This window comes from Manihot esculenta, chromosome 17, assembly GCF_001659605.2.
Source record: "Manihot esculenta cultivar AM560-2 chromosome 17, M.esculenta_v8, whole genome shotgun sequence".
Lineage (NCBI taxonomy): Eukaryota > Viridiplantae > Streptophyta > Magnoliopsida > Malpighiales > Euphorbiaceae > Manihot > Manihot esculenta.
Window position 1 is genome coordinate 35,041,797 of NC_035177.2, and position 72,089 is coordinate 35,113,885.

Here is a 72,089-nt window from a genome sequence, read left to right on the forward strand (position 1 = left end):
GCTGGACCTACTTGACATCGCCCTAGGCAATGCAGGAGGACGGGCGCTCGTGCCCTCATCCTCAGGTGGTACTCCAGTCAATCGTGCAGATCGACGAGTTCCTCTCATCCTGTTTCTGAAAAACAGTACACATTGCACAAACATTAGCATCATATGGTTCATGTGGGAACACATGAACCCGCATCACATACATCACATACAAAACATATCATTAATGCACATGCACATTATCATGGCATTTCACATCATCATACAAGACATGACTCCACATCCTATCCTAGTGGACATGACCTTTCCTATTGTGCTTGACCTTCTATGACATCTATAAGCCCAACACACTATAGGTCCGACCATATGAACCTAGGGCTCTGATACCATTCTGTAACGACCCGAAAATCGGACCGCTACCGGCGCTAGGATCCAGATCGGCTTAAGGCCGCCGGGACCCATAGCAAGCCTGACATACAACCTGTAAACCTGTTTAATCCCATACATGATCAACAACATACATAAAAATTTGAACTTTTCTTTACATTCATTCATTCTTTCATTCATTCACCAAACTCAACCTGTGCATGCACTATACATAACATGGTCATAAACATTAACTCCTCTTTGGAGTCCCAACAGTGCCCCAATGGGGTGACATCACATATATTGAGTTTGGTTACATAAGCATCATAAAACATAGATCATGTTTACAAAAGGGATTACTATACAAACTCGGTCAAACACAGTTTCTAAACCTCAATCTCAAAATCAACATATACATGACATAACTATTCATAACTTTTACATCATTATACAATTTATCATGTCCATATTGTAACTATTACATACACATGACTTCATTCATCTTGACTTCTCTGTCTAGCCCATACCTGCAACCCTAGGGGATTAGGGAAAGGGGTGAGCTACTAGAGCCCAGTGAGCAGAATACTAAAACATTTAAAATACATGCTATCATGGAATGCATCACATCACAGGTAAATCACATCAAGGATGGTGTTGTCACCTATAGTCCTCTACATTCCAAAGTGTCGGGACGTAGAATGGGTCAACCGGTCTTTCTTTTACATAGTGCCGGGACGTAGAATGGGTCAACCGCACTTCCATACCATACCATATCATATCACATCGCATCATATCGAGGACTAAGGATCATCCAACATCCATCCACATCCATCATAGAATTATGCAATGCAGCATATTCGTGAATTCTAATGCAAACAGCCTAGGATATCACATGGCATTCATGATGCATGAACATGCTCAAACTTATAATTTATTTGCTTTAAAACATAAAGGTTTATTCTACTCACCTCAGCTAGCTCTGACAATGACTGAAGCAGCTGACTCACTGCTGGGGTCCTCGGTTCCTCGGGTCCGAACCTACACAGGTGGACTCAAATGAGGGACCAACATACTAGAACATGACTCTAAAAACTTCCCCCAAAAACCCCCTAAAACACCTCAAAACAAACATGCAAAACATGCAAAGGAAGGCTGAACAGGGCACTTTCGGCGGCAGGTTCGGCGGCTGAAAGTCCCTCCAGAGCCGAAAGTCAGGCAGGTTCGACGGCACCTTCGGCGGCCGAAACTCCCAGACAGAGACGAAACTCATGCATATTCGGCGGCACTTTCGGCGGCCGAAACTGCCCTCCAGAGACGAAAGTCCTCTTTCGGGGGCAGGCTTCGGCAACCGAAAGGCTGGCCTCCCAGGTAGGTTCGGCGGCCGAAAGTCCTTCGGCTGCCGAACCTGGTTTCTACCAAAAGGGCAGAAACTCGGCTCCTCATGCACATTTGCCTCCCAAAACCTTCAATCAAGCATACAACTCATCCAAAACATGCATAGATACATACATCAGCTCCTAGGGGCTTCAAACTATCCTAAACCCCATCTACAACACATCAAACATGCAAAACCAACATACATTGTCCATAAAACACATAAAAACTAACAATGCTCAACTAACATAAACATACATTTCTACCCCATGAATCAACTTAAAACTTGTTTAAAACATATAGTGAGCTCAAGATCGGCCCTTACCTCTTGAAGATCGAGAGGAGAACGACCCTAGCTCGGAGATGGGAGAGATTGAGTTTCTTGAACCTCAAAGCTCTAAAACTTGCTTTATACTCGAAAATCTTCAAAACAAAGTGAAAACTTGTGAAAATCGTGAAAGATTTGAAGGAAGGAACTCAAAATCGGCGAGGGATGGCGGAGAGCTCACCTTGGCCGACAATGGGGAGAAAAGCTCGCCCATTTCGGCTAAGGGACCCCTTTATAGGTGGCTGGCCAGGCCACATTCAGGAGCCGAACGTGCCTCCGCATGCATGCCATGTTCGGCGGCCGAACCTGGACTTCCCTCACTTATGCTTTCGGGGGCCTAAAGCCTAGGGGTGAGCAGTATTCTGTTCAAACCGAAAAAACCGACCGAACCGAACCGATTTGAAAATTTGGTTCGGTTTTTTATATATTTCGATTCGGTTCGATTTTGATTAGAAAAAACCGAAAAAACCGAACCGAACCGAACCGATTAGTGATAATAATATATTTTTTCAATAATATAGAGAAATTAAATCATATTAAAATTAAAATATTTTAATTAAATTTTAAAATATTAAAAATAAAGTGTAAAAAATAAAAAAATTATTAAAAATCGAAACCGATCAAACCGAACCGAATCGAACTGAATCAAATCGGTTCGGTTCGATTCGGTTTTTGACCAAAATCGGTTCGGTTTTTATAAATACTAAAATTTCAGTTTTTGATTTATTCGGTTCGGTTCGGTTTTGAACCGAACCGACCGAATGCTCACCCCTACTAAAGCCCTCCCGAAGCGCATGCATGTTCGGCGGCCAAACTTGAGGTTCGGCGGCCGAACCTGGGTCTTCCTCCAAGATTATTTTCATGCAAAAAAACTCATTTTCTTTCTTGATTAAAAACATAAAACTCATTAAAACATTTTATGAAAACATGGTTTTACCCTTCTAGAGGTCTCAACCACCCGAGATTCCACCGGACGGTAGGAATTTCGATACCGGAGTCTAGCCGGGTATTACAACGGGTCCCGGCGGCCTTAAGCCGATCTGGATCCTAGCGCCGGTAGCGGTCCGATTTTCGGGTCGTTACAAGGGCCATGACTTCAGTCTTTTATTCTTCAGTGAGGCCGGCATTGAGACTGAAGACCTTATCTATGTTTGCTTCTGATAAAGGAAAAGTCTCCAGCTCTCCGACCGGCTCGGTTCTGGCTTCTTTCTTCTCATCCTTGACCTCTAGCACCTCTGAGTCGAGCTTCTCTCCTGCCGAGCTTGGCTCTGATACTGTGGCTAGATACACCGCTCTCGCCTCTTCTTAGCTTCCTCGGACTACTCCCACTCCTGCCTCTGTTGGGAACTTCATCGCCAAATATCTGATACTGGTGACGGCCTCGCAGTCAAACAGCGTAGGTCTCCCCAGGATCGCGTTGTAGCTCAATGGGAGTTTGACCACCAGGAACACCGCATAATGAGTACGAGTCCTTGGTGCCTCTCCTAAAGTGAGAGCCAGCTTCACCTTACCCTCCACGGGTACTGGGACTCCTCCAATTCCCTTGACCGGTGCCTGGTCCCGGACTAACTGCTCTTCAGGGATTCTCATCTGCTGGAAGACCTTGTACGGCAGCAAGTTCACCTTACTCCCATCATCCACCAAGATCTTCTTAACCCGGTAGTTATGGATGACAGCTTCAATGACTAAGGCATCGTCATGGGGCATTTGAACACCCTGAGCATCCTTCGAAGAGAAAGTGATGGCCATTGAAGAGTGCTCGACGACCTGCATGACCTCGGCACTACTGCTTTCTCCCTCTCGACTCCTCTTCTTCCCCCTTCGGCTCATCCGACCTCCTGTGCCTCCAACGATCATGTTGATGGTCCCACTGGACCCATCATTCATTGGCCCTGCTCCCGTTCTCCTTAGTGCTGGGACCGCCGGGTTAGGCTGAGGCCTCTGTCCCTCCTGTTTCTTTACGAAGTTCTTGAGGTGTCCCTTTTTTATCAGCCTCTCGATTTCAGTAATTAACTGGAAGCAGTTATTGGTGTCGTAGCCGTGTGTGCGATGATACTGACAGTATTTATCAGGATTTCATTGGTCTGCTTCAGTTCTCAGGGGTCTGGGCCATTGTAGGAATTCCTTGTCTTGGACGGCCATGAGCACTTCGGCTCGAGAGGCATTGAGTGGGGTCGACTTCTCTGGAACCCATGGGGGAAGTGTCTTCTGTTCTGAGGCCCGAGGAAGGAGGGGTCTTTGGTCCCTTCGCTCCTAGGGTTGTCTGTAAGGCTCAGGTTTCCTGCCGTGCTTCTTCTCGCGTCTCTCCGGCCTCCTTTCCTCTGGGGCTTTCCCCTTATCTGCCACTCCTTTAGCAAACCTACTTGTTACCAAGGCATCATCCTGCCTTCTATACTTTTCAGCCCTCTTCATCAGCTCCGCCAGTGAGGTGGGAGGCTTCCTACTCAGCGAGCCAAATAACTCAGGTAAGGTCGTTCCCTTCTGCATGGCCTCCACCGCTCTACCCTCATCTAACTCGGGGATCTGTAGGGCCTCCATATTGAAACGGGCGACGAATTCCCTGAGCGATTCATCCCTTCTCTGCCTGACTGTCTCCAGATAACTCGTCTTTCTTTCTGCAGGCACCCCGACAATGAACCGGCTGATGAAGCGAGTGGCCAGATCTCCAAAGCTTCTGATACTTCCGGTCTCAAGGTTGTTAAACCACGCCTGTGCTAGCCCCGAGAGCGTCGTGGGGAATACCTTGCACATCAAGGCATCTGACAAAGTCTGCAGCTCCATGAAAGTCTTGTAGTTCAAGACGTGCTCTCTCGGGTTGCCAGTCCCGTCATATGCTGCCATAGGAGGCATCATGAACTTCTTGGAGATGGTCTCCTGCTGCACCCACTTCGAGAAGGGTGAAGAGGTGGGCAGGAGAGCCTGGTTCTGGTCCTTCATCCCCAACTCGGCCAGGAGCTGATCCCTCAGCTTCTACAGCTTTTGATCTACACTCTCCTCTTCTTGTCTGGGCCTTTTCTCCAGGCGACACTCCTCCTCCCATGCTTCACTCTCTGTTCTTGTAATACCCGGCTAGAGTCCGGCATCGAAATTCCTACCGTCCGGTGGAATCTCGGATGTCGGGACCCTCTAGAAGGGTAATAGATATGTTTTCTAAAGTATTTTAACTTGTTTTAATGTTTTAAGTATAAAGGGAAATGAGTTTTTGAAAGAAAAGAACCAAGGGAGAAAAGCCAGGTTCGGCCGCCGAAGGTGAAGTTCGGCCGCAGAACATTGCATGGGTTCGGGATCACGTTTGGCCGCCGAAGGTGGTCTGGCCAGCCACCTATAAAAGGCCATAGGTCGGTGGATAGATAAGATTTTCTTTTCATTCCCACTCACAGAGGTGAGACCATGATCTTCCTTCGGTAATCTTTATGTTTTCTCCAAATCTTTCATGGTTTTGAGAAGTTTTCATGTTGTTTTGAAGGTTTTGAGCTAAAGACCAAAGTTTTGAAGCTTGGAGACTTTGAGAGAGAGTTTCTCCATATCTCCACGTTAGGATCGTTTATCCTCTCGTTTTCAAGAGGTAAGTGAAGATCCTTAACTTCTTTTCATGTTTTATGAAGGTTTTATGGAGTTTTATGGGTAGAGATGCTTGTTTAGGTTAAGTAGGTTTTATGAGGGTTTTTGGTGATAACATGCTTAAGTGATGTGTTTGTTGATGTTGTTGGGGTTTTAAGTTAGTTTTGGACCCCTTTGTGCATGTACTTGTGTATATGCTTGTTGTTGTGTTGTTGGTTGCATGTTTGAGTGAAGTTTGGAGGAGTTGTGCATGAGTTGGAGTAGGGTTCTGCCTTGCTGGGGAACCCAGTTTCGGCCGCCGAAGGAAGGTTCGGTCGCCGAACATGCTAAGGAGGTGGTTTCGGCTGCCTAAGCTCGCCCTCGAAAGTTTAGACTTTCGGCTCTGGGGTGGAGTTTCAACCGCCGAATGTGCCGCCGAAGGTTGAGACTTTCGTCTCTGGAAAGGACTTTCGGCAGCCGAAGGTGCCGCCGAAAGTGCCTGAGTTTCGGCTCTGGAGGGACTTTCGGCCGCCGAACCTGCCGCTGAAAGTGCCCTGTCCAGCCTTCTTTTGCATGCTTTATGTGATTGTTTTAGAATGTTTAGGGGGGCTTTTGGGGTGTTTTATAGAGTTGTTTTTGAGCTAGTTTGGTCTCTCATTTGAGTCCACCTGTGTAGGAACGGACCAGAGGAACCGAAGAGATCAGTAGTGAGCACTATTTCAGAGTCTTCAGAGTTGGTTCAGAGTCAGTCAGAGGTGAGTAGAACTAAACCAAATCTTTTATTTTAAGAAATCAAATGCCTAAAGCATGCTCATGCATCATGATTATATGTACTAGGTTGATTGCACTAGTTTCACGAATATGACGCATTGCATCATGTACTGTTGGTGTGGATGGACCAAGGCGACCCCAATAGCCCTGATATGATACGATATGTACTGAAAGTCCTGTGTGAGTCCTTTGAGAGCCGGGCACCTGATGGATAAGTCCTGTGTGAGCCCTCTTAGGGTCGGGCACCATACTATGTGTTGAAAGTCCTGTGGGAGCTCTCTGTGGACCGGGCACTATGTTATGTATGAAAGACTTGTGTGAGCTCCTTCGGGGGCCGGGCACTATGCAGAGGGAGTTTTGGTGGTCATGTCCATCCGTTATGTGAAATGTTTGTGCTGTGACGCATTTCATGAAAGCATGTAATTAATGAACTTTTTTCATTGTTTCTACTCACTGGGCTTTTTAGCTTATCCCTCTCCCCTAACCCCAGTCTTGCAGGTTTAGAGTACAGGGGGAGTCCAGCAGGGTACAGAAAGAGTAAAAAGTTTTATAATAGCATAGTGTGGACATGTATTTTTTGTAAAGAGTTGGTTATGTAACAGTTGTACAGAGTTTTTATAGTATTGTGCTTGATCCAGATGTGTTGTTAATCCCTTTTATATACATGGTCGGTTTATGTATATGTTTTGATGAGTATGAGAACCAGGCTTTGCAGATACTGTGTGGACCCAACTAGAGCATATGATGAGGGCTCTGGTTAGGGGTCTGTGCATAGAGTATAGAGTTAGTGCATGCACAGGCTGAGCCTTGGTACAGTTTTTACAGAGTATGTATGATTATGTATGGGATTTTATAGGTACACAGAGAGTATAGCAAGCTTGCTACGGGTCCCGGCGACTTTAAGTCGATCTGGATCCTAGCGCCGGTAGCGGTCCGATTTTCGGGTCATTACAGTTCTCCTGGCCGTTCCGACAGAGTAACTGTCGGCCTTGTCATTCTCAATCAGCTCCCTCACTCTCCTTCCATGAACTTTGGCTTCTGGCTCTACTTCTACACCAGCTCTCCCTCATCTTTCTCCTGTTTCTCGGCTGGTTGTTTGAGGAGGATTGAGGGTAGATTGGCAAGGTTCGTTAGTTCTGGGTTCTTTTACCACCGGCACCACATTCACCGGGGTGTTGAGGCCCCTTTGCTGCATCATCTGCCCCAACCAGTGGGCGATGTTTTGTAACTGAAGGGCGATGGTTTGGAGGTCCTAGTTGGACAAGGCAGCGGCGGATACATTCCCTGCCAGACTTGGCGAGGGGTTGAAAGGGATGGGTGGTTGATTGTTTGGAGTTATAGGACTGGAAAAAGAGAACTGCTGCCCCTCTTGGGCAGAGCTCAGGTCATTGGGAGTGTTAAGATTGCTGTTTTCATTGTGGTTAGCCATTGTGGATCTCAGTGGGTATTGTAAGAATGAAACTCCGGTGATGAAAATATCTCCTTCGTTTTTCTACAGACGGCGCCAATTGATGATCTGAGATCCAGAAAAATAGAGTTTTACAGGGGTTCTGTAATCTTGGAGAAAAACTTAGCTCTAGAGTGGGGATGTTTCCCCTTTTATCTGTTTCCTTTGTCTGCTAGTGACGTATAACAGACTATCTACCATTGGACCACCTGTCCCTGCCATGTTGATATGAACGTACGAGAAAATCAGATCCCTACCCCATGCGTAACGGCCTCTGATTCTCCCTGAATGCGCATGCGGATGGGCCCACCGGACAGATGGGTTGGTTTCCTTCCTGGTTCCGGGCTGGGCCGGAAGATAAGATAAAGGCTGAGCCCAGAGAGGACCTATCTGTTGAACCGAAAGAGCTGGGCCGGCCTGATGGAGGAAACTAGCTGAAGACCGGTCCTAAAGCTGAGTGGACTGGACCTGGCTCATGCGGGAGGCTTACAGGCCTCCAAATAATGGGTTGATACCGTGGACCTGGACCCAGACCGGGGTGGAGAAATCCAGCGGTCATCACATATTTTTCTCTAATTATTTATTCACATTTTTCGCTTCTCTAATCACCTGTTTACTTTATCTCTCTTCCTTCTTTTTCATAATTTTTATTTTTTATCTTTTTTTAGTTTTCTCTTTTTTCTTTCTTTTTCATTATTTTCTATCATTTTATATCATTTCCTTTTCTTTTATTTTCACTTTCTATGTATTTTTAATAAATATTAAATAAAAATTAAAAATTTAATAACAATAATAATATCTTTAATTCTTATTAAATTAGTAAAAAATTATTTAAACTCCCAATAAATTTATTAACCTAAACCTTAAATCCTAAATCCTAAATTCTAAACCCTAAATCGATCTATTAATAATTTATTAACAAATTTCTACTTTATTTAAAATCTGTCAGTATTAATAATAAAAACTCTTTAATAAATTTATTAATATTACTAACAGATTTGAAAATTTTTAATAAAAATTTATCAGCAAACTTTTTAATAATGGATTATAATTCATTAGTAATCCGTTTATCAATGGATTTATATTGATTGTCGAGGTAAAAAATCATTACTAATTCATAAAATTTTTATAATATTTAAAAAAATAAAAAAATAAAATTACTATTTTAAATTTATATTTTAATCAATTTTAGTTGAATAAATGAAAATTTTAAAATTGTTACGAGTATAATATTATCCATATTAATGAATTAGCTAATTTTTTTTCATTTAATTTATTTACTAAAAGGTATAGATAATATATTTTATCAGAATATATAAAAAAACTAAAAAAATTTCTCTAATATTTATTTAATTTTAATTAAACTTATTTATTTTTTAAAAATTAAACTTATTTTTAAATATAATTTTTAATAAAAAATAAATTTTATAAAAAGTAAACATAAACCTCCCACGTCCATCAGAAGTGCGGAGTTAAAATAGAATAACCTAACTCGTATCGGATCAATTCCGAACTGGAATACTAGGAAAAGACAAAGAAAGGAGAGGAAGAATAGAATTTGAACTTCACCTATTCTATTTCGCCCATTACTTGTCACCTGCGTTGAAAGCACAGACCACGGAAAGGAATACAAAAACCCAATACATGCTGATATAGGTTATAGTGAAGCATTCTCCTTTAGTTAAACCACCGAAGCTTTCTTCAGCAACCATCTCCAGTATTCTTCACAGCGAGGTGCCCTGTCACTCCACTTGTCATATCTTTCCTAACCGGACCTGACTCACCCAAAGTACGCCGCAGAACCTCCTCTCCGCCTCTTGCAACACGTCGGACCACCAGGGGAATCTCAGTGACACCGTTGACCATTTCAGAGCTGCTATGGAGCCAATCGATTCAACAAGCGAGGGATTCATAGTCAAGGCTCCCATTCTTGACTCGAAGACACAAAATCACACCTGCTCCTCACCTAAGATTTGCATTGGTTGCAACCTCCACCCCTGTTCCAGATTTTTCACAGGGTATAGGTATAAATTTTGGTTTATTGGGGTTTGATGATGAAATTTCTAGTCCTCTAAATTGTTTAGATGTATATAATCTTGCATTAGGTACTTCCATTGATTGATTCAGTTGAGATGCTTCTGTTTGGAGTGTTCAAACTTCCCTCTCCCTCTCTCTCTCTTTTCCTGATCATCCCCCAGAACTTAGCAAAAAAGAGCTCTTTTCCTTCCTTTTTATTTATTTATTTATTTCAATAAAAAAAAATAAAACAACTGGTCAAGATCTGTCCGTCTCCATATATCAAACCTACTTCTCCTTTCTCCACCGTCTCTCTCTTCTCCCACCCAACGCTCTCCGCTTACCCACCCCCATCTTTTAGGGTTCATTCTCCAAAGCCACAAAGAAAAAAAAAAAACTGAACCCAAACCATAACCAAAACCGGAGCCGAGTATTTCAAGGCTTTGGATTTTTTTTTTGCAGTATTGAATTGTTTTTGGTTTGGATTTGGATTTTAGATCGAGATGAGTTCCCGTTCGGATTTGGTCAGCTTCGTTGAGTCGTTGCTCGGAGTCTCGCTCGGTGGTTCTGTGTCTCCGTGCTACTATTGTGAAGGACGAGGAGGATGAGGCTGAGGCTCTTGCCGGTAAAACTAAGGCTATCTTTTATGGGACTCAGACTGGATCCGCTGAGGATTTGCTAAGGTATGATCAGTTTTTGTTAATATGACAATGATTCTGTTTCCTATAGTATTTGAAAATCCAGCCCTGGATTGTCTCTCCACCTCAGTTTTCCTTTGCATCACTAACCAATTAGAAAAAGGAAAAAATCTAAAAAAAAAGAAAAGAAAATAAAAAGGCTGCATTTTGAACAAAACAGTTACTGTTCTTTTTCAGGCTTCATATTTCGAAGTCCAAACTATCGCATCCTCCTTCCCCTTAAGATCTCGTGTGCAGAAATGGAGAATGTCATGGAAAGGACAAAACGTGAAGCAGAGAACTCGAAAAAGTTTGCCATACAGGTAGCTTAATGGCTGCTTTATTGTCTAATGACTGTTTGCTTTTGATTTAGATGTGTAGAATATTTTTTTTCCCTTTTCTTTTTGAATGGTTATTTTTAAGTTTAGGAATTTTATCTGATCACGAGTGTGCTGTGTTGTGATATCGCAAGTATATGGGTCACACTGATTAATTAAGTAGTGTATCGACCCACGGAAAATAAGATTTAACTGACAATTGAAAGTAATTAAACTAAGCAAAGGTCAATTAATTAGAAATTAACTAAAATAAGTAATTAATTAAGATTAAAAATCAAATATGAAAAGGCGAGATTTGAGATTCACACTCTAATTAATCTGAATTTTCTGAAATAAAACAGGGTTGAATTTCTTCTAAATGAAAGAATGCCTACATATCGTTAGAATTGAAGTGGACTTAGACATCAAAACATTATCTCATTCAATGATAGTTTCTTTAAATTTTCTTTGAGTTGATTAGAGGCTGGTTAAACAACTATTATAAACTTATAAGCTTCTTGAGCTACTAGGAGTTGTCATTTCTAATTTGTTGGTGTTTGATCCGTAGCATTTGTTGTTTTTGAAAATTTGCTGGTGTTTGATTTGTAATATTTGAACAACTAATTGGGAGTTACCTCAGGTGGTTTTGTTGGTAAGGAATGTTGGAAATCAATTGTTTTATTTTTTGAAATTCATTATTTCAAGCATCCCCATATTTAACCCAGGCTTTTCTTAATTTCCAAGTCCTCAGTGCTATGTTAGCGAACCTAAGGAATCCAATTCCAATATATTGGAGTGTTCAAACTTCTAATGTAACCTTCAGTACAGCTACTAACTGAACAACAATGATTATTTTAAATTGCTATTTGAGTTGGGTAACACTTTTGGAGTAGGTAAAGGTTAGATATGGTTAACTGGGCAAACAATATAGATACACACATATACATTTGGGCATAAATGGATTTTGCTTTGATATCACTATTGACTTTAATAGATCGCATGCATCAAGTGGTCCTCAAGCTTTTATAGTATTGAAGTTATTGATTTTCATGCTTAGCTGTGACTTGAATTCCATTCCTACATAACGAATGATGTCACTTTTATTGCATGCTTATGGATTATATATATATATATATATATATATATATATACTTCTATACTTGTTGAGACCTGAGATGGTTTTTAGGATTATCACTTTTATTTATTTCCTCCATGTTTGAGTAGGTTAATTTTGTCTTAACCCATCTCAAGTTATTTCTTTGAGACAATTGTCTAGGTCTTAGGGCCATATTGTAAATATATGAAGGGAAAATTACTTTTTAGTCCCTGAGGTATAGCGTAATTAATGGATTTATCGCTCTATTTTTAGAACCCAACACTTTCGTCCCTGAAGTTTAATTTTGTCAAAATTAGAGATCTCTCCATCAAAAATGCCATTAGTGACAGAAAAAATGACCAAACTACCTTTTCTAGAACCCAACACTTTAGTCCCTAAAATTTAATTCTTATAAATTTATAGATCCTTCTCTCAAAGAATTGAAGGAAAAAAATATGTTTTTATCCCTAAGATATTACATAATTAATAGATTTGTCCATCTATTTTTCGATTTCAACACATTAGTCCCTGAAGTTTAATTTCGTCAAAATTCTAGAAAAAAAATCTCAAACTAAATCTTCATGAACAAATAAAAATTTTAATAAATTTAAGATTCAAATTCAGAAAAAATAATGAAAATCAAAATATATAAAATTTAAATTATTAAAAATAAAAAGTTAAAACTCAATAGAAATTATTTTTGTGATGCCGTTCGCTGTCGATCACTACTTGCTATTTAAAAAACCTTTTCTAGAACCCAACACTTTAGTCCCTGAAATTTAATTCCTATAAATTTATAGATACTTCTCTCAAAGAATTGAAGGAAAAAAAATATGTTTTTGTCTCTAAGATATTACATAATTAATAGATTTGTCCATCTATTTTTTGATTTCAACACATTAGTCCCTGAAGTTTAATTTTGTCAAAATTCTAGAAAAAAAATCTCAAACTAAATCTTCATGAACAAATAAAAATTTTAATAAATTTAAGATTCAAATTCAGAAAAAATAATAAAAATCAAAATATATAAAATTTAAATTATTAAAAATAAAAAGTTAAAACTCAATAGAAATTATTTTTGTGATGCCGTTCGCTGTCGATCACTACTTGCTATTTAAAAAATTCATTAAAATATTTCTGACATTTTAAAAAATCTATTAGTTTTTCCATTAATTCAGGAAACAAGCTTTTTTAACACATCATTAGAATCCCATTATTCTAATTTGCTCCGGCACCACTGATTTCTTTGCTTTTCAATGTCTCTGGCCAAATTCTAAAGGACCCATAGGAATCAAATAGAATGTAAATTTCAGATTCACCTGAACCTACTGTTCATAAAAATTCAAAAGGACCCATAGGAATAATTTCCAAAATCATGAAAAGGAGATTGTTTTCTGTCAGAACAATATGTTCTCATATCAGCATCACCAAATAGTTCTCAATACTTCCGTTACTATTCACATTTTGTGGCTCAATCCAATATTTTATAATGGCACCTTGGAATTTCCTCTCCTTTTTTTTTACCTTAAATCCCCTAATTATAAACATTATAATATTCAAAATTGTAAAAATAATATCATTTTTAGTATAATTGTATCGGTTGTATACATAACTTCAGATTCCATTTGTACAATTAGCTCACATTGAAGTAGCAGAGGAAATAGTCACAACATCATTGGCAGTAATATAATTTTCAAATAATAATATTAACAATTTAATATTTATAATTAAATATTATTAACAATTTCTTTAAAGAGTTCTCGTTGTATGATGAAGTTTCAGAGTTGAATATCAAGCTGCTTCAACTGGGGGAGCTATATTCAACAATCCCAATCAGTAAAAATTGCGAATCAAGGGCCTAATAATATAAACCTTTAACTCTCTCATATATCTATTAGTTGTTATATTCAAAAATCTGCTTTTGGGCCTTCCTCATTCCTGAATTTATTTCTAAAATAAACCTTTAAATTCTTTGGACATGAGCTTGAAGAACTTCTGCTATTAGTGGATATTGCCCAAACTCATCTCTTGAACGTTTGTCATATCCTTTTATTATTGGTGATTTAACTTTCTTTTTTGGCAATTGAAATTGATTCTGCTTCCTTCTTTTGTCTTGGCTGAGAAGCCGGATATGGAACGGATTTATTGTTGTATAACAAATGCACTTACCATCTACTCCACTTTTCTCCGAATCAACGTCCCCATTATTCACCTAAAATCAGAAACTTAGTTGAATAATACTGTTTATAATGCGAATCCCTATCTATTTCTCTATGAAAAACTTCATCAATTAAATCACTTTAATCATAGTTTTCAAAATTCATCAATTTAAGATGTCTTACAAGAAATTTTGTTAAATTCTAAGCAACAACAAAGTTAAGGGCTATTCTCTGGTGAAGTTTAGTGCAAAACTTAAGCACCGAGATTAGACACTTCACTTCAAGCAAGACTGCTGAAGAAAATTATCTCTCTTAAAACAATCCATTTTACTTTAAGCTAATCAGTCATACCTTCTTTTTTTTTTTTAATAAAAAAAAAGGAAAAAATCACCACGCTGGGTAGGACTGAAATGTAGCAAAGGACTTACCAGTTAAGGAAGTGCAGTGAACATTTGGGCCACGTCATGCTTTTCTTGTCCTTCCACAATATCAACAAAGGACGTGAAATTATCACTTTTAGTTTCAAGAGATAATTTGTCGAGAATTCTTTCACCGTAGGCATGAATATCAAATGGAGGACGTGCATCCTATCAGAGATAAAATTTTCCTTCAATTTAAAGGAGTAAAAGGTTATGCAACTTAAAAGGCGCAGAAGAAAACAAAATGTATAGCTGTAATTGATCAAAATTAAAGTCTAGATTTAAGTGAGGTAACCTAAAAGCTCTAATTATCTGTACTTCCAAGTTGTACTCAATTTTCTGATTCCATGATGAAACTCGAGTAGCCAATTCAGTTTGTTTCTCAGCTTCAGCCATGTGAGTAAGACAACGTCCTACGTAATAAAACTATCGGTGAGCTTCCGCACACTCTCATAATAACCAAGCAAAATAAAATCAGTGTGAATAGACATTGTGAAGTTAATTGAAGTGTTAGATTAGATTGCATTTGAGATTTTTTTTAATTATTATTAAAAGTATTAGAATATATCTAGATCCCAGTAAAATAACAAACAAATTTATGCTTACTAGGTTAAAAGCGTCAAAGATCTTCTAGGCTTGCTTGGGAACTCTGCTCTTCATGTCCAAAAGCTTCATTGGCATCAAATTGAGTAGATCTATCATCAAATTGTTGAAGATCAATTAATAAGCAACCTTAGGTATTCTTATTATATTATTAGATGTAAACTTTAAGAAAGACACAAACTTACAAACCTTTTCATGTTGAGGTAAATCTTCGTCCGTATACGTACTTTCTGGCATCTCATCATCAGGCTGCTCAAAGTTTGGGATTCCATCATCATCGTGTCCGATATCTTCATTTGCATTCTTAGCATTAGCAAAAGTTACATTAGAGTTGTTACCTTCATCACCAAGGGATTTTCTTAGCTATAATAGTAATATAAGTTATTATGCAACAATCATAAAACAAACTTCAGGTTCAGGTAAACACAATCTTGAAGAAATCAATATTTTTTCATATAAAGGAGTTTGAGAGCCGTGTTTTCCATATTTCTATGAACTCAAGACTGATAGTACCTTGTATCCTTGTAAGGGAAACAGAGTAGTAGACCTCTAACTACTCAGTTTCCCGTTGCAAGGATGCATGGTACTATCAGTCTCGATCTCATAGAAATATGGAAAGCACGGCATAAATGATCTGAAAGCAACTCAGTCTCCTTTATATGAAAAGGTACTGATTTTTTCAAGATTGTGTTTACTTGAACCTGAAGTTTGTTTTGTGATTGTTGCATGATGCCTGATGTTACTATTGCAGCTAAGGAAATCCCTTAATGATGGAGGTAATAGCTTTAATGTGACTTTTGGTAATGCTGAGAATGCAGTTAAGGTATTGGACACAATGGTGGAATTCCAGACTTTGAGCAGCGCTTGATGATGAGAAGCCAGAAAGTACGTATACGGACGGAGATTTACCTCAACATGAAAAGTTTGGTAGGTTTGTGTCTTTCTTAAAGTTTACATTTGATAATATAATAGGAATACCTGAGGTTGCTTATTGATTGATCTTTGCAGTTTGATGATAGCTCTACTCAATTTGATGCCAATGAAGCTTTTGGACATGAAGAGCCGAGTTCCCAAGCAAACCTAGAAGATCTTTGTTGCTTTCACCTAGTAAGCATAAATTTGTTTATTATTTTGCTAGGGTCTAGATATATTCCAATACTTCTAATAATAATAATAAAAAAAATCTTAAATGCAATAGAATTTAACACTTCAATTAACTTCACAATATCCATTCATACTGATTTTATTTTGCTTGGTTATTAGGGGAGTGTGCGGAAGCTCATCGATAGTTTTATGACATAGGACGGTTACCTTGCTCACATAGCTGAAACTGAGAAACAGACTGAATTGGTTACTTGAGTTTCATCATGAAAACATAAAATTGAGCACGACTTGGCAGAATAGGTAATTAGAGGTTTTGGTTCCTTCACTTAAATCTAGACTTTAATTTTGATCAATTACAGCTATTTATTTTGTTTTCTTCTGCGCCTTTTTAAGTTGCACAACTTTTTACTCCTTTAGATTGAAAGGAAATTGTCTCTGACGGGATGCACGCCCTCCATTTGATATTCATGCCTGTGAAAAATTCTTGACAAATTATCTCTTGAAGCTAACAATGATAATCTCACGTCCTTTATTGATATTGTGGAAGGACAAGAAAAGCATGATGTGGCCCGAATGTTCTCTACACTTCTTCTTCGGCTGGTAAGTGTTTTGCTACATTTCAGTTCTGCCTACCGTGGTGGTTTTTTTCTTTTTTTTGTTAAACAAAGTGTGGTTGGTTAGCTTAAAGTAAAATTGGTTATTTTAAGAGAGACAAATTTAACAAAATTTCTTGTAAGATGTCTTAAATTTTCCTATTATAATATGAAATTTGAGAACTATGATTAAAGTAATTTAATTGATGAAGTTTTTCGTAGAAAATATATAGGGATTTGTATTATAAACAATATTATTCAACTAAGTTTCTGATTTTAGGTGAATAATGAGGACGTTGATTTATAGAAAAAGTGAAGTAGGTGGTAAGTCTATTTGTTACTCAACAGTGAATCCGTTCCATATTTTGGTTTCTCGGCCATTATAAAGAAGGAAGCAAAATCAATTTCAATTGCCAAAAAAGAGAGTTAAATCACTAATAATAAAAGTCCAAGAGATGAGTTTGGGTGACTAACATCCATTGATAGCAAAAGTCCTTCAAGCTCTGGTTTAAAGAATTTAAATGTTTATTTTAGGAAGAAATTCAGGAACGAGGAAGGCCCAAAAGCGGATTCTTGATTATGACAGCTGGTATATATCTGAGAGAGTTAAATGTTTATGTTACTAGACCCTTGATTAGCAATTTTTACTGATTGGAATTGTTGAATATAGCTCTTCTAGTTGAAGCAGCTTGATATTCAACTATGAAATTTCATCATTCGACGAGAACTTTTTAAAGAAATTGTTAATATTATTTAATTATGATTAAATTGATAATATTATTATTTAATTATTTGGAGATTATATTACTGCCAATGATGTTGTGGCTGTTTCCACTACTACTTCAATTTGTGCTAATTGTTTAAATAGAATCTGATTGATATCGGCCAGTGAATAGGGGATACTACGATTATAAGTGTAATAGGGATCTGCTGGATTGTATTATCTAATGTTAACCTCCCATGGAGTCTCACCTTTAGTTGTAGTTGAAAGGGCGAGTCTTGACGAAAATTTTAGACCTACGGTGTCCATATCTTTTTTTCCGCCCGTGTGACCGAATATGATCTGATTGTACCCTTATCTTGTGGCCCTGTTTTCGTGTGTTAGTTTATGGCCTACTTTAGATGATTGTTGTGCCATATCGTCAAGCGGTGATATATGAAACAATGCAGTATTTATCACTGTTGTTTGCCTTTGCAACTTGCTGCCTGTATTAGCCACCTGAAAGGGAGGAACAAAACCTCTTCAGTCAAGGGAATCAAATTTATGGCATCCATTTGATGTTAGAAGCATCACTCTTTGCAATCTCCAATTGAGTAAAAGGGTGATATCCGATGCAGTGCATGAGATTTGATGAATAATTATTTCCTTTGAATGGCTACAACTATAAATCCTCCCAATGTTTGAGGGTCACATGAGATAGTAGAGATTTTTTTATAGATGAAGTAGCCATTTTACTTGCGATTTCTCATTGACAAAAGATTTATTGAAGAAAACCTCTGAGGAACATATTAACTAATAAAGGACTAAACTGCTAAACAATGGCTCTTTCACGACTTCTATAATTTTTTGCAGAAAGATGTAATTTTTCTATTGTCCATTGCTGAGGTCAATTTAGCTATTTATGTACAATAGATGCTTCAACAGAAAAGTTTGAGGGCTTGAATTTAGCAAGTGGAAGGCCGTGACTTGTATATTGTTCTCTGATTTTACTATTTACTTGTCTCCGGTTTTCAAATCAAGCACCTGGTATTTTAACTGTAAGATTGGTTTGGCAGGAAGGAGTGCCACTGCATGCTCTTTCTTACTCCAGAAAATGATTTTGCTGGCAAGGATCAGGTGATTTGAAATCTCTTGTTTTTTCCCCCTAACTGTAATGTTTGTATTATCAAATTTAAATAATTACATCATGCATACATTGGGCTGTTACTGTATTGTCTGAAATTCAATTGGATCATACCAAATCTCGACTATGTATGCTGGAACTTGTGAAATTAGGTTACTTTGGTTATGCATTTGTCGGGGTTGGCCAAAAAAAAAAAAAAAAAGCTCAGAATTGACGAATGCTAAGTGAATGTGCACTTCTACAACAGACTTCTTACATGTACACTAAGAATAACAACAACAATAATGACAATTTTGACTGACAAGCAGTGAGTGTCTACATTTTTTTTTATCCTAGTTCTTGCAGCGCCTTTCCATTGTATTTTTTAAGTATGTTAATTTATAATTAATGTTTTCCAGTAATGCAAATGTGGTTGTTCATGTTCTGTGCAGAAAATCTCCCTGGAAGAAATCAGGGAAACAACAGCAAATATGTGATGTCCAGTGTACTGCGTTGTATTGTATTCATTTCTTTGATGCGCTATCACCTTGTATTTGGCCAAAAAAATACCACACGTGTGGGTGTATATTATATGCTACATGCTGTATGCTAATCACAAAACAAATCTAATTTCTCTATGACACTTGCACAGCATTCTTTTTCTTTTTCTTATTATTTTTTTTTAATCCCATTGCTTTATTTTGGGTACAATCAGTCTTACTCTGCTTCCACGCTCGGGCTATATATGTTGAAGGTACCAAAGAACTGGTGGAAAATGTGGATCCGAGTTCTTCCTCGTCTATTCAAGCAAAGTTGAATTGATGTTACTATAACTCTCTCATTTTCAAATTTTTACAATTGTATTTTGTTTTTTTTTTTTTTTTATTTAACAATTAAACTCCATATTTTTTTACAATCCATTAAATGATTAACTAAACAGCCATATAGGATGATACTCAAATTGACAATGCTAGAGCCTGCAATCCCACATGTAAGTTAAACTTTAAAATAGTTATCAACTGCTCACTGTTATTTTTATTTTTAAATGGAAAATAGAAATTAAAGAGTTGAATCGATCTCTAATATTTATTTAAATGCATTTATTATCAAATTAAAACTGTAAATGCAACTGCATACTGTTATTCTATATTATGTTTTTTTACTAACATATTGTAGAAGATATAGATTTTAATAAATTTATATGTCATTTTATATAATTAATTTTTTAATTATTTAACAGAAAGACTGACGTTGAACTGGTATTAAAATTTAGAAAGGAAGGATGAGTTGTTTAGTGATTGCCTCCAAATGCAAATGATAATAGTACTGTATTTGTGATGTGGTGCAACATTTAAATGGATTCAACATCAAGCAGCCTGCTAGGCGATCAACACTAACTTAAAATCTAATGAAAAAATTAACTTCATATATATAAAAACTATATATATATATTATTTTTATTTAAGAAAAAGAAAAGATCAGGAAAATAAAAAGGCTGCATTCGTTGAATTTATGGAAGATTCGGAATCGAATTTTTTGAGGTTAAAAAGGAGTTTAATTAGAAAAACATTTATGATTTTTTTATTAATTTGACAGTAACATAATTCATTTATTTTATATTTACTACCTACAAAACTATTAGAGAAAAATAAAATATAATAAATAAATGGTCAAAAAATTATAAATTTTACTAATTTTAATAATTATATCTAATCTTTTTATTATTGATAAGTATATTTCAAACTGTGGTCATTAAATTAGTTGTACTCCACGGTTACCAATGGCCGTTACTCACTTATTAACAGTTGGGTATAACATTTTCTTCTCAAATTAGAATTTTATAGTATTTGAATGAAATTTAGAAATTCATTTTTTATTTTTTTTTCTTTTAAAAATATATCTGTATATATTATTTTAATCTTAATTTGCTACCATTTCAATAAAAAATAAAATGTTATTTTTTTATTCATATAATATTTTTTAATTTTTAATTGAAAAATAATTTTATAATTTATATATTGATAACCGCTGGATTTCTTAACTCCGGACCAGGGCCTCGACTATAGCCAAAAGCCCATCAAGCAGAGGCCCACACACGCGAGACAAGCCTGACCCGTATGCCTTCAAAGGCCGGGCTCACCCATCTCCTCCATTCAGGCCGGCCCGACCCGCGCCAAGCAAGCCCTCTCCTCTTGGGCTCAGCATCTGGCCCGACTCTCAGCCCAGCCCAGTGTCCAGACCCAACTCAGACAGCCTGGCAGATCCGCACGGATGTACGCATGGAGAGAATCAGAGGCCGTTACGCATGGAGCAGGCGGCTGATACCCTCGTACACCCAAATCTGCATGCCAGAGCCGCGTGTCCCAATCACGGAGAGGCCTTTACACTTCACCATGAGCAAAGCAAAAAGGATAAAAGGGGAGCACCCTCCCCAGACAAACTAAGTTTTTGAGGGAAGTCTAAGAAAGCTGTATTAACCATCATTCTGTAATACAAAACCCTTGTAAAACCCTACTCTATTGGATCTCAGATTATCAATTGGCGCCGTCTGTGGGAAACGAAGGAGATCTTTTCATCACCGGAGTTTCCACTTTCAAAACCCACTGAGATCCACGATGGCAAACCACCAAGAAAGTAACCTTAACATTCCAAATGACCTGAGCTCTGCCCAAGAAGGGCAGCAGTTTTCTTTTTCTAGCCCCACAGCGATGAATAACCAAACACTTGTTCCCCCTAATCCACCACCAAGCTTGGCAGGGAATGCTCCCACTATGACCCTGTCCAACCAGGACATTCAAACCATGGCTCTCCAGTTACAAACCACTGCTCACTGGTTGGGGCAGATAATGCAACAGAGGAGTCTTAGCACCCCAGTGAATGCACTCCCAGTAGTAGAGGAACCCAGAACCAATGAGCCCCGACCCACCTCTGACCACCTCCGAACAAACAGCCATGATGCCGGAGAAGGAGAAGAACCACAGGCCCGAATCCATGCGAGGAGGGCGAAAGAAATGATAGAAAATGAGGAGGCAGATAACTATGCCGCTGAAACAACCCTGGAGACGGGAACGGAAGTGGAAGAGGAAGAGGAAGGTAGCTCGGGAGACGAGAAGATGAACCAAAAATTGCAAAAGTTGAAAGAACAGCTCTTAGCCGAGCTAGGTAAGAAGGATCAAAGCCTAACTTCCTTGCCTACTTCTTCTCCTTTCTCGAAGGTGGTACAGCAAGAGACTGTCCCCAAGAAATTCATGATGCCGTCAATGGCTGCCTATGACGGAGCTGGCAACCCGAGGGAGCATGTCATGAACTATAAAACGTTCATGGAGTTGCAAACTCTATCGGATGCATTGATGTGTAAGGTATTCCCAACAACGCTTTCGGGACCAGCACGAGCATGGTTCAATAGTCTGGAGGCCGGAAGCATCAAAAGCTTCGGAGATCTAGCCACTCGTTTCATCAGCCGGTTCATAGCCGGGGTGCCAGCAGATAGAAAGACGAGTTATCTAGAAACAGTGAGGTAGAAGGCAGGAGAATCGCTTAGAGAATACGTTGCTCGTTTTAACACGGAGGCCCTGCAGATTCCCGAGCTAGACGAAGGAAGGGCAGTGGAGGCTATGCAGAAGGGAACAACCTCTGCCGAGTTTTTCGGCTCTTTGAGCAGGAAACCTCCGACCTCACTGGCCGAGTTAATGAAGAGAGCGGAGAAATACATAAGGCAGGATGATGCCTTAGTGACAAGCAGATTTGCCAAAGGGATGGCAACAAAAGAAAAAGCCCCGGAGGAGAAAAGGCCGGAGAGACATGAGAGGAAGCATGGGAAGAGGCCTGAGCCGTATAAGCAGGCCTGGGAGAGAAGGGAACAAAGGCCTCCTCCCCCTCCACGAGCGCTTGAACCAAGAACGCTTCCTCCGTGGGTTCCTGAAAAGCCAACTCCCCTTAACGCCTCCAGAGCCGAAGTGCTCATGGCAGTTCAAGATAAGGATTTTCTCCAGTGGCCAAGACCCCTGAGGTCGGAGGCAGACCAAAGAAACCCTGACAAGTACTGTCAGTATCACCGGACGCACGGTCATGATACGAATAATTGTTTCCAGCTGATTACGGAGATTGAAAGGTTAATAAAGAGGGGGCATCTCAAAAATTTCGTTAAGAAACCGGAGGGGCAGAGACCTCAGCCCGGACCGGCAACCCAGATGCCGAGGAAAACAGGAGCCGGGCCAGTGAACGATGGATCCAGCGGGACCATTAATATGATTGTTGGAGGAACAGGAGGACGGATGAGCCGTCGAGGAAAGAAGAGAAATCGAGAAGGGGAAATCAGCCAGGGTGAAGTCATGCAGATCATGGAGCATTCTCCTATGACCATTACTTTCTCTCCGGAAGATGCACAAGGCATTCAGATGCCTCACGATGACGCACTAGTCATTGAGGCTGTCATCAATAATTTCCGAGTAAAGAAGGTCCTGATAGATGACGGGAGTAAGGTTAACCTACTGCCGTACCGGGTTTTCCAGCAGATGGGAATTCCGGAGGAACAGCTAGTTCGAGACCAGTCACCTATCAAAGGAATCGGGGGTGCGCCGGTGTTCGTTGAGGGAAAGGTGAAACTGGCTGTCACCTTGGGAGAGGCGCCAAGAGCTCGCACTCATCACGAGGTATTTGTGGTAGCCAAACTCCCATTGTGCTACAACGTGATTCTGGGAAGGCCGGCGTTGTTCGATTTCGAGGCTGTCACTAGCATCCGATATCTGGCACTCAAATTCCCAACAGAAGGAGGAGTGGGAGTAGTTAGGGGCTGTCAAGAAGAAGCAAGGGCTGTATACCTGGCTACAGTGGCAGAGCCGAGCTCAATTGGAGAAGCACTTGACTCGGAAGTTCTGGAGGTCAGGGATGAGACCAAGGAGGCCCGGACAGAGCCAGTTGGAGAACTGGAGACTTTCTCCCTGTCAGAAGTAGAAGCAAGCAAAGTTTTCAGCCTCAATGCCAACCTCACCCAAGAACTGAAAGATGAAGTAATGGTTTTAATCCGGAGTCACGCGCCGACCTTCGCATGGAAGCCCTCTGATATGCCGGGAATTGATCCCAAGGTAATGACGCACCGGCTGAATGTCCTCCCTGAAGCTAAACCGGTGAAGCAAAGGAAGAGAGTAGTGGGAAGAGAAAAACAACAGGCCACCCGGGAGGAAGTGCAGAAGCTAGAGGAGGCAGGTTTTGTTAGGGAAGTAATGTACCCGCAGTGGTTAGCAAATCCTGTGTTAGTCAAAAAAGCTAATGGCAAATACAGGATGTGTATAGATTTTACCGACCTAAACAAGGCCTGCCCTAAAGACTGTTATCCCCTCCCCGATATTAATAAAATGGTCGACTCAACGGCCGGTTTTGATTACATGTCTTCTTTGGATGCTATGTCCGGTTATCATCAAATCCCGATGGAAAGCTCGGATGAGGAAAAAACCTCATTTATAACCGAAGATGGGACTTACTGCTACAGAGCTATGCCCTTCGGGTTGAGAAACGCCGGGGCAACTTATCAAAGATTGATGAATAAGATCTTTAAAAACCAGATTGGCAGAAACGTGGAGGTGTATGTGGATGACATGGTGGTCAAGAGTTCAACTTTCCAGCAACACGTTGCCGATTTAAGGGAGGTATTTGGGGTGCTGGATCAATATAGAATGAAGTTGAATCCAGCAAAATGTGCCTTTTTTATCAGGGGAGGGAAGTTCCTGGGGTATATGGTGAGCGGAAAAGGGATCGAGCCTAATCCGGAGAAGGTGGAAGCTATACTAAGTATGCCGGATCCGACCTGTGTAAGGGATGTACAAAGATTAACCGGGAGAGTAGTGGCGCTCAACCGATTCATGTCGAGGTCGGCAGAGAAATGTTTGCCATTCTTCAAGAAATTAAGAAAGATGCCAAACTTTGAATGGACAGAAGACTGCCAAAAAGCCTTTGCAGAGTTGAAGAAATATCTTAGCTCGCCCCACGTGCTCAGTAGCCCCTTAAAAGGAGAAGAACTCCTGATATACCTGGCAGCCTCAGAACAGGCCGTCAGCGCGGTTTTAGTAAGGGTGGAAGAAGGGGAGCAGAAACCTGTTTTCTATGTTAGCAAGGTGCTCAGAGATGCTGAGGTCAGATACTCGAATATCGAAAAGATAGCCTACGCCCTGTTGTTAGCGGTCAGGAAATTCAAAGTTTACCTGGAAGGTCATCAAGGAGTTGTAATGACGGATCAACCCTTAAAGAAGATACTACACAGACCGGAAACTTCAGGACGGATGTTGGCATGGTCCGTGGAAATCAGCCCTTATTGTCTGGAGTATCGACCTCGGACAGCGATAAAATCTCAAGCACTGGCTGACTTTATAGCGGAGTGTACATTCAACAAGGAGAAAGGAGAATCAGCCTCAAGCATGTCGAAAAAAGGGGGAGAGAGAGAGCCTTCTCAAGAATTCAGCTGGAAGTTGTATGTTGATGGAGCATCAGGCGCTGAGGGCAGCGGTGCTGGAATAATGCTTAAGGGGCCGGAGGGCTTTAAAGTGTGTTATGCCTTGCGGCTAGAATTCAAAACTTCTAATAACGTGGCCGAATATGAAGCCCTGGTGAATGGGATGTTGGTAGCTTCGGAAATAGGGGTAACCGACCTCGAAGTAAATAGTGATTCACAGCTGGTAATCAATCAAGTGATGGGAGTGTATCAGGCCAGAGACCCCATCATGCAAAGCTACCTTGATAAGGTAAAAACTTTAGAAGCCGAGTTCACAAGTCGAGGAATCAACATCAGGTTTCAAAGAATACCTCGAGAAGAAAACGAGGAGGCAGACCTGCTGAGTCGGTTGTCTAAAGAGGAGCTAGAGCAGCTCCCCGATGAAGTGTACATACAGCATGTCCATACCCCTGCATTTGAAAAGACAAACACGGTACTGCAGGTGGAACAGAGCTCAAACTGGATGACCCCGTATCTAAAGTACCTGGAGAAGGGCGAGCTCCCCGAGGATAAAGACGAAGCCAGAAAGATAGCTGCTCGAGCGGCCAACTACCAAGTAATAAGGGGAACCTTGTATAGAAAAGGAAAGTCCAGCCCATGGCTCCGATGTGTGAGTCCGGAAGAAGCCACAAAGGTAATGGAAGAGATTCATAGAGGTCTATGCGGAGCCCACGAGGGAGCAGGGACGTTAGCCAGCAAAATATTCAGACAGGGATATTATTGGCCCACGGTCAAAAAAGAAGCAGAAGAGTTTGTTCGGAGATGTGACGTATGTCAAAGATTCGCTAATGCCATCAGGACCCCTGCCACTCCTCAGGCAAGCATATCCAGTCCGTGGCCTTTCTCACAATGGGGAATCGATATCCTGGGACCCTTCCCCAAGACTACGGGGCAAAGAAAATTTGTAGTGGTGGCCGTGGAATACTTCTCTAAATGGCCAGAGGCAGAAGCTATAGCCACCATCTCAGCTCGTAAAATGATAGATTTCGTATGGGGGCATATCGTTTGTAGATTTGGCATACCCAGAGTGCTTATCTCAGACAATGGTAGACAATTTGACTGCAACACTTTCAAAGCCTTCACGACGAACATGGGAATATGGCATAAGTTTTCCTCCGTAGCTCATCCCCAGACCAATGGTCAAACAGAAGTTACCAACAGAGCTATTCTCCAAGGGTTGAAGAAGCGGTTAGATGGTGCAAAGGAGAATTGGGCAGAAGAACTCAATAGCATCCTATGGGCACTCCGGACCACTCCCAGAGCGCCCACAAAGGAAACTCCATTTGCACTTGCTTATGGCACAGAGGCCGTAGTCCCAGTCGAGTTGCGGATTCCCACTCATCGAGTCCAATTCGTTAGTGAGGACACTAATGGGGACAAATTGAGAAGCAACCTGGATGCTCTGGAAGAAGTGAGGGAAGAAGCTCAAATCCGAACTGCTGCCTATCAACAACGAGCAGCGAGGTATTATAATCAAAAGGTCAGAGAAAGAAGCTTGAAGGTAGGCGACCTGACCTTAAGAAACCTAGAAGCTACAGGGAAAAGAGCAGCTGCAGGAAAATTAGCGCCAACCTGGGAGGGACCTTTCAGAGTGACGAAAGTGGTCAAGCCAGGAGTATACCGAATAGAAGATACGCAAGGAAATCCTGAACCCCACGCTTGGAACATCCAGCATCTAAAAAGGTACTTCCCTTGAAATATTTGTAAGAAAAGCATTGTATTTCGATAAAAATGAGCAAAATTGTTTATACAATGTGATTATCTTTATGAATAATATTTTCCCACAAAAAGACCGGGATCCCCAAGATCTCCCGGGTAACCAAACAAGACCGGGATCCCCAAGATCTCCCGGGTAACCAAACAAGACCGGGATCCCCAAGATCTCCCGGGTAACCAAACAAGACCGGGATCCCCAAGATCTCCCGGGTAACCAAACAAGACCGGGATCCCCAAGATCTCCCGGGTAACCAAACAAGACCGGGATCCCCAAGATCTCCCGGATAAAATAAAAAAGACCGGGATCCCCAAGATCTCCCGGGTAACCAAACAAGACCGGGATCCCCAAGATCTCCCGGGTAACCAAACAAGACCGGGATCCCCAAGATCTCCCGGGTAACCAAACAAGACCGGGATCCCCAAGATCTCCCGGGTAACCAAACAAGACCGGGATCCCCAAGATCTCCCGGATAAAATAAAAAAGACCAGGATCCTCAGGATCACCCCGGAGCAAAAAACAAACAGGATCTCGTAAGATCTCCTGAAAATAATGGTCGGTGAAGGATTTAAGAGCCTCCCGAAAAATGAAAATTTCCCCTATCATACGCAGGGACAAATTCGTAAAAAGCGGGTTCCGACCTGAAAAAGCTCGGGGCATAATATTGTCGACCTCGCAGAAGATACGGTTCCGACCTCACAAAAAAGGAGAACCCTAAAAAAAAAAAAAAAAAAAAAAAAAAAAATATATATATATATATATATATATATATATATATATATATATATATATATCAAGAAACAAATTAGGTTCCGACCTCGAGGAAAAGCTCGGGGCACCCCAGCCAGTAAACATGTTCCGACCTCATAAAGAGGCAGAGGGTACGACGGCTAAAGAGTGCCGAACCCAAAATGCATACTAACGATTAAAAATTTAGCCAAGATAAAAGGCCGGGCTCCCAGCTCGGATAAACATATATCCTCAAAAACCCAAAGGCATGAAGGCCAAGGAAAAAACCAAAATTCTCTAGAAACTTAACCGTCTAAGGCATAAATAAAGAAGAAGAAGGCTACATCCGAAGCCCAAGTCAGTTTACCAAAGTACGAGATTTGATCACACTATTAGCTAAAAGCTAAAGGTCAATACAGCACTTATAAGAATACATTACAAGGCATATGAAAAACCAGGACAGTTCAAAAAATTGATATTTTATTAAATCATTACAATTCACCTCTCAGGCAAAGTAGGAGGATAGATAGTCCTTAAAGGACTTACATCAGTTAAAACTCCCTCGCCCACACTATCCCTATTTGCAGTAACATCTGCAGGAAGCTCAGTATCCCTTGGATCAGAGCTCTCAACATCAGCAGCAGGAGCAATTTCCGACCCAAGGTTGGGGTTCTCCTCCTCAGCAACAGGGTCGTCATCCTTCGACCCAAGGACTTCCACGTCCTCTTCTTCCAGCTCGGCGTCATCCGAGGAAGACACAGTTGACCGGCCACCAACACGGCAATCTCCCCGGGGCATAGGTAAATCATCCTCTCCATACATTACTGGCTCGCCATCTGAATCTACTTCACGCTTGCGAAGCTCTGACAACGGGGTATCAGGAGCCCACCTAGCTTCTCTTAAACCACGATTATAGCCGGTTGAGTAAAAACGAAGGGCTTCATTAACAATAGCCCTCTTCATTTCACCAGAAGCTAAATATTTACCAAGATGCGCTTCACAGGCCTCAGCTACAAACTCCTTAAACTCAGAAGAGTCCTTGTAGTCCTGAACAGCCGACTCACCGGCCTGAACGATTTTCTCCTTCAGCTCGTCAGACTCCTGATACTCCGCTATGCATTGCTCGCGTACCAGCTGAGCTTTACATTCCAACGCCCTGACTTCCTGGTTAAGTTGATCATGACGAAGTTTGAATTCTTCAGCCAAAGAAGTCAGATCTCTGATACGGTCAGAACTTGCACTCAACTCCTGCTCGAGGACCTGCACCCGAGCTAGGGCCGCCTCTTTCTGAGTTCTCTCCTCCTTCATATGAGCTTGAAGTCCATCAAAATCTGCCTTTAAGGCATCATACTGGCGCTGGACCTCCGCTTTTTGGCCCAAAGCCTCATTCCTCTCTTGAAGAGCATTCGCCATAGAGGATAGTTGCTCCGAAACTCCCTTGCAGCGAGCCTCCAAGGCCGTTGCCCTCTCATCAGACTCTTGGAGAACTTTGCGAGTCCGAGACAGCTCATCTTCTAAAGACGAGGTGTGCTTCGCTGTCTCAGCTGTTTCCTCCTCAGCCCTTTTAAGGGCCTCCAATGCAGAGTTCAATTCCGCCTGGAGGGTCTGGATTTGTTCTCGAGCAGCAGCCAGATTCCCCCTCGCATCATTAGTTGCAGATATATTCTCCTCTCTACGCGCTTCCTCAATCCGGCGGTCTACAGACTCCCGGAAGGAATGATCACGGATATCCACCTCCGTGACAAGACCCGTCACCTGGCACAGGAGAACAACAGTCAAGAAAACAAAACAGAACAAACTGAAAAGACAGGGAAAAATGACTTACCATCAGTAGCATCTCCCTGATTGTGTTCCCGAGCTCTTCACGAGAACGAGATCGGAAAGATACCTGTTCCTCAGTAGAACTGGCTAAGAGACCAGTCAGGGCAAGAAGACGGGGATCAGAAGCTTGTGTAACCCCGCCGAACATCTGCATTCTGAGCAGGTCAGCAACAGCACTGGCTGGAGACTCAGAGGTAATGTCCGACGCTTTCAAAGCGTTGCCAGAGGAAGGTAACGGAAGCTCGGCAGCAGCACTTTTTCCTTTCCCAATGGGAGGAAGAGCCATGGAAGACCCTGTAGTAGCCCTGGATTTCTTCCTAGCTGGAGATGGGACAGACGTTCTCGGAGGAGCTGGGCGCTTGTCCCCGGTCTTTGCTGGAACGACCCCAGAACCCTCAGGTTCAGTCCTCACAGGGGCAGGGGCATCTTGGGTGAGATCCTCTGGAGTTCGGTCCTCAATAAGGACGATCTCCAGTCCTGTCCCGGAATCCTCCTTGTCTTTACCCCCAGATACCTTCTCAGGAGAGTGGGCAGTACCCCGCTCCACCTGCTCAACAACAGAAGTCTGCTCCGTGATAACCAAGGAAGCCTCTATCACGGCCTCTGAGGAGGCTGGAGCAGACCTAGACCCTTCGGCAGACTCCAAAGGCGAGCTCGGTCCGCCACGGCCAGATGGCCTGGATGACTTGGAGCTGCGAGAGCTCGGCTTTGCAACTTGAGAGGGAACTTTGGCTGGAGATCGGCTAACCTTCTTGGAGGAAGTAGCTTGAACCACTTCCGCAGCAGCTTCAGATACTGAACGACCAGCTGAAAAGGCGTCGACGATTGCATGAATATTGTCCCGAGATAGGACAAAGTTCTTGAGAAACTTGACCTCGTCCATTTTTACTTCCGAAGCTGCGAAAATGCGAAATCATGAAAGTTAGCATACATCCTGATATTACAAGCAAAGGAGAAACCAAATAACTGGGCAGAGTGCTATACCCATGGACCGGACGTCCCTACGATTAGACACGTACAAACACTTCTCGACGTCATACTTCCGATCAACGGAAGTCAGCCGGAGCAACCCTACTTGCTCAATAATACTCAACTCGGGTAGGTCGTTGCAACCCGGATAGATCTCTCCCCACCTTAAATCTACCTCCCACTCTCGGCCGGAACCTGATTTCAGCTCGGCCACAAGGAAATTCTCTACCCATCCCTTTATAGAATCCTTGTAGCCAGTGAGGAGAGACAGCCCCCTACGGGGGGAAAAGTAATAGAAGTTTTGAGCCGCCTTTACCAGGCGGAAAAAGGTAACAAACAGACAGGCCGTGGGTGCAAAACCCCACCCCAGGCAGATAGACTCGAAACAAGACATGAACAAAATGGAATTTGGGGATAACATTCGAGGAGTTACCATGAAGTAATCAAAAACCTCAATAAAGAAAGGAGTAAAAGGAAGTGGTAAACCAAAATCTCTCTGCTTCAAGAAAAACACTATACTACGATACTCTTGAGGATCCACCAAACCCGGAGGAGGAGGATAAGGAAGGACTATCCTCTCATTTGGGAGAGGTGCCCGAATCAGATACAGCGGAGTATCCAAAAGCCTCCGAGAAATGTATTTAGTTATGTTAGCAGGGGTAATGTGGGACTCAATGTTAACAACATCAGGGAGTTCTGAAATCGCCATAGAAGAACAAGGAAGCGTACCTGAGAATGAAATAAGGTAAAAACGCAGAAGGAATGGCAGGAAGACAGAAAGCAGAAAGGAGTTGTTTTCCTCAAAAGGCAGAAGGAATTCGAAATGACAGCCAAATAATGAAACAGCACTTTAATCTGTACAGTTTTGTCTTGGAGCGGCGCGATCATTAATTACCCTCGAAGTTTACCCTCCCGACGGTTGGCTAACCGGTGGGAAGGTAAAGGGGGCAAAAAGAGGGGCAAAAGGATGACCGCTGGGCTTCTCTGCACACAACAGGGGCCAAGTCCATCATAATGGCCCAGGGTTCAAGGGCCCACGCGCCGCATAAGAAGCCCAACTCGTCAGTCAAAGTAACTTAGCCCACAAAGATTTACCTCTTTATCAATAAAGGGGATAAAGGGGCAAGTTGTGAAGAGACTCAACAGTACGAGCGAACAGGAGCACAGTCCAGGTCAGACTTGCTTATTATTTAGAAAATTATAAGTTCTGACGCGATTGTTATTAAAATAAATACTGAGAGACCGGGGCGCTGAGGACACCTCGGAGTCATACAGAGCTAAAGGCTCAGAGTTCAACTTAAAAGCAGAACTCACAGCTCGGTATTCTAGCTCGGGAGAAGAAAATCGAAAGCAGAAGCTCACGACTAAGTATTTTGGCTCGGAAAAATAAGGCTCGCAGATCGGTCAGTCCAGTTCGGAAAGCGTAACTTGAGACCTCGATCAACCAAAGAAGCACAAAGCTCAAGATAAGTCCGAGCTCGTAGGTCGGATAGTACAGCTCAGTGGAGTTAACTGACCTCCCAGTCAGTTGAGTAAGTCTTAAAGCCGAGCTCATAGGCCGGATAATACAGCTCGGAAGAAGCTAACCGACCTCCCAGTTAGTTATATCTTAAGATCGAGCTCGTAGGTCGGACAGCATATCTCGGGGGAGCAAGCCGACCTCCCAATGAGTTGGGTCAGTCCGGAACTCGGTTTGTCGACTAAAAGCGGAAGTTCCCGAGTATTATTATTTTAGTTCGGAAGAAACAAAGTTCAGCTAGTTAGAACTACAAAGAAGACAATACAAGTACTTCATCCATAACAAAGAAAGAAACAAGCTCAAGTATGAACGAAAAATAGGAATTTCATTAAAAGAAAAGTACATTACAGAATGGAAGACTATCCTTTAAGGATTTACATATCCGAACCTACATTACAGAATGGAAGACTATTCTTAATGGATTTACATATCCGGGTACTTCGTCGACTACATCCGACCTCAGTATTCAAGCCTTCGGTCCGGAGGATACTCCAGCTCGATATGTGAGTTCGGCAGAAAGGCCAAGATCTGTCTCGCCGCTGTAAGGAAGCTCCTGACGTTGATTCAGAGAAAGCGTTTCCCCCATAGGTCGGCATTCGGTTACCCAAATGCGATGCAGGAGGTGCGGTGGACCTTGGTTCCGCATAATATTGATACTTCACACCAAGGCCACGCAGGATACAGGTATTGAACAACATTCACTGTTCCATCATAGATAGACATTCTGAAGGGCAATGGAACAAGTGAATGTTGCAAACCTACACCCGAATGTGAGGCTCGATACAACCATGCACATTCAGGGAAATCAGCGAAATATTCTGAAGAGCAATGGAACAAGTTAGAACCCTCAGCATCTTGAAACGTATATGGAGCCAGCACCTCTCAGGAGCCCGAATAACACGCAAAGGAGGAGGCCGGCCAGACGACCTGGGTGAAACCGTTTCAGCAACTTGCCGAACAGCCTCACCCAGCGACTGTCCTAGCAGCAGAACCTCCAAAGCCTCGTTCAGACCCCCTGAAGGTAACCTTAAATCTTTAAAATTTTTGAACTGACCCATTTTTATCTCAGGCACTGCAAAAAGTTCAAAAACAGATACGAGTCAGAACAAATCCTTATCAGAGAAAAACAAAATAACACAAAAACTCAGGATTACCTCCGGCCACTTAAAGAAGGCGTCAGATGGATCCTCCACAGATGAAACAGGACGATCTCGCCGAAAGAAGGGAGCAGACAGAAAATTGCAACGAGGGCAACCCTTGTGCCAACAGAGAGTTTGAAAACGAAGAAAAACTGGCGTTGATATATACTTGAAGTCTGAGGCCTAAGCACAAAATAGAGTTATACTAGACTCTAAGCTAGCCAAGCCAGACGTTCCTCGGAAAGGAAAGAAAAGACAAGCCCAGATAATGATGACAGAAAAGCAGAAACAGCGGAGAACAGAAAGAATAGAGAAAAGCCAGAGATGGAAAAGGCAGATGGGACTCAAAGACTGCGCAACGCCAGAAAGATGAAAGAACTTTATGGAGGCATCTGAACACGAACAGACGCGGTATTAATGGTTTTTGATATTCACCCCCTCGACAGTCGGAGCAATAACTGCCGAGAAGGTGAAGGGGCAATTGATAACCGCTGGATTTCTTAACTCCGGACCAGGGCCTCGACTATAGCCAAAAGCCCATCAAGCAGAGGCCCACACACGCGAGACAAGCCTGACCCGTATGCCTTCAAAGGCCGGGCTCACCCATCTCCTCCATTCAGGCCGGCCCGACCCGCGCCAAGCAAGCCCTCTCCTCTTGGGCTCAGCATCTGGCCCGACTCTCAGCCCAGCCCAGTGTCCAGACCCAACTCAGACAGCCTGGCAGATCCGCACGGATGTACGCATGGAGAGAATCAGAGGCCGTTACGCATGGAGCAGGCGGCTGATACCCTCGTACACCCAAATCTGCATGCCAGAGCCGCGTGTCCCAATCACGGAGAGGCCTTTACACTTCACCATGAGCAAAGCAAAAAGGATAAAAGGGGAGCACCCTCCCCAGACAAACTAAGTTTTTGAGGGAAGTCTAAGAAAGCTGTATTAACCATCATTCTGTAATACAAAACCCTTGTAAAACCCTACTCTATTGGATCTCAGATTATCATATATAAAAAAGTATATTGATTGTCCTAGATTTTATTTTAAATTTAATATTTTAAAATATATTAATATTATTACTTTCCAAATTATAATGGAATTACATTATGAAATTAACTTTTACCTTTTATTTTACTTTCTTTTAATTTTATTATATATTTATTTTATTTAATATACATTAATTTTTTTATAACCATTCGTTACATAGTTGGAACTCAAAATTTAAATTTATATGAATTCTAAAATTAATTTAATAATAAAAATATTATTCAAATAATTTAAAAACTTAGGTTAAGTAATTGCTTTATTTCCTTCGTCTATTAAATATTATGGATATTATAGATATAAAAAATATAAATATTATAGATATCTAATATTATTGAATTAAAAAAAAATTATTTTTTTTTGAAAAAATAAATTAATTTATAAAAATAAAAATACAAATGATTATTTTATAATAATACTAAAAATTAAAAAAATTATATATGTGTTTTCTGAGACATAATAATAAATAAAATTAGTTTAAACTAATTAAAATTATTAATTCAATAAACTAAATTTATATAGAATTTTAATTCTATAAAATTTTAATTTCCTATTAACTTTATTTTAATATAATTAAATTTAAAAATAAAATTTTTATTTTTATTTTACATTAAATATTTAATTTTAATTATTTATAATTTAAAAGATATGATTAATTTTTATTATCAATAATTATTTGTAAATTTTATTTTTATAAAAACATTAATACTTATTTATTTTTTTAATTGCATTAAAATGTTAATTACTAGAAATAAAAATTAATAAACTAAAATTGTTTTAAAATATATATTATATAAATTTAATTTATCCATTAGTATGTTAGTTATTAAAGATTATTAAAGATAAAAATTTCATTCTAAAAAGTTTTAAAATTTATAGTGACGCGTAATAATGATAAAAAAAATTATTTTATTTATTTTAAATTGAGTAGAATTTAAAATCTCTCAAATTTTTTTAAATATATTTATCATTAGACTAATTTTGTGAATGCGAAAATAATTTTATTCGAGAGTAAAAAATTTCATTAGAAATTTTAAAATATAATATATACTAAGAAGTTTTATACGGTATAATAGTACTGAAGAAATTTTAGCATTATCGCTACATTTATTCTCAGCAACAGTTTCAACGTGTCACTAAAACAAATAAAGTTTTCAATTTTTTAAAAATGATTTTTTAGTTAATTTTTTAATTTTATTTTTAGGTTATAATAAAAATATAATTTAATAAAAATAAATATTAGTATAAACTTTCAATAATTTTAGTTAAATACTAATATAAATATTTTAACAATTTTAGTTTAAATAAAATAACAATATAATTATTTAGTTAATTTAAAAGATTTTAAATAAAAATAAAGATAAGAAATAAAATTATAATTAAATAGAATCAAATGCTAAAATAAACTCTCAATAATTTTAGCTAAATACTGATATAAATGTTTAACAATTAGGGTTTAAATATAACACCAATATAATTATTTAAAAATCTTAAAATGTTTTAAATAAAAATAAATTTATAAATATCATATTCAGATAGGGGTTTTTTTTAGCAAAGCTGCTATTTTCCTCTCCTTTCACTTTTAATAGATTATAAATATAATAATGTTTTAATTAATTCGAGTAAATCTTAAAATTATATATAATATAATATAATTAAAATTTTTATTTAAATTTAATAAAACTTTAATTGTAATATATTGTATTACAGTGTATATAATACAAGCAGAGAGGTAATTTTCTTAAAATATAAAAAGTAAATTATATTTTAGTCTATAAATTTTAGTATAATTAATACATTAATCCCTTTAATTTTAGAACTGAATACTTAAATCCCTATATGTTTTATTCCCATCATAAAATTTGTTAAAAAGAAGTGGGAAATATCTTAAATTTGAAAAACACCCTCATCGAGATTGCATTCATGCTCCTAAAAATCTCCCGTTCTTTTTCTGAGCATCTGATAGAAATTGAATGCTCCTAAAAATCTCCCGTTCTTTTTCTGAGTATCTGATAGAAACTTTCAATTCAATAAGTGATTATTAATGTTGTAGCGTTTCTATTCCTCTTACTTAGCTTATGGCTTGGTGGCAGAAAGAAAGAGTGTGCTGAGAAAATCACAAGCGTAATAAGAATTTTCATCTTAGCTGCTATGTTTTATACCGGAAAATACCTGTGAATTTAGAAATTATAATTTCATTATGTGATGACAAGGAGATTGATATGAGGGTTAAAGTGAGAGCAAAATAGAGATAATGAAAATGAGAAAGATAATGTGGAATTAGGGCGCAAATGTGATGACATTGAAGCTCAGAATTTGGATGCTAGTGATACTATAAATACAGTGGTTGATGTTGATATGAATAATGGTGGAATTCAGAAGACTTCTTTCCTTGATAATATATTGATAGGGCAATTGAGAAAGGAAAGGATTCCACAGTAGCAAAATTAAATGAAAATTTAATGGCTTAAAGTAGTACCTTGTGCGAGGAAGTTGAAGATGAAAAACCATGAAAGATGAGGATTTGAAGGAGGATGAACACTTAGAGTTTAGTGGTGTTGTGCCTGATAGGAAGCTAGAAGTTTGTGGAGGTAATATATCTGTTTATGTAGATTTTTCTGATTCTCTAAACAGGGTAGATTTTAATAATCTCAAAGATATGGATGGCTCTAATTTATTTGCTAGTCAGAAGGAGGCTAAAGAAATTGGTAATTAAGAAATGGAAGAGTTAACTAGCAAGTTTTTTATAGGCCATATTGTAATATTTCGAATAGAGGTAGTAATAATATTTTGAGGGGAGGTGGTGTGAGCAAGAAATATGGAGATCAATGACTTTATTAAATAAATTATAATTGCTGGATGAAAGTATTTAAAAATTGTTGAATGTTAAAAGAAAAGAAAATAAGTCTTTTGATTCATATTAGGAGTGTTTTTAGAATTATTTCTATCTTTTTATTTAATAGATTTTAAGACGGATGAACCTTCGGTTTGGAGAGAATAAAAATATAAGTGTTTAAGTGTTTGATTCTAAAAATATAGAGAAACTGATCTATTAATTATATTAAAATGTAAAGACAAAAGTGTAATTTATTTAAATATAAAATTACTTTAAATATCTCAAAATTATGATAAATGAGGATATCAAAAATATTATTTTAATTTTATTTTTTAAAAAAAATGCAAAAATTTCAGAAGGAGAACCCAAAGCAAAAGCAGAAAAAAAAAGGACACTTCCAACTGCACTAACCTCTTTGGGGCTTTTTGCCAATTTAGGAGTAGGAGGTTTTTTATTTGTGAATTAGGGATTGCAAGAAAGAGAATTGTGAATTTAGGGTTGGGATGCCAGATGACAGCCAAAAAGGCTACATGGCGTCCGTCAAACAGGCACCAAATCTCAATTCTGGCGCCTCTTTAAGGGGCACCAAGCATAAGAGGCGCAAGGCTTCGGTCCTGGCGCCATGCCTAAGGGGCGCCAGAAATGAGACATTGTAACGACCCGGAAATCGGACCGATACCGGCGCTAGGATCCAGATCGGCTTAAGGCCGCCAGGACTCATAGCAAGCCTAACATACATCCTGTGAACCTGTTTAATTCCATACATGATCAGCATCATACATAAAAATTTGAACTTTTCTTTTTCATTCATAAACCAAACTCAACATGTGCATGCACTATACATAGACATTAACATTAACCCCACCTTGGAGTCCTCATCAATGCTCCAATGGGGTGACATAATCATGCATTAAGTTTGGTCAAACTTAATCATCCATAAACATTTAAGACCATGTATCTAAAAAGGGATTAATAACATTACACTATAGTCAAGCACAACTCTAAACCTTCATAAGCATTATTACATGACATTCTATATCATACTTTTACATAACTGTACTTAACATAACATTTATCATGTCCACACTAGCTATTACATGACCATGACTTCACCCCTCTCCCTTAACCCCCAGGTAAGCCGATCTGGATCCTAACGCCGGTAGCGGTCCGATTTCCGGGTCGTTACAGACATGGCGTGTCTTAATGTTGAGGCATGGCGCCTCTTAGTGCTAGCTCCGGTTGAGGCCTAATTCTTCTTAAAGAGGCATCAGGCTTCACTCTTAGCGCCTTTTTAATAGGCGCTATGTAACGATCCGAAAATCGGACCGCTACCGGCGCTAGGATCCAGGTCGGCATAAGGCCGCCGGGACCCGTAGCAAGCCTAACATTCATTCTGTAAACCTGTTTAATCCCATACATGATCAACAACATACATAAAAATTTATTTTTTTTTCTTATTGGTCATTCATTCATTCATTCATTCATTCACCAAACTCAACCTGTGCATGCACTATACATAGACATAATCATAAACATTAACCCCTCCTTGGAGTCTCATCAATGCTCCAATGGGGTGACATAACATGTATTGAGTTTGGTTTATATAAACATCATTACACATCTAGAATCATGTACCAAAAGGGATTTACATCATACTATGGTCAAGCACAACTCTAACATCCATAACGTCGTTACATAACATTTCTATACTATACTTTTACATTACATCAACTTCATGTCCACAACTATCTATTACATGCATCAAGACTCTACTCTTGCTGACCTCCTGGTCTACCTTGTACCTGCAAACCTGGGGATTAAGGGAGAGGGGTGAGCTATAAAGCCCAGTGAGCATAATAGTAAAAACATATATTAACATTCATGCTTTCATGAAATGCGTCACATCACAGACAATTCACATCAAGAATAAACCTGTCACCAAATAGTCCCAACATCATATTCGTGGTCTTCCTGTCATATCATAACATTACTTACCATTGCCCCAATGCCTCATCTGGACACCTGGTCTTCGCGTTATTTTAAAAATTAATTAATAAATTTTTAAAAATTATAAAAATTACATACATCATTATTTTAAAAAAATTCATCTTAAATACTTTTAATTTTTATTTATTAATATTTAGTATTCACATAATTTAATTTTAAATTACAAAATATTATTCTTTTTATAATAAAAGTGTTAATGACTCATGCATGACCATATGCATGTAGTCATGTGGACAGGTTCACGAGTCATGAGCACTTTTATTATAAAAAGAATAATATTTTATAATTTAAAATTAAATTATGTGAATAGTAAATATTAATAAATAAAAGTTAAAAGTATTTGAGATGATTTTTTTTTAAATAATGATGTATGTAATTTTTATAATTTTTAAAAATTTATTAATTAATTTTTAAATTTGTAAAAAAAATTTAAATTTATTTTTATATAAAATTATTATCTCTTAAAAATAAATAAATATTTATTTTTAAAAAATATAATTAATTTAAAATCTAAAATTATTTAATTCATCATATAAATTTTTTTAATAAATTTAAAATTATTAATAATTTTTTTTATTTTGCATGCAGTTCACGTACTTGCATGCAGGTACGTGAACCTGTATGCAAAAGAGAAATGCATGACTACATGAGATATGGATGTGCTCATTTGGTCATGCGGACATATTCGGCACTTTGAGTGCCGAATATGTCAATTCCATCACCAATTTAGCAGTTCGGCGACCTGCTAAAATACGCTAAAATAATTTAAAAATATTTTTGAATTCTTTATGAAATGATAATTACTTTTTTAATTATATATAATATGAAAAAAATGCTCGTCAAGAAGGGATTTATATGCACGAGAAGAGGAAAGAAAGGGGTATTATTGAAAGAAATAAGGGAAGATCTCTCTTATAGCTGTTGTTGGATAAGTGTGGGAGTTATTGAAGATAATGGGGCTTTTCCAATTAAATATTAGATTGCATGAGATGAAGAGTGAGGGGTATTATTGATATTAAAATTTTTTATTTTTTTTTTGAGCATGTTCAAATATTTGACTAATAAATTTTATGAATTAAAGGATTTTTAAAAATTATTTAAGTATTTTGTTTTAAAAATATGATGATTGATTTATTAATTATTTTAAAATTTAAAAATTAAAATATAATTTATTATTATTTTTGAGATGGATATAATTTATATTTTAAAATTAAAAAAATTATGGAGCATTAATTATAATTATATAATTAAGCGGGTCTGATTTCAAATAGTAATAATTGTTTGGTAGCAGGTGGCCAGCTTATTACTAGGTGAATAATAGCAGAAAAGTAAAGCTATAGAGAGGTCCATCTGCAGCTTATTACTAGGTGAATAATAGCAGAAAAGTAAAGCTATAGAGAGGTCCATCTGCAGCTTATTACTAGGTGAATAATAGCAGAAAAGTAAAGCTATAGAGAGGTCCCTCTACAGCTTATTACTCGGTGAATAATAGCAGAAAAGTAAAGCTAAAGAGAGGTCCATCTGCAGCTTATTACTAGGTGAATAATAGCAGAAAAGTAAAGCAATAGAGAGGTCCCTCTATACTACAGCTTTGGCTGTTGCAGACCAGCCACATTGTTTTCTTCTCTTCCTTTCGTGAATATTCAACTCTGCATTACATCTAGTTTCCTGGTTTTCACTTGAGCTTGAACGAATGGAAGTGAAGAAAATGGCTAAGAGAACAATATTGAGGATTAAGAAGACCCTGGCAGGCCATTGCTTGACAAAGAACATCACCAAAATGCTTTTTAAGCATGCCAGTGCTAGAGTTGCTCCAACTGCAAAGACACGTAGAATCATCTTCATGCGCTCTTCCATTTGATGGACTCTCGTTCTCTTCCACATGATCCATTGAGAAGAATGAAGACGGAAGTCACATAAGTAGAAGATTTATATTTGAATTTTTTTCTTTATGGCTTGTGGTGGAATCTTTCTTTTGGCTGTGATGATGAGAGGACGTGACTGATGACTAATGAGAAGGCAGCTGAAAGGGGGGACAAGCAAACATGCTTTAGCTGCAAGGAGCCAAAGAGTGGAGTTACCTTATGATTGCTTCAACTCAGGATTTTTTTTTGAAGCTATGTTGGTTTCTAATATTTTGTTTGGGCTTGGCGGCGTGCACAGAAATGTCAGTGCTTTGGAATTACTACTGCTTTTTTGCTGGAACAGAAGCAGAAGCAATGACATGTTTCCACTGGAGACTGGTCAAGACAAAAAGGGTGTTTGTCTATTCTAAACCAAAAATTAAAAAAAAAAAAAAAAAAAAATTAAGGCAGCTGTTTTTCACAACGTTTTCAATTGGGTGAATTTTTTCCTCATTATTGCAGCAAGGTAAATCTAATAATAAATGGTAAACTTGAGGTCATTTCATGCATATTGGAGCAAACAAATCATATTGGTAATTTGATCGCCTAATTTTTATTAGGTGATTTTTTTTCTCCATTTTTATTTTAATTTTTTATAAATTAATGCATATAGTTATATTTTTAAAATTTAATACTTGAATATCTAAAATTTAATGACGTCAAAATGAAAAATATTTCTGTAAAAAATCATTGATGAAAGAAAAAATGTCTTAACTAAATTCTTTAAAATTTAACATTTAATTTTTAAAATTTAATTTTATTAAAATTAAAAATTTCTCATTAGTAAAGAATTAAAACAACAAACATTTATTTATAAATAAAAATAATAATAGAAATTATAAACTCAATCTCCAAAATTAAATAAAAATTATGACAAATTTTAAAATTTAAACTCAACATATTTAATAAAAATTAAAATAAATAAATTCTAAATTATCAAAAATGAAAAACAAAAAATCAACACCCTTTTGTTGATCTTGATGCTGCTGCTTGTCGTCGCCTGCGTTTACTGGCCTCCCGCTGGCGTTGTTGCTCCCGCTCGCATCAGTGGTCCTAGCCTATTATTCGTTGCGTCTCCACCAATGACACTTGTTGTTTATGTTGCCAACAGGTCCTCTGTCACCTCCATCAATTATTGTAAAATGAATTTTTTGAATACAAATTTTATGACTTTAGACGATGGATTAGACATAAATAATAAAAGAATGAGAAAAGAAGAATTTTAATATATGTTTTTTGAACTAGGTTTAAATTATTATCGTAATAAAATTTTTGAATGGAAGGATTTTAAATTTAAATAAAATTAAAGATCAATAATAAAATTTAAAATTATAATGATAAATTTATTAATTATATTTCAATAATAAAAAAGTAATTTTTCCTTATTATTATTAACTTGAATGAAATAAAAGTGTCTACATGTTTTGTTCTTAATCAAATATGCTAAATCCTATACTTTATTTACTGGTTATTACGGAATATTCATCATATTATGCTAAATTTTTACATACTCTCAACATATATTTATTATTTTATTAATATATAGAATATTTGAACTAAAATTATAATTTATTAAACACTTAATATTATAAAATTATAAAAATCATAAGGATTAAATGTAAATTAACCATATCTTTAATTATTTTATAAAAAGAAATCAGAAATAATTCAATTTATTACTAATTGTATTCAAATTTTGGTGAATTAAACTTTAAATTTTCATAAAATTTTAAAATTATGCTCATCTAATTTTATTAATATATAAAAGTTCAAAGACAGTTAGCAAAATTTAAAATATAATCAATACATACGTGATCAATTTTTATTTTTTTTAATAAATTATCGATAATATAATTAATTTATATTGATTAATATAATTTTTATAAATTTAAATATTAAATAAATTATAATGTTAATTTAAATGTTTAAATTAGTTAATTTTTTGTGTAAATAACTATTTAAAGGTAGAGATGGAACTCTAACAAAATTTTTATATATGTCTTATCAATCTCTCTAATATATAAGGTAAATATATGTTGATTCAGTCTTTTATGTATGAATTATTTCATTTTGTATAAGTGTGTAATTATTTTTTATATTTGAATAGTAATAATAACATACAACATCTAAATAACTGACAAAATATGATATTTTTACCTCACACAATATCTCATTTTCTAACTGATGACTGCTGGATTTCTTCACCCCGGCCTAAAGGCCAGGCCCCTGAAAACAGTCCATGATCCGAAAGCTTCAATATTCCCCTCGAGAGTCAGGTCTAGCCCGCTCAGTCACAGGGCCAGACTCTGCCTAGATTCCTCAATCAAGCCGGCCCAAACCTCTCGGCCCAATAATCAGGCCCTCACCAGGCTCAACTTCAGCCCTACCATTCAACCCAGCCCAGAAAGAGGAAAATGACTAATCTGCCCCGCTGATGGATCCTTCCGCATGCGTATCAGAGGAGAATTAATGGCCGTTACGCATGGAGCAGGCGCCTGACACATCCGTACATACAGAGCTGGGCAGCAGAAGACAGCTAGCATTGTGGCAGAGAGACAGATATATATATCACGGTAGAGGCCACGCAAAAGGGGGGTTCTCTCTTCTTCTTCCTTCTCCTTCCTGGACACCATTTTTATTCTTTCTGCAACTCTTGCCTGAATATACTACCCTGAGCCATAAAATCTGACTTGAGCGTCGGAGGGCCTCTGCCGGGGCACACCCGATAGGCCCCTGACCATTCTTTCTTATTTTACAGGTCCCAACATCGAGAAGAACATGGAGAGATCCACCAGGGAGCCCAGCAAGAAGGGACCCAGAAGAAAACCAGATCTATCATGGACTAGGAAGAGGAAAAGATTTATCAAATGGCGCCGTCTGTGGGAAACGAAGGAGATCTTTTCATCACCGGAGTTTTCACTTTCAAAACCCACTGAGATCCACAATGGCAAACCACCAAAAAAATAACCTTAACGTCATTCCAAATAATCTGAGCTCTGCCCAAGAGGGGCAGCGGTTCTTATTTTTCAGTCTTACAACTCCAAACAACCAACCACCCATTCCTTTTAACCCCTCGCCGAGCTTGGCCGGGAATGTGCCCTCCACGAAAGAGATTTTACTATCTCAAAAGTTTTCAGATCCACATAAGGTACGAAAGTTTGAGCAGATAACCCAGTTGAAAAGAAAGGTTCATTGTGCTAAAGAATATTTTGATGGTCTTTCAGATAATTTATTTTAATATTTATTAGATTTTATTACGGCTGATTTTTTCTTTGAAGTCTGGTGAATATTTTCTGTAAAAGAAAAAAAAAAGGGTGAGGAATATATGTATTGTTGAAATTCTGAGGTCCGCTGTATATATAAAAAAAATTAAAAAAAAATAAAAAAAAAAAGAGAAGAAGAAGGTGAGAGAAAGAGAAGAGGAGTCCGTGAGAAAAAAGGAGGTCGGAGCCGTGTTTAGCAAGACAGAAAGGAACTCAGCAAATCCGACGACCACAGCGATAGATTGCTCGTTGAGGTCGGATCCATGTTCGAAACTAGATTCGTGGTCGAGGTTGGAGTCGCATTTCAGGACAGATGGAAAGCATCGGGGCGACAGGGAGACAATACAAAAAAGAAAGCTTACACGAAAAAGAAAGCTGGAGATTTACAGTAACCCAGCTGAAAAGAAAGACCCAGCTGGTGTAAGAATATCTTGACAGTCTCTTAATCTTCATTTTCCTACCCTCGTTGTTTATTTTAACATTTATTAAATATTATTACTACGAACTTTTTCTTTGAGATCTGACGAGGTGAAACTTCAGATCGCAGTGCTTGCCTGTAAGTATAAATTTTAATTTTTTCTGTAAAAAGAAAAAAGAATGCATAATATACATATTTGTTGAGATTGTGAGGTCGGCCGTATATATATTGTAAGGGTTAGATGGGCAGGTTGGTTGTAAGATTCCAAGTTATAAAAAAAAAATAATAATAAAAATAAATAAATAAATAAAAATAATATATATATATATATATATATATATATATATATATATATATATATATATATGTAGAAATAGCAGGAGTGGAAAGAGCTCGAGTTGCCAAAGACGCACTAACCTGAGGAGGAAGTTGCTGGTCTGGTCAAGACCCGACAAATGACGTCGGAGCGACGTGGAAATGGACCAGATAGACAGATATGATGGTGCTAAAGGCGTGCCGACCTGATGAAGAAGTCGCTGGTCTGGTCAAGCTCCAATAAGTGAGGTCGTCGCGACACCGAACTGGACCAGATATGAAGGCATGATGGAGCTGACACCACGTATGCAAAGGAAGAAACCACAACCTTCAAGAATTAAAGCAGACACCACCACCAGATGATCAACTTTTGAGTGGGAAGGCTCCAGCAGATCAAACTCAACAGGTCGGAAGAAGAAGTCGGTCTCGCATTTTGAGTCGGATGGCCAGACTGTCCTCAAGATAAGTGGAGGTCGGACCCGAGCTCGGAGTTATCTTTGAGTCCAAGCTCAAGAGCAGGACTGAAAGGAACTCAAATTATAAGTTGGGGTCGGACCCGAGCTCGAAATTGGATTTGTGCTCGAGGTCGGAGCAAGCTTGAGCTCGGACTCGCGTTTCAGATCGGAGGCAATGATGTTGTTGATGTTGGCCAGCTTGAAGACAAGTGCAATTTTCGAACTTGAATTTAGCAGAGCACGATGGCCTGACTGAGCAGGTCGGCCAAGTCGATAACATGGAATTCCTCAAATCCAAGATCAATTTGTTCATGGGTTGGAGTTCGTTGCTCTCAAGAAACAGCTTCGCTGGCCGGAGCATCGAAGGAACGCTTGATTAGGGCATCAAGGGATCTGCATGGTCAAGCCCGCAGGTCGGACAATCAAGAGCTCGATAGATTGGTTAGATTACTAGGTCGGCAAGCCTTCAACCTCTGATTAAATAGGCCAGCTCTGGCGTTGGGCGCTTAATCGGATGACGGAGGCCTGTGGCTGTATAGTGGGGGTTTCTTCTTTGCTGGTGGCCTGTGTGTTGCGTCCTCTGTACCAACTGCAGGAGGGTGTCCAGGCTTGTGTGGTGGCGTCACTCCCTTGCGTTTTTATGGCTTGTCTTTATCAGGAAATGCCTTCTCTTGATGATCACCAACTCCTGTTGATCCATCAACTGAACTGGGTGACCACTTATTTGGGGGTCCATGGTGTTTGTCTGTTGGGTCAACTGAGGCGTTTCCCTCTGCAGGAGGAGGCTTGTTAATTGGTGGCTGACATTAGCTGGTTCTTACAAATGGCATAGAAGTAAAGCTACAGAGGAATGCCCTTAGTGGGATAAAGGCTCTGTTTCCACACCTTGTGGGACACGATGATTTGGAATTTGATAATGTACATTGAAATGGATCTGACACGGCATTCGAGGACACCCAAAAGTCCCATAGATCAAGGCATTGGACGCATAAATCAATGGGTCATCTCACAAGACTATGAGCGGGTCCCTCTCTTGTGATTCGCAGTATAAAGGCTCTGTTTCTACACCTTGTGGGACCGTGAAAGTTGACCTCAGCGAATTAGAGATGGCTGCCTTGTGGAAATATTGGAGACACTTCAATCTTGTGGATGCTATCCCCAACCCATCTAAAGAGCAACTAGTAGATGTTGTTCAGAGGCATTTTAGGTCCCAGCAAATGGACGAGCTGCAGGTGATTGCGGGATTTGTTCAGGCTGCAAAGAGACTGAAGACCATCTGCAAGTGAAGACATGATTATCAGTCACAATGTTTAAGATGTACTGAATCTCAAATATTAACAGATACTGGTACCCAGATTTACTCAGGAGAGAGAGCAAGCAAGAGCAAACAGCAGTATATTATTACCTGACTACCATATATATTGGGGACGAAAAAAGGGAATCACAGTCAGAGAAACGGAGGGGAAACGAGCATACGTCGTAACACTTTGCTATTGTTTTGTGCTTCTGAGGGGTTGAATCCGGAGGCGCAATACCTCCCAAATCTTAAGAATGCCCTCCATGATGAACTTGGTCTTTTGAATAGCTGGAAATCCACTGATTAGGCATCATGTGAGTAGATCGGTGCGAACAGCATTTCCAATTATGAACCCGCACTCACTCGGTCCTCGAGAACCTGCACTCATCTGAAATGCTGCTCGCCACATTTTTGACAATCAGGCCGATTGATGATTGAAATAAGGTACACGTTACTTGACACACGTCATTAACATAATTACTGTTGGAGAAATTTATAAGACCTTAATTGCTTATTTTAAATACTCATGATATATATATATGCTCCAGTTACCCAAATCACACTTTGCTGTGTATATTTATTGTAATACCCGGCTAGACTCCGGTATCGGAATCCCTACCGTCCGGTGGGGCCTCGGATGTCGGAAACCTCTAGAAGGGTAAAACTATGATTTTATGAAATGTTTTCATGTATTTCATGTTTTTAAGTAAGAAATTTAAATAAGTTTTTACATGAAAAATCTTTGGAGGAAAACCCAGGTTCGGCCGCCGAACTCCGAAGTTCGGCCGCCGAACATGCATGCTTTCGGAGGGACTTTAGGCGCCCGAAAGTTTTGAGTGAGGGAAATGCAGGTTCGGCCGCCGAACTCCAAGTTCGGCCGCCGAACCTTGCATGCATACGGAGGCACCTTCGGCCCCCGAACGTGGCCTGGCCAGCCACCTATAAAAGGGGCACTTAGCCGAAATGGGAGAGTTTTCTCCCATTTTCGACCTCAGCGAGCTTCCGACCTCTCTCTCCCAAATCTTGTGTTTTTCCTTCAATCCCCACTATTTTTCTTTGAGTTTTAAGGTTCCACAGAAGTTTTTGAGTGTTTTCAAGCAAGTTTGGAGCTTGGAAGACTTGGAGCTAAATCCCTCCATTTTCCGAGCTAGGATCGTTCTTCCTCTAGATCTTCAAGAGGTAAGCTTCGATCTATGCTTCTTTTATGTTTTATGAAAGTTTTATGCAAGTTGATGGGGTAGAATGCATGTTTAGGCTTGTTGTTAGGTTTATGGGTTCATGATGTGATTTGAGCAATGTATGTTGGAAATGTGTGGTTTGAAGTGTTGTAGTTGGGGTATATTATAGTTTGAGACCCCTAGGTGTGATGTGTGATGTTTATGCATGTGTAGAAACAAGTTTATGCATGTTTTGAGGCATTTTGGAGGCTTTGGACACAAGGGAACCAAGTTTCTGCCCTTCGGCAGAAACTCAGGTTCGGCCGCCGAAGTGACTTTCGGCCGCCGAACCCCCTTGTGGAGGCAGTTTCGGCTGCCGAAGCCTGCCCCCGAAACTCAAGTTTCGTCTCTGTCTGGGAGGTTCGGCCGCCGAAAGTGCCGCCGAACCTGCATGACTTTCGGCTGCAGAGGGACTTTCGGCCGCCGAACCTGCCGCCGAAAGTGCCCTGTCCAGCCATTTCTTACATGTTTTCATGTGAGGTTTTCAGGAGGTTTTAGGGGGTTTTTGGGGAGTATTTTAGAGTCTTATTCATGTATGTTCGGTGCCTCATTTGAGTCCACCTGTGTAGGTTCGGACCCGAAGGACCGAGACCCCCGGTTGTGAGATAGTCGTTCAGAGTTCGTCGTTAAAGCTTCAGTTGCCAGGTGAGTGGAACAACCCCTTAAGCTTTAAAGTAAAGGAATAAATGAATGAATCATAAAGCATTGCCCATGCATCATTATGCTATGCAATATTAGGTTGTATGCATTAGAATTCACGAATATGTTGCATTGCATACTTTGTTGTTGATGTGGATGAATGTTGAATGATCCATTAGCCCTTGTATGTCATGATAGCCTATGTGAGTCCAGGTGTGCCTGCTACGGCTCTACGCCCCTGGCACTATGACTGATTATGAAAGTCCGGGTGTGCCTGCTACGGCTCTACGCCCCCGGCATGTATGAGTAAGAAAGATTGGGGCTATATGGTGACAAGTTCATCCTTGTTGTGAATTGTTTGTGTTATGGCGCATACATGGAAGCATGAATAAGAAAAAGAAAAAGAAAAAGCTAAATAATAATAATAAAATGATTAATAATATACCTAAAAAGGGTGGAATTAAAACAAATGTTTTTAGTTTCTGCTCACTGGGCTCTAGTAGCTCACCCCACTCCCTTTATCCCCAAAGTTGCAGGTACAGGATAGGTCAAGAAGTCGGCTAGAGTGAAGTCAAGCCTTGTATGTTGTAATAGATAATAGTGGACATGAACATGATGTAATGAGTATTTATGACCATGTAATGAATGAGTAATGTATAGTTATGATATGTAATGATGATGATGATTGAGGATTAGTATGTGCTTGACCCTATGTTTATGGTTATCCCCTTGGCACATGATCTATAGAAATGTTTTTATGATGTATTTGATAGTCCAAGCTTATCGAATGATGAAATACCCCATTGGAGCATTTGATGAGGACTCCAGTGGTGGTTATGTTATTAGATGTGCACATGTTCAGGTTAAGCTTGGAAAAAGAAAGAAAAAGTTTACAGTTTTATGTATGTTGATCATGTATGGGATATTACAGGTTACAGGAGGTATGCTTGGCTTGCTACGGGTCCCGGCGGCCTTAAGCCGATCTGGATCCTAGCGCCGGTAACGGGTCGGATTTCCGGGTCGTTACAGAGTGGTATCAGAGCCCTAGGTTCATATGGTCGGACCTAGAGTGTCGGGCTCATAGATGTTCTAGAAGGTCAAGCACACTAGGAAAATCATGTCCACTAGGATAGGATGTCGAGTCCTGTCTATATGATAATATGATATGCCATGATGATATGCATGTGCATAAATGCTATGATGTGATGCCATGTATGTGATGAGGGTTCATGTGTGCCCACATGAACCATATGATGCTAATGTTTGTGCTATGTGCTGTTTTTCAGAAGATAGAATGAGAGGAACTCGTCGATCTGCACGATTGACTGGAGTGCCACCTCAGGACGAGGGCGCTGATGCCCGTCCTTCAGCTTTGCCTAGGGCAATGTCCAGTAGGTCCAACAGAGACAGAGTAGCTAGAGACCCTAGAAGGTCTTTGGATCTGGGTAGAAGCAGATCAGTAAGGGGAACAGTGCAGGGAGGAATGTCTGAGGATATGGAAGTAGACCAGAGGAGGGATGGCAATCTTGGTGTGAGCATGCCGGAGGAGGGCATGGGAGAATCAGAAGGAGGCAATCAGGCCTCGAGTTATGTCCAGCCACATCACTACCCACCCTATTCACACCATCCAGGGTATTCGATGGGAGGTACATCGGATTACCCCAGTTTTAGCCCTTATCCTCCACATATGCCATACCCACCTTACTACCCACCATACTCTCAGTACCCCATGTACCCACCTCCACCTCCCTATACTAGTACAGCAAACCCTACCCCAGGGGATGTTGCACCTCCACCACCACCAGTACCTACTGTCCCGGAAACACAAGTACCCAAACCTACCTCATCTGGAGGGAGCAAGGTCAAAATGACCGATTACATGAAGTTGGGTGCTCCTCAGTACGGAACAGGTGATGACCCATTTGAGTATCTGAACAGGGTCAAGACTATTACAGATGAGATAGGGGCTGATGACAGTAGAGCCATTCAGATGGCTGGGTTCACAATGGAGTGCAAGAAAGCACGTGGTTGGTTTAAGAACTATGTGAACCCGAGAGCGGACAGTATGTCCTGGGAGGAGTTTGCAAATGAGTTTGCAGGATGGGCTTTCCCTGAGAGCTCTAGAGAGCAGAAGATAATAGAATTCGAACAGTTGAGGCAGACTGAACAGATGAGTGTGGAGGAGTACACAGACAGGTTCCTGGAGTTGTTGCCATATGCTGGGCAGAATTTGGACACAGATCAAAAGAAGTCAAGTAGATATATTATGAGGCTGCACTCCAGGTATTCCTCTTTGATACAGTCAGCAGAGAGGGAGAGTTTCCATGCCATAGTGGATATGGCTAGGAGAATGGAGGCTTGTGCCATCGTTGAGGGGAAGGTAAAACAGTCAGTGGCACAGTCTTCTGGTTCCAAGACCCCAGGTGGGGAAAGGTTAGACTCTTCTTCTCTGAGTGCAGCAGTTGCAGGCAGTAAGAAGTGGGACAGAGGCCACAGAAAATCTAAGAAGAATAAGTTCTGGAACAAGATCAAGTCAGGTCTGGGTTTAGGCAGTGGCTCAAGCTCTGGCACAGAGGTTACAGCATGTATGAGGTGTGGGAGACCACACAAGGGAGTATGTCTGGCAGGGACAAACACATGTTTCAGGTGCGGACAGGCGGGTCATTTGGCTCGAGATTGTCCTAGAGCAGCCTTTGCAGCACCGTCTCAGCAGACAGTCTCCGGCAGTGTGGTGCAGCCAGTAGCTCCAGCCGCAACACAGGCCAGTGGCAGAGGCAGAGGGAGAGGGTCAGCCTCTTCATCAGCAGGATACAGAGGTGAAGGTCCATCAGCTCCGGCACGGATCTTCACTATGACTCAGCAGGAGGCCAGCACATCCAACACCGTGGTGGCAGGTAATCTCATCATTGGTTGTTCTGATGTGTATGCCTTAATGGACCCGGGTGCATCTCATTCTTTTGTTGCTCCGAGAGCCGTGGAGAGGGTAGGATTGATGGTCTCTGGGTTAGAGTGTCCCCTATGGGTCAGTGGACCCAAGTGTGACCCGTCAGTGGCAGAGGCAGTCTGCCAATGTAGTCCAGTTTTCATTGAGGGAAGATGCCTTTCCGCCGACCTCGTGGTTCTAGATTTGACAGATTTTGACGTCATTCTAGGGATGGATTGGTTATCGACCCATGGTGCTACCTTGGACTGTAGAGACAAGGTAGTCAGATTCAGAGATCAGGATGGGTCAGAGGTCGTCTTCAGAGGAGACAAGAGGGGTACACCTAGAGGTCTGATCTCAGCTCTTCAGGCTCGTAGGTTGCTTAGGAGGGGATGTCAGGGGTTTCTAGCTCATGTGAGAGAGTTAGATAGTCATGTCAGAGAGCCCGCCTCAGTGCCTGTGGTGAGTGAGTTCTTAGATGTTTTCCCAGATGAGCTGCCAGGGTTACCACCTGCTAGGGAGATAGAGTTCGAGATTGAGTTAATGCCTGGTACCAGACCGATCTCTATCCCTCCCTACAGGATGGCACCAGCTGAATTAAAAGAACTGAAAGAACAGTTGCAAGAGCTGGTAGATAAGGGTTTCATCCGACCGAGTACTTCACCTTGGGGTGCTCCGGTTTTGTTTGTGAGGAAGAAGGATGGATCCCTCAGACTTTGTATCGACTACAGACAGTTGAACAAGGTCACTACCAAGAACAAGTACCCTTTGCCGAGGATCGACGATCTATTCGACCAGCTAGCAGGAGCAGGTTGTTTCTCTAAAATAGATCTGAGATCAGGGTACCATCAGTTGAGGATAAGGAATGAAGATGTACCGAAGACAGCTTTCAGGACCAGGTATGGGCACTATGAGTTCCTTGTGATGCCGTTTGGGTTGACCAACGCCCCTGCAGCATTCATGGACCTCATGAACAGAGTATTCAGTCAGTATCGGGATCACTCCGTTATTGTCTTCATAGATGATATCCTAGTGTATTCCAGAAATGCAGAGGAGCATGCCCATCACCTGAGGACAGTTTTGCAAACCTTGAGAGAGCATGGCTTGTATGCCAAGTTCTCCAAGTGTGAGTTTTGGCTTAGGAGCATTTCATTCTTGGGGCACATTGTGTCAGATCAGGGTATTGAAGTAGACCCCAAGAAGGTAGAGGCTGTAGCTAACTGGCCTAGACCCACCACAGTGACCGAGATCAAGAGTTTTCTGGGTTTAGCAGGTTACTACAGGAGGTTCGTTCAGGACTTCTCAAAGATTGCTGCTCCTATGACCAAATTGACAAAGAAAAATCAGAAGTTCATGTGGACCGATCAGTGTGAGGAAAGCTTTGAGGAGCTTAAGAGGAGGTTGACTTCAGCACCGGTGTTAGCTCTGCCAAAAAGTGATGATGACTTCTCAGTATATTGTGATGCGTCCCGTGTGGGACTGGGTTGTGTGCTGATGCAGAATGAGAGGGTGATCGCTTATGCTTCTAGGCAGTTGAAGAAGCATGAGCTGAATTACCCCACACATGACCTAGAGATGGCAGCAGTGATCTTTGCACTCAAGATGTGGAGGCATTACCTTTATGGGGTAAGGTGTGAGATCTTTACAGATCATAAGAGCCTGCAGTACATCCTGAGTCAGAGAGAACTGAACATGAGGCAGAGGAGATGGGTTGAGCTGTTGAGTGACTATGATTGCAAGATTCAGTACCATCCGGGTAAGGCGAATGTTGTGGCAGACGCCCTAAGCCGGAAATCACTCGGCAGTCTATCCCACATTTCAGCAGAGAGGAGGCCGGTGGTGAAGGAGTTCCACAGACTTATGAGTGAGGGATTACAGTTGGAGTTGTCTGGCACAGGTGCCTTAGTGGCTCAGATGAGAGTGACACCCGTGTTTCTGGAGCAGGTAGCTCAGAAACAGCATGAGGACCCAGAGTTGGTCAAGATAGCCAGAACGGTTCAGTCAGGCCAGAGTAATGAGTTCAAGTTTGATGATAAGGGGATCCTCCGCTACGGGAACAGATTATGTGTGCCAGATGACATTGGTCTGAAGGGAGATATTATGGGGGAAGCCCATAATACCAGGTATAGTGTTCACCCTGGAGCCACCAAGATGTATCAGGATCTGAAGAGAGTGTATTGGTGGCCAGCTATGAAGAAGGACGTGGCACTGTTCGTGTCAGCCTGCGATGTGTGTCAGAGGGTGAAACTAGAGCATCAGAAGCCGGCTGGAATGTTGAATCCACTACCGATTCCAGAGTGGAAATGGGAGAATATAGCTATGGACTTCGTAGTGGGGTTACCGGCGGCGTCCAACAGGTTGGACTCCATATGGGTGATTGTGGACAGACTCACTAAATCTGCTCACTTCATCCCTGTCAGGAGTGGTTACTCTGTGGACAAGTTGGCGCAGGTGTACGTAGATGAGATTGTCAGACTGCATGGGGTCCCGGTATCTATAGTGTCAGATAGAGGGCCCCAGTTCACCTCCAGGTTTTGGCGGAGTCTGCAGAACGCTATGGGTACCAGATTAGACTTCAGTACTGCCTTCCACCCACAGACAGACGGACAGTCAGAGAGGACCATCCAGACAATAGAGGATATGCTCAGAATGTGTGTGCTAGATTTTGGCGGTTCTTGGAGGCAGCATCTACCTTTGGTGGAGTTTGCCTACAATAACAGCTATCATGCTAGCATAGGGATGGCTCCATATGAAGCTTTGTATGGGAGGAAGTGCAGATCACCTATCTGCTGGGAGGAAGTAGGAGAGAGGACTCTTGCGGGTCCGGAGTTAGTAGAGCTTACCAGCAGGGTGGTACCCATAATCAGAGAGAGGATCAGGACTGCTGCTAGTCGGCAAAAGAGTTATGCAGATATCCGCAGAAGACAGCTAGAGTTTCAGGAGGGGGATTTGGTTTTGCTCAAGGTGTCTCCTATGAAAGGAGTGGTTCGGTTCGGGAAGAAGGGTAAGTTAGCTCCACGGTACATCGGCCCTTTCGAGGTGCTTCAGAGGGTCGGTAATGTGTCGTACAAGCTAGACTTGCCTGCTTCGATGGAGAGAATCCATCCGGTTTTTCATGTTTCTCTGTTAAGGAAATACGTGTCAGATCCGAGCAAGGTTCTTAGTGAGCCTGATGTGGAGATCCATGAGGATCTCACCTATGTAGAACAACCAGTGCGGATCCTAGACACTCAGATCAGAAAGCTGAGGAACAAGGAAATCCCGATGGTGAAAGTCCTTTGGAACCACCACAATATTGAAGAATGCACCTGGGAGATACGGGAGTCTATGCTCCAGCAGTACCCCCATCTGTTTTGAGGTGAGTGTTAGTTGTTCTATGTGTTGCATGTATGATATATTGTATGCTATGTTGTATGTTATGAATGATGCCATGCTTTGTATGTTAGTTGAGGAACATTCGGGGACGAATGTTCTTAAGGGGGGGAGAATGTAATACCCGGCTAGACTCCGGTATCGGAATCCCTACCGTCCGGTGGGGCCTCGGATGTCGGAAACCTCTAGAAGGGTAAAACTATGATTTTATGAAATGTTTTCATGTATTTCATGTTTTTAAGTAAGAAATTTAAATAAGTTTTTACATGAAAAATCTTTGGAGGAAAACCCAGGTTCGGCCGCCGAACTCCGAAGTTCGGCCGCCGAACATGCATGCTTTCGGAGGGACTTTAGGCGCCCGAAAGTTTTGAGTGAGGGAAATGCAGGTTCGGCCGCCGAACTCCAAGTTCGGCCGCCGAACCTTGCATGCATACGGAGGCACCTTCGGCCCCCGAACGTGGCCTGGCCAGCCACCTATAAAAGGGGCACTTAGCCGAAATGGGAGAGTTTTCTCCCATTTTCGACCTCAGCGAGCTTCCGACCTCTCTCTCCCAAATCTTGTGTTTTTCCTTCAATCCCCACTATTTTTCTTTGAGTTTTAAGGTTCCACAGAAGTTTTTGAGTGTTTTCAAGCAAGTTTGGAGCTTGGAAGACTTGGAGCTAAATCCCTCCATTTTCCGAGCTAGGATCGTTCTTCCTCTAGATCTTCAAGAGGTAAGCTTCGATCTATGCTTCTTTTATGTTTTATGAAAGTTTTATGCAAGTTGATGGGGTAGAATGCATGTTTAGGCTTGTTGTTAGGTTTATGGGTTCATGATGTGATTTGAGCAATGTATGTTGGAAATGTGTGGTTTGAAGTGTTGTAGTTGGGGTATATTATAGTTTGAGACCCCTAGGTGTGATGTGTGATGTTTATGCATGTGTAGAAACAAGTTTATGCATGTTTTGAGGCATTTTGGAGGCTTTGGACACAAGGGAACCAAGTTTCTGCCCTTCGGCAGAAACTCAGGTTCGGCCGCCGAAGTGACTTTCGGCCGCCGAACCCCCTTGTGGAGGCAGTTTCGGCTGCCGAAGCCTGCCCCCGAAACTCAAGTTTCGTCTCTGTCTGGGAGGTTCGGCCGCCGAAAGTGCCGCCGAACCTGCATGACTTTCGGCTGCAGAGGGACTTTCGGCCGCCGAACCTGCCGCCGAAAGTGCCCTGTCCAGCCATTTCTTACATGTTTTCATGTGAGGTTTTCAGGAGGTTTTAGGGGGTTTTTGGGGAGTATTTTAGAGTCTTATTCATGTATGTTCGGTGCCTCATTTGAGTCCACCTGTGTAGGTTCGGACCCGAAGGACCGAGACCCCCGGTTGTGAGATAGTCGTTCAGAGTTCGTCGTTAAAGCTTCAGTTGCCAGGTGAGTGGAACAACCCCTTAAGCTTTAAAGTAAAGGAATAAATGAATGAATCATAAAGCATTGCCCATGCATCATTATGCTATGCAATATTAGGTTGTATGCATTAGAATTCACGAATATGTTGCATTGCATACTTTGTTGTTGATGTGGATGAATGTTGAATGATCCATTAGCCCTTGTATGTCATGATAGCCTATGTGAGTCCAGGTGTGCCTGCTACGGCTCTACGCCCCTGGCACTATGACTGATTATGAAAGTCCGGGTGTGCCTGCTACGGCTCTACGCCCCCGGCATGTATGAGTAAGAAAGATTGGGGCTATATGGTGACAAGTTCATCCTTGTTGTGAATTGTTTGTGTTATGGCGCATACATGGAAGCATGAATAAGAAAAAGAAAAAGAAAAAGCTAAATAATAATAATAAAATGATTAATAATATACCTAAAAAGGGTGGAATTAAAACAAATGTTTTTAGTTTCTGCTCACTGGGCTCTAGTAGCTCACCCCACTCCCTTTATCCCCAAAGTTGCAGGTACAGGATAGGTCAAGAAGTCGGCTAGAGTGAAGTCAAGCCTTGTATGTTGTAATAGATAATAGTGGACATGAACATGATGTAATGAGTATTTATGACCATGTAATGAATGAGTAATGTATAGTTATGATATGTAATGATGATGATGATTGAGGATTAGTATGTGCTTGACCCTATGTTTATGGTTATCCCCTTGGCACATGATCTATAGAAATGTTTTTATGATGTATTTGATAGTCCAAGCTTATCGAATGATGAAATACCCCATTGGAGCATTTGATGAGGACTCCAGTGGTGGTTATGTTATTAGATGTGCACATGTTCAGGTTAAGCTTGGAAAAAGAAAGAAAAAGTTTACAGTTTTATGTATGTTGATCATGTATGGGATATTACAGGTTACAGGAGGTATGCTTGGCTTGCTACGGGTCCCGGCGGCCTTAAGCCGATCTGGATCCTAGCGCCGGTAACGGGTCGGATTTCCGGGTCGTTACATTTATTATTTTGCTTCAGAATTTCAAGAATGCTTTTAGTTATTGACAATTATTTTCAATTAAACATCATAAAAAACAAGTGACCTCATAGATTATTAGAAGGCATGCTTCATATGAAAATAGTAAGACTAAATTTAATCAAAATATACCTCTGTGAGTTTAGATACAAATGAATGGAAGGATTTTAGACGATGGATTAGACATAAATAATAAAAGAATGAGAAAAGAAGAATTTTAATATATGTTTTTTGAACTAGGTTTAAATTATTATCGTAATAAAATTTTTGAATGGAAGGATTTTAAATTTAAATAAAATTAAAGATCAATAATAAAATTTAAAATTATAATGATAAATTTATTAATTATATTTCAATAATAAAAAAGTAATTTTTCCTTATTATTATTAACTTGAATGAAATAAAAGTGTCTACATGTTTTGTTCTTAATCAAATATGCTAAATCCTATACTTTATTTACTGGTTATTACGGAATATTCATCATATTATGCTAAATTTTTACATACTCTCAACATATATTTATTATTTTATTAATATATAGAATATTTGAACTAAAATTATAATTTATTAAACACTTAATATTATAAAATTATAAAAATCATAAGGATTAAATGTAAATTAACCATATCTTTAATTATTTTATAAAAAGAAATCAGAAATAATTCAATTTATTACTAATTGTATTCAAATTTTGGTGAATTAAACTTTAAATTTTCATAAAATTTTAAAATTATGCTCATCTAATTTTATTAATATATACAAGTTCAAAGACAGTTAGCAAAATTTAAAATATAATCAATACATACGTGATCAATTTTTATTTTTTTTAATAAATTATCGATAATATAATTAATTTATATTGATTAATATAATTTTTATAAATTTAAATATTAAATAGATTATAATGTTAATTTAAATGTTTAAATTAGTTAATTTTTTGTGTAAATAACTATTTAAAGGTAGAGATGGAACTCTAACAAAATTTTTATATATGTCTTATCAATCTCTCTAATATATAATGTAAATATATGTTGATTCAGTCTTTTATGTATGAATTATTTCATTTTGTATAAGTGTGTAATTATTTTTTATATTTGAATAGTAATAATAACATACAACATCTAAATAACTGACAAAATATGATATTTTTACCTCACACAATATCTCATTTTCTAACTGATGACTGCTGGATTTCTTCACCCCGGCCTAAAGGCCAGGCCCCTGAAAACAGTCCATGATCCGAAAGCTTCAATATTCCCCTCGAGAGTCAGGTCTAGCCCGCTCAGTCACAGGGCCAGACTCTGCCTAGATTCCTCAATCAAGCCGGCCCAAACCTCTCGGCCCAATAATCAGGCCCTCACCAGGCTCAACTTCAGCCCTACCATTCAACCCAGCCCAGAAAGAGGAAAATGACTAATCTGCCCCGCTGATGGATCCTTCCGCATGCGTATCAGAGGAGAATTAATGGCCGTTACGCATGGAGCAGGCGCCTGACACATCCGTACATACAGAGCTGGGCAGCAGAAGACAGCTAGCATTGTGGCAGAGAGACAGATATATATATCACGGTAGAGGCCACGCAAAAGGGGGGTTCTCTCTTCTTCTTCCTTCTCCTTCCTGGACACCATTTTTATTCTTTCTGCAACTCTTGCCTGAATATACTACCCTGAGCCATAAAATCTGACTTGAGCGTCGGAGGGCCTCTGCCGGGGCACACCCGATAGGCCCCTGACCATTCTTTCTTATTTTACAGGTCCCAACATCGAGAAGAACATGGAGAGATCCACCAGGGAGCCCAGCAAGAAGGGACCCAGAAGAAAACCAGATCTATCATGGACTAGGAAGAGGAAAAGATTTATCAAATGGCGCCGTCTGTGGGAAACGAAGGAGATCTTTTCATCACCGGAGTTTTCACTTTCAAAACCCACTGAGATCCACAATGGCAAACCACCAAAAAAATAACCTTAACGTCATTCCAAATAATCTGAGCTCTGCCCAAGAGGGGCAGCGGTTCTTATTTTTCAGTCCTACAACTCGAAACAACCAACCACCCATTCCTTTTAACCCCTCGCCGAGCTTGGCCGGGAATGTGCCCTCCACGAAAGAGATTTTACTATCTCAAAAGTTTTCAGATCCACATAAGGTACGAAAGTTTGAGCAGATAACCCAGTTGAAAAGAAAGGTTCATTGTGCTAAAGAATATTTTGATGGTCTTTCAGATAATTTATTTTAATATTTATTAGATTTTATTACGGCTGATTTTTTCTTTGAAGTCTGGTGAATATTTTCTGTAAAAGAAAAAAAAAAGGGTGAGGAATATATGTATTGTTGAAATTCTGAGGTCCGCTGTATATATAAAAAAAAATTAAAAAAAAATAAAAAAAAAAAGAGAAGAAGAAGGTGAGAGAAAGAGAAGAGGAGTCCGTGAGAAAAAAGGAGGTCGGAGCCGTGTTTAGCAAGACAGAAAGGAACTCAGCAAATCCGACGACCACAGCGATAGATTGCTCGTTGAGGTCGGATCCATGTTCGAAACTAGATTCGTGGTCGAGGTTGGAGTCGCATTTCAGGACAGATGGAAAGCATCGGGGCGACAGGGAGACAATACAAAAAAGAAAGCTTACACGAAAAAGAAAGCTGGAGATTTACAGTAACCCAGCTGAAAAGAAAGACCCAGCTGGTGTAAGAATATCTTGACAGTCTCTTAATCTTCATTTTCCTACCCTCGTTGTTTATTTTAACATTTATTAAATATTATTACTACGAACTTTTTCTTTGAGATCTGACGAGGTGAAACTTCAGATCGCAGTGCTTGCCTGTAAGTATAAATTTTAATTTTTTCTGTAAAAAGAAAAAAGAATGCATAATATACATATTTGTTGAGATTGTGAGGTCGGCCGTATATATATTGTAAGGGTTAGATGGGCAGGTTGGTTGTAAGATTCCAAGTTATAAAAAAAAAATAATAATAAAAATAAATAAATAAATAAAAATAATATATATATATATATATATATATATATATATATATATATATATATATATATATATGTAGAAATAGCAGGAGTGGAAAGAGCTCGAGTTGCCAAAGACGCACTAACCTGAGGAGGAAGTTGCTGGTCTGGTCAAGACCCGACAAATGACGTCGGAGCGACGTGGAAATGGACCAGATAGACAGATATGATGGTGCTAAAGGCGTGCCGACCTGATGAAGAAGTCGCTGGTCTGGTCAAGCTCCAATAAGTGAGGTCGTCGCGACACCGAACTGGACCAGATATGAAGGCATGATGGAGCTGACACCACGTATGCAAAGGAAGAAACCACAACCTTCAAGAATTAAAGCAGACACCACCACCAGATGATCAACTTTTGAGTGGGAAGGCTCCAGCAGATCAAACTCAACAGGTCGGAAGAAGAAGTCGGTCTCGCATTTTGAGTCGGATGGCCAGACTGTCCTCAAGATAAGTGGAGGTCGGACCCGAGCTCGGAGTTATCTTTGAGTCCAAGCTCAAGAGCAGGACTGAAAGGAACTCAAATTATAAGTTGGGGTCGGACCCGAGCTCGAAATTGGATTTGTGCTCGAGGTCGGAGCAAGCTTGAGCTCGGACTCGCGTTTCAGATCGGAGGCAATGATGTTGTTGATGTTGGCCAGCTTGAAGACAAGTGCAATTTTCGAACTTGAATTTAGCAGAGCACGATGGCCTGATTGAGCAGGTCGGCCAAGTCGATAACATGGAATTCCTCAAATCCAAGATCAATTTGTTCATGGGTTGGAGTTCGTTGCTCTCAAGAAACAGCTTCGCTGGCCGGAGCATCGAAGGAACGCTTGATTAGGGCATCAAGGGATCTGCATGGTCAAGCCCGCAGGTCGGACAATCAAGAGCTCGATAGATTAGTTAGATTACTAGGTCGGCAAGCCTTCAACCTCTGATTAAATAGGCCAGCTCTGGCGTTGGGCGCTTAATCGGATGACGGAGGCCTGTGGCTGTATAGTGGGGGTTTCTTCTTTGCTGGTGGCCTGTGTGTTGCGTCCTCTGTACCAACTGCAGGAGGGTGTCCAGGCTTGTGTGGTGGCGTCACTCCCTTGCGTTTTTATGGCTTGTCTTTATCAGGAAATGCCTTCTCTTGATGATCACCAACTCCTGTTGATCCATCAACTGAACTGGGTGACCACTTATTTGGGGGTCCATGGTGTTTGTCTGTTGGGTCAACTGAGGCGTTTCCCTCTGCAGGAGGAGGCTTGTTAATTGGTGGCTGACATTAGCTGGTTCTTACAAATGGCATAGAAGTAAAGCTACAGAGGAATGCCCTTAGTGGGATAAAGGCTCTGTTTCCACACCTTGTGGGACACGATGATTTGGAATTTGATAATGTACATTGAAATGGATCTGACACGGCATTCGAGGACACCCAAAAGTCCCATAGATCAAGGCATTGGACGCATAAATCAATGGGTCATCTCACAAGACTATGAGCGGGTCCCTCTCTTGTGATTCGCAGTATAAAGGCTCTGTTTCTACACCTTGTGGGACCGTGAAAGTTGACCTCAGCGAATTAGAGATGGCTGCCTTGTGGAAATATTGGAGACACTTCAATCTTGTGGATGCTATCCCCAACCCATCTAAAGAGCAACTAGTAGATGTTGTTCAGAGGCATTTTAGGTCCCAGCAAATGGACGAGCTGCAGGTGATTGCGGGATTTGTTCAGGCTGCAAAGAGACTGAAGACCATCTGCAAGTGAAGACATGATTATCAGTCACAATGTTTAAGATGTACTGAATCTCAAATATTAACAGATACTGGTACCCAGATTTACTCAGGAGAGAGAGCAAGCAAGAGCAAACAGCAGTATATTATTACCTGACTACCATATATATTGGGGACGAAAAAAGGGAATCACAGTCAGAGAAACGGAGGGGAAACGAGCATACGTCGTAACACTTTGCTATTGTTTTGTGCTTCTGAGGGGTTGAATCCGGAGGCGCAATACCTCCCAAATCTTAAGAATGCCCTCCATGATGAACTTGGTCTTTTGAATAGCTGGAAATCCACTGATTAGGCATCATGTGAGTAGATCGGTGCGAACAGCATTTCCAATTATGAACCCGCACTCACTCGGTCCTCGAGAACCTGCACTCATCTGAAATGCTGCTCGCCACATTTTTGACAATCAGGCCGATTGATGATTGAAATAAGGTACACGTTACTTGACACGCATCATTAACATAATTACTGTTGGAGAAATTTATAAGCCCTTAATTGCTTATTTTAAATACTCATGATATATATATATGCTCCAGTTACCCAAATCACACTTTGCTGTGTATATTTATTATTTTGCTTCAGAATTTCAAGAATGCTTTTAGTTATTGACAATTATTTTCAATTAAACATCATCAAAAACAAGTGACCTCATAGATTATTAGAAGGCATGCTTCATATGAAAATAGTAAGACTAAATTTAATCAAAATATACCTCTGTGAGTTTAGATACCCTGATAATTGCCTATATTTTATAGATTGAAAAATTCTGGAGAAGTTTACACATGCAAATATTATTTATTGAACTCTCTAAAATGCATGAGCTAATATTGTTAGTTACAGTTAATACTTGCATTCGTCCATCTGAAATATGAAATCAAGTGTCATGTGCGACATATTATTTATTGGTGAACATTATTGAATTAACAATGAGCATCCTCGTTATATACGCTCTGGGCAAGCTCTTATTTTGCAGAAAAATTCAGAAAAATGAACAAGACCTCAGTTAGGCACAAAACCAGCTGAGATGACGAAGCGACAGTAAGGCCAATGAGCCTGAATCTTGTGCAAAAACCTCAAGAAGGCACAAAAAACTGCCGGCGGGGCCCCGAGGTCACCCCGGAACGGCCGGCGAGGATCTTAAAGATGCCTCCCGGAGCATGAAGACCGGGATCCCTTAGAACTCCTGGGAAAACAAAACAAAAAACTGCCGGCGGGGCCCCGAGGTCACCCCGGAACGGCCGGTGAGGATCTTAAAGATGCCTCCCGGAGCATGAAGACCGGGATCCCCTAGAACTCCCGGGAAAACAAAACAAAAAACTGCCGGCGGGGCCCCGAGGTCACCCCGGAACGGCCGGTGAGGATCTTAAAAAAACCTCCCGGAGCATGAAGACCGGGATCCCCTAGAACTCCCGGGAAATCAAAATAAAAACGGCCGGTGAGGATCTTAAAAGACCTCCCGGAGCATGAAGACCAGGGTCCCCAAGATCTCCTGACAAAAGAAGACCTCACTGAGGTCCTAGCAAAGGAAGACCTCAATAAGGTCTTGACAAGAGAAGACCTCAATGAGGTCTTGACAAAGGAAGACCTCAATAAGGTCTTGACAAAAGAAGACCTCACTGAGGTCCTAGCAAAGGAAGACCTCAATAAGGTCTTGACAAAAGAAGACCTCACTGAGGTCCTAGCAAAGGAAGACCTCAATAAGGTCTTGACAAGAGAAGACCTCAATGAGGTCTTGACAAAGGAAGACCTCAATAAGGTCTTGACAAAAGAAGACCTCACTGAGGTCCTAGCAAAGGAAGACCTCAATAAGGTCTTGACAAGAGAAGACCTCAATGAGGTCCTGACAAAGGAAGATCTCAATAAGGTCTTGACAAAAGAAGAGTACCTCACTGAGGTCCTAGCAAAGGAAGACCTCAATAAGGTCTTGACAAGAGAAGACCTCAATGAGGTCTTGACAAAGGAAGACCTCAATAAGGTCTTGACAAAAGAAGACCTCATTGAGGTCCTAGCAAAGGAAGACCTCAATAAGGTCTTGACAAGAGAAGACCTCAATGAGGTCTTGACAAAGGAAGACCTCAATAAGGTATTGACAAAAGAAGACCTCACTGAGGTCCTAGCAAAGGAAGACCTCAATAAGGTCTTGACAAGAGAAGACCTCAATGATGTCTTGACAAGAGAAGACCTCAATAAGGTCTTGACAAAAGAAGACCTCACGGAGGTCCCACCAAGAGAAGACCTCAATGAGGTCCAGGCAGAGAAGACCTCAATAAGGTCCAGGCAAAAGAAGGCCTCAATGAGGCAGAAGACCTCACTGGGAGGTAGAAGACCTCAATAAGGCAGAAGACCTCAATGGGGCAGAAGACCTCATTGAGAGGTAGAAGACCTCACTGAGGTAGAAGACCGGCTGTAACACCCCTTACCCTATCAAAGAGTAGATAGAGCAAGGAATGTCACAAACTATACCTTTTTAGATATATCAGGACTAAACAATTTCTTTTATCTGTAAATACCAAGGATGTACCTCACAGCTATGCATATCAAGGAACTTTCAGTTTTAGTAGAGACGGCCCACAGCCTAGAACGAATTAAAGAAGAAGAGCAAAGTAGAAAGCAAAAAGGGCAACAGAAAAGGAGCCAGAGCCAGTATCAGGGACAATCCTCTATATCTCTAGCCCTACCTCGTGATGTCACTGCTCTCGCTATGTGTTTGAGGATGTTACAACGGCGAAGATCTCAAAGATCTCCCGGAGCAAAAATGGCAGGAATCACCAAGATCATCCGATGCTACAAGCAAAAACAACTCATAAGAACATAGTTCCGATCTTACATAAAAGATTGGGGCACGGGACCATAAATGAAAAGCTAAACTCCGACCTCCCAAAGGACCTCGAGTCATCAGGTAAAGAGACTTTGATCTCATACAACAGCCAAAAGTACCAAAGCATCATGTCGATCTTAAGAAAACGAGCGCAGTACTGGTAACCCAATAGGCAGACCGAATTAAGGCAAGACGGTCAAATCCAAAAACAGATAATCCGACCCCTGCAATCCAAGGTCGACCTTCCCGGAAGCCTGGAGGGGCCTCACATCTGGACCGGCAAGGCTATAAGCCTATAAAAGAAAAGTTAAAACCAAACAAATGAACAGTCAGACTGAAACACAGCCCGAATAAGGCTCGACAAGAAAGTAAGAAATCAAGTCCGACTTCACAAAAGAGCTCGGGGCACCAAAGTGAAGAAAGTGAAATTCCGAACTTCGGAGCTCGCGATATAGACACCATCACAGGCTATAGGCACAAAAGCCTAAGCGAAAAGCAAAGAACCGAGCTCCCAGCTCGGATGAACTCGTAACAGGAAAACAACAAAAGAACGAGTACTCTATCCCAGTGGAGCTTACAGCTCAAACCACACCGATTACCGGAAGGATATCTCAAGAGGAACAAGGTATTATATTCCTGAGCTCGCGACAATGACGAGATCGCGAGCCAAAAACAGAAATGCCCTCATGAGAATAAGAAAAACTCGCAAGTTAGAAGCTTAACCAGACTCCGAGCTCTTAGCCCGGATCGGTTCAACCAGCAAAGACCCAGTAGAGCCGGCCTGATCCAACAAATAAGTAAAGTTGACAAAACCAGAAGACAGTGTGAGTAGAAAATAATGATGAGGTACATGCCGAGGTGAAATATCATTTGTCATCGAACACACATTTCCATAACGCCATACATTCAAACATCAAAGTAAAGAGACAAAAATAATAAAAAGGCAAAGAAATGGTACTTTTGACAAGAGCAGTTCTCAGACCACACGGTCATGAATAGAAATTAAAGATTTATCCCCTCACCAGTCATGGAATAACTGCTGAGGAGATAAAGGGGCAATTGATGACTGCTGGATTTCTTCACCCCGGCCTAAAGGCCAGGCCCCTGAAAACAGTCCATGATCCGAAGGCTTCAATATTCCCCTCGAGAGCCAGGTCTAGCCCGCTCAGTCACAGGGCCGGACTCTGCCTAGATTCCTCAATCAAGCCGGCCCAAACCTCTCGGCCCAATAATCAGGCCCTCACCAGGCTCAACTTCAGCCCTACCATTCAACCCAGCCCAGAAAGAGGAAAATGACTAATCTGCCCCGCTGATGGATCCTTCCGCATGCGTATCAGAGGAGAATTAATGGCCGTTACGCATGGAGCAGGCGCCTGACACATCCGTACATACAGAGCTGGACGGCAGAAGACAGCTAGCATTGTGGCAGAGAGACAGATATATATATCACGGTAGAGGCCACGCAAAAGGGGGGTTCTCTCTTCTTCTTCCTTCTCCTTCCTGGACACCATTTTTATTCTTTCTGCAACTCTTGCCTGAATATACTACCCTGAGCCATAAAATCTGACTTGAGTGTCGGAGGGCCTCTGCCGGGGCACACCCGGTAGGCCCCTGACCATTCTTTCTTATTTTACAGGTCCCAACATCGAGAAGAACATGGAGAGATCCACCAGGGAGCCCAGCAAGAAGGGACCCAGAAGAAAACCAGATCTATCATGGACCAGGAAGATGAAAAGATTTATCACTAACCATTTTATCTCTTGGAAGCAAGCTCAAATTTAATCAAAATTTGAATGGAAAAATTTCGCTTTTCACACTAAGCACAAATTTTTTTGTGGACAATAAGAAGGCAGTGAAATGAAATTCTTTTGATCCAGTGCACACAACTTGCTCGATAATATCACCCTACATGTCCCATGATATTTCACCATCACCATCAAGGAGAATATAATAATTATGTTGCTTCTTTTGTAGCCTTTTTAGGATTTAAATCTGCTACGAAACTGACCAATCTGACCACCAACTGGATTTTAAAATTTTCAAAATATTTAAAAACTATTTTCATTGGTATTGGTATTAAAAGTGTAAATAAATCAAATTATCCATGAATTATTCGAGATTCAACTTAATAAAAATTTAATTGAACTCAATTCGATTTCTAAATGAGTTAAGTTTGAACTTAATTTTTAAATTTATTTAGTAAACGAATTAAACTTGAAATTCTATAATATTCGACTCGTGAACTCAATTCATTTTTAAATTTATGAGCAGACTCGCAAATAAATTTATGAATAATTTCGTTAAATGTGCTGAAATTAATCTTATAATAGAAATAAACTAAACTCTACATTTATAAATAAATTGAACTATTCGTGAACAATTCATGAACAATTCGATATTAAATTCAATAAAAACTCAACTCGTTTAAACTCGTTTGCTAAATGAGTCAAACTTGAATTTATCAATATTCGGCTCGAGTTCGAAATGAATAAAACTCGAGTTCTTAGACTAAACGAGACAAACTTGAATTTATTAATACTCGGCTCGAGTTTGAAATAAGTAAAACTCAAGTTCGATTCAAACTCAAAAAAATTTTAACGAAACTTGAGCTCGTTAAAGTTTGGTTCAACTTGATTCGTTTACACTCCTACTTAGTATAATATATCTATGTGATAAGTCCTTTTCAAAAGAAAATGAAAAATTCTTTATCTGTAACAGTTACAAATAGACGACAGATCTTTTAAATATTATTATCTTATAATAATAAATAATTAATATTAATAATAATATTTTTATTATTATTAATTATACTAACAGGTTCTTAGTCCATTAATATGACATAGCACATCAATGATGTTCTTTTGTGTGTGACCCAATAAATTCATATTAATTGGCAATAAGTACAGTCCGATAAGACCTATAAATCATAAGCTGTCTCTAGCAAGAAGTTATGACTATCTAATTAATATGAGGATTGATAGTCTGATAAAGTCTAATAAACAGAACATGTATTAATTCTTTTGTCATACGATATCTAGTTCGAATATAAATTATGGTCAATGTCAAACTTATAATGTTCAAACTTATGATTTCTCGATCTCTAAGTAGACTGATAAAACTAAATGATATTGATCACATTATCAATTCATTTGAGCATGTCCATGCATTTCTTAATCTCACTTATCGAGAGGTCCAGAAAATATATATCTCAAAGAGATGGACAAATTGTATCTTGATTGTTCAATATCATTTACATAATTTCTATTTTGTTCAATTATAACCTTTATGATTATCTGATTAAAGACAATATTTTGTTATGTCAAAACATAACAATCCTTATATTAGAAACTATGACAATTTCAAGTCAAATGATTAAAACATAACTGTAACGACCCCAAAATGGACCGTCACCGGCGCTAGGATTCAGGTCGGCTTAAGGCCGCCAGAACCCGTAGCAAGCCTGCTATATTCTCTGTGTACTTGTAAACCTCATACATGATCATACATTTTCTGTGAAAATAAAAACTCTTTTCTGAACCAAGGCTTAACCTGTGCATGCACTATCTCTGTACTCTGTACTCATGTACTCTGTACTCTGTACCCCTGACTAGAGCTTCTTCTAGATGGGTGATCTCATACCTGGTAAGCCTGGTTGTCACATACAGGAAAACATATACATATACAGATCATGTACAAAACATACATCACTAGGTCAAGCACATATCTAACTGTATACACAACTCGTACATTTCGTTAATATTACATGTCCACTCTAAGCTATTACAAATCTCTTTACTCTTCCTGTACTCTGCTGAACTGTCCCTGGACACTGTACACTGAACCTGCAAAACTGGGGTTAAGGGAGTGGGATGAGCTCTATAGCCCAGTGAGTAGAACAGTAAAACATCTCAGTAAAATATGATCTCATGGAATGCACCATATCACAGACAAGCCACATCAAGAGTAAACCTGTCACCACATAGTCCCAGTAACTCTATGCCAGGGCGTAGAATCGAGCACCTGGTCTTCCTGTCATATATGTATATGTGTATATAACACCTCTGTACTTACCATTGCCAGGGCGTAGTCAAAGGCTCCTGGACTTTACTATATACCTGCCAGGGCGTAGTCAAAGGCTCCTGGACTTCTCTATACCTGCCAGGGCATAGTCAAAGGCTCCTGGACTTCCTGTCTGAGACTATTGGATCATTCAGCATTTACCCACATCACCAAATAACGATGCAATGCAACATATTCGTGGATACTAATGCAATCACCCTATGGCATAATCATGATGCATGAGATATGCTAAAACATTCCATTGTGCAAGTAAAAGAGTTAAGTTTAGTTCCACTCACCTCGGGCTAACTGGACTGACTCTGCAGGCTCTGGAGCAGAACTCACTGCTGCTCTCTCTGGTTCCTCTGGTCTGTACCTATACAGATAGATTGAAATGAGGGACCAAACTAGCTTATGACCAACTCTATTAAACTCCCTAAAAATCTCCTTAAACTCACTCTAACATCCATGCAAAGCAGGCAAAGGAAAGCTGGACAGAACACTTTCGGCGGCAGGTTCGGCGGCCGAAAGTCCTCTCCAGAGACGAAACTCAAGTACCTTCGGCGGCCGAACTTCCACTTTCGGCTGTCGAACCCTTTCGGGGGCAAGTTTCGGAGGCCAAAAGGCACTCCAGAGACGAAAGTCTCTATCCTTCGGCGGCACCTTCGGCGGCCGAATCCCCCAAACAGAGCTGAACATGCAAAACTCGCAGGGGCAAGCTGTGGCAGCCTAAGCCACCATGCAAGAGGTTCGGCGGCCGAATGAACCTTCGGCTGCCGAACCTGAGTTCATCCAGAACTCAGCCCCGACGGCAAACAAGCTCCTCTATCCCTTCAATCTTGCAAAACATGCAAACTTCAACTCCTCAACACACATATACTCATGTATATGTACAAAGGGGTCCAAAACTACCTAAAAACCCCAACAAACACATCAAACAAAACACATAATCATGCTTACAAGCTAAACCATCAAAAACACCCTTTGTCACCTAAGCATGCATCTCTACCCAAACCTTCAGAAAACCTCTGTCAAACAGTAAAACATGTTCACGATCTTCACTTACCTCCTGTAAACAAGAAGATGACCGATCTGAACAAAGAAAATGGATCACCTTCTCTTCAAACTCATAAACACTCAAAACTAAGCTTTTTCATTTCAAACCCTTCAACAATGTTTGGAAACCAACAAACACTCTGCATGAGCTGGGCTTGCAAATAAATCATGGGAGACGTGGCCAATCTTCTGGACAGGGTTTGGAGCCAACACCTGTCCAAAATGCTGACTAAGGAATGCTCAATAGTTGGCTAGCCAACTCAGCTTCGGCTGCCGAATCGCATGCAAAACCATGCAACATTCGGGGGCCGAACCTGAAGTGCGGAAGCCGAACATTGGGCACTTTCGGCGGCCGAACTTACCTTCGGCGGCCGAACTTGGCAAAAAGTCTCCATAGACTTTTCTCTTCACAACTCAAACCAATGCAACGAAAAACCTTAAAATACATCATAACACTGTAGGAAAACATATATCCTACCTTTCTATCGCATTCGGACACCCCGGATTTCACCGGACTACAGGAATTCCGGTGCTGGATTCTAGCCGGGTATTACATTCTCCCCCCCTTAAAAACATTCATCCTCGAATGATCCTAAAACAAATAACACATGAAACGGAGGAAACTAACCTCAAAACAAATATGGATACTGCTGGAGCATAGACTCCCGCGTCTCCCAGGTGCACTCTTCTAGATGATGGTGGTTCCACAGGACTTTCACCATCGGAATCTCCTTGTTCCTTAGCTGTCTGATCTGTGTGTCCAGAATCTGCACTGGCTGCTCTATATAGGTGAGATCTGGATGAATCTCCACCTCAGGCTCACTCAGAACCTGATTCGGATCTGACACAAACTGTCGTAGCATAAAAACATGAAAGACCGGGTGAATCCTCTCCATAGAAGCAGGTAAATCCAGCTTATACGACACATTTCCGATCCTCTGCAACACCTCAAAGGGTCCAATGTACCGTGGAGCTAACTTACCTTTCTTTCCAAACCGAACCACTCCTTTCATTGGAGATGTAATACCCGGCTCGAGTCCGGCATCGGAATTCCTGTAGTCCGGTGGAATCTCGGGTGTCGGAATCCTCGAGAAGGGTCATACATATGTTTTCCAAGGTAGTTTCACTTGTTTTCATGTTTTGACGTATGATAAGCATTGAGTTTTGAAAGAAAAGCAACAAGGGAGAAATGTAAAGGTTCGGCCGCCGAAGGTCACTTTCGGCCGCCGAACATTGCATGGTTGCGGCTTCACGTTCGGCTGCCGAAGGTGGTCTGGCCAGCCACCTATAAAAGGGCCAAGGGTCGGTGGAAGGAGGGTATTTCTCCTCCACTTGCAGCCAGAGGTGAGTTCCAGCCTCTCCTACGTTGACTTTCATGTTTTCCATGATTTTCATCAAATCTTTCAAGAGTTTTAAGAGTTTTGGTGATTTATGAAGGTTTTGAGCAAAAGAACCAAGATTTGAAGCTTGGAGCTTTGGAAGAGCTTTTCTTCATATCTCCACGTTAGGATCCTTCATCCTCAAGTTGTGTAAGAGGTAAGTGAAGATCCTGAGCTTCTTGGATGATTTTGAAAGGTTTTATGCAGTTTGTATGGGTAGTATGCATGTTTAGGTTTAGGTGAGGTTTTTGGTGAGTTGTGGTGTTCCAGCATGTTTAAGTGTTATGTGCTATGTTTATTTGGGGTTTAGGGTAGTTTTAGACCCCTTTGTGTATATAGATGTGTATATGCTAGTTGGGAGTAGTTGATATGCATGTTGTAGGTTTTTGGGCAAAGTTTGCATGAAACAGAGCAGGGTTCTGCCCTTCGGGCAAAACCAGGTTCGGCCGCCGAAGGAAGGTTCGGCCGCCGAACCCTTTGTGGAGGCAGTTCGGCTGCCAAAGGTTGCCCCCGAAAGCTAGGCTTTAGGTTTAGAAAGGGACTTTCGGCCGCCGAAAGAGGGAGTTCGGCCGCCGAAAGTGTGTGAGTTTCGTCTCTGGACGAGACCTTCGGCCCCGAAGGTGCCGCCGAACATGCATGAGTTTCGTCTCTGGAGAGGGGTTTCGGCCGCCGAACCTGCCGCCGAAAGTGCCCTGTCCAGCTTTCTTTTGCAGTTGCTTAGAGATGTTCTTGAGTGAGTTTAGTCCCTCATGTGAGTCCACCTGTGTAGGAACGGACCAGAGGAATCAGGGAGGTCAGCAGTGAGTTCAGTGTCAGAACCTGCAGAGTCAGTGCAGAGATAACCAAGTGAGTGGAATTTACCTTAATGTTTTAATATGAGAACTGATATTTTATCATGCTTC

The 72,089-nt window shown here is 40.4% G+C and overlaps 2 protein-coding genes, 1 long non-coding RNA gene and 2 pseudogenes across 4 annotated transcripts; 3 read left to right on the forward strand and 2 right to left on the reverse strand.

Moving 5' to 3' along the window:
• Window positions 1-4,309: 4,309 nt before the first annotated feature.
• Window positions 4,310-4,807, reverse strand: LOC122722262. Its single transcript, XM_043952466.1, has one exon. The coding sequence runs from the start codon at window positions 4,805-4,807 to the stop codon at window positions 4,310-4,312; it is 498 nt and encodes a 165-aa protein (XP_043808401.1).
• A 4,510-nt stretch (window positions 4,808-9,317) lies between these two features.
• Window positions 9,318-19,259, forward strand: LOC110605561. Of its 2 annotated transcripts, none has more exons than XR_006349193.1 (5): window positions 9,318-9,832; window positions 10,328-10,513; window positions 10,706-10,830; window positions 18,575-18,635; window positions 19,074-19,259. It is a non-coding gene; the product is annotated as an uncharacterized LOC110605561 (long non-coding RNA). The 2 variants fall into 2 exon arrangements; XR_002486411.2 differs by having other exon boundaries at window positions 9,320-9,838.
• Window positions 19,260-28,046: 8,787 nt separating this feature from the next.
• Window positions 28,047-30,252, reverse strand: LOC122722263 (myosin-4-like). The gene is made up of 2 exons (XM_043952467.1): window positions 29,374-30,252; window positions 28,047-29,303 (listed from the first exon to the last, which is right to left on the reverse strand). Exons 1-2 carry the CDS (start codon window positions 30,250-30,252, stop codon window positions 28,047-28,049), a joined length of 2,136 nt encoding a protein of 711 aa, XP_043808402.1.
• A 10,636-nt stretch (window positions 30,253-40,888) lies between these two features.
• LOC122722264 lies at window positions 40,889-46,679 on the forward strand (annotated as a pseudogene).
• A 14,401-nt stretch (window positions 46,680-61,080) lies between these two features.
• Window positions 61,081-62,013, forward strand: LOC110608342 (annotated as a pseudogene).
• Window positions 62,014-72,089: the final 10,076 nt, after the last annotated feature.

What these genes read in the sequence shown, in the direction of transcription:
- LOC122722262 (XM_043952466.1), bottom strand. Translation starts at nt 4,807, where the DNA reads ATGTGCAAGGTATTCCCCACGACGCTCTCGGGGCTAGCACAGGCGTGG.
- LOC122722263 (XM_043952467.1), bottom strand. Translation starts at nt 30,252, where the DNA reads ATGGACGAGGTCAAGTTTCTCAAGAACTTTGTCCTATCTCGGGACAAT. An exon ending in TCAGGGAGATGCTACTGATG is followed by an intron (nt 29,304 to 29,373) that starts GTAAGTCATTTT and finishes CTCCTGTGCCAG; the next exon opens with GTGACGGGTCTTGTCACGGA.